The sequence below is a fragment of the Henckelia pumila genome, chromosome 4 (assembly GCF_033568475.1).
Source record: "Henckelia pumila isolate YLH828 chromosome 4, ASM3356847v2, whole genome shotgun sequence".
In the NCBI taxonomy this organism is placed as follows: domain Eukaryota; kingdom Viridiplantae; phylum Streptophyta; class Magnoliopsida; order Lamiales; family Gesneriaceae; genus Henckelia; species Henckelia pumila.
The window spans coordinates 22643685-22715773 of record NC_133123.1 but is presented as its reverse complement, the minus strand read 5'-3'; the positions used below and the strand labels follow the sequence as shown (position 1 = coordinate 22715773).

The 72089-nt window shown below is 32.7% G+C and overlaps 3 protein-coding genes across 5 annotated transcripts in view; 1 reads left to right on the top strand and 2 right to left on the bottom strand.

Annotated features, from left to right (window-relative positions):
- LOC140864945 (gibberellin 20 oxidase 1-D-like) overlaps positions 1 to 1397 on the bottom strand; it is a 2503-nt gene extending 1106 nt beyond the window's left edge. Inside the window, exons 1-2 of the mRNA XM_073269393.1 lie at positions 1263 to 1397; positions 104 to 602 (exon numbers count right to left, since the gene is read on the bottom strand). Of these exons, the coding sequence (XP_073125494.1) occupies positions 104 to 602; positions 1263 to 1272 (509 nt within the window). The 5' untranslated portion in view covers positions 1273 to 1397. The remainder of the gene's footprint in view (positions 1 to 103; positions 603 to 1262) is intronic.
- Positions 1398 to 18197: 16800 nt separating this feature from the next.
- Positions 18198 to 18842, top strand: LOC140860660 (secreted RxLR effector protein 161-like). The gene has a single exon (XM_073263666.1). It carries the CDS (start codon positions 18198 to 18200, stop codon positions 18840 to 18842), a length of 645 nt encoding a protein of 214 aa, XP_073119767.1.
- A 31110-nt stretch (positions 18843 to 49952) lies between these two features.
- LOC140865149 (uncharacterized) lies at positions 49953 to 53240 on the bottom strand. 3 transcript variants are annotated; one of them, XM_073269678.1, is made up of 5 exons: positions 52929 to 53240; positions 52599 to 52859; positions 52345 to 52460; positions 51073 to 52167; positions 49953 to 50890 (listed from the first exon to the last, which is right to left on the bottom strand). In XM_073269678.1, the coding sequence occupies exons 2-5, from the start codon at positions 52837 to 52839 to the stop codon at positions 50120 to 50122; spliced, it is 2223 nt and encodes a 740-aa protein (XP_073125779.1). In that variant the 5' UTR covers positions 52840 to 52859; positions 52929 to 53240; the 3' UTR covers positions 49953 to 50119. The 3 variants fall into 3 exon arrangements, with proteins under 3 accessions (XP_073125779.1, XP_073125778.1, XP_073125780.1); XM_073269677.1 differs by having other exon boundaries at positions 52599 to 52862; positions 52947 to 53240; XM_073269679.1 differs by having other exon boundaries at positions 52947 to 53240.
- Positions 53241 to 72089: the final 18849 nt, after the last annotated feature.

Sequence of the window (72089 nt, the reverse complement as noted above, 5' to 3'; positions counted from 1 at the left end):
ATCCATGCTGGTGACATATTGTAGCAATCATTTCAAGAACTTGAAAAAAAAGGGAATTAACATTAATTATGAAATATTAATTTGAAGTAGTCTCGATCAGTACCCTAGGTGTAGGAAATCGTCGCCTAATGTGTGTTGAAAGTATTCCTCGACGACGTGCGATGATGAGTCCGCGGAGTAGTGAAACGACAGCGTTTCTTTCCACGGGAGCTTGGACGAAAATCGTCCCGTGAAGCTACTAGCGTAACCACAATGGTCGCCGAGTTTCCTTTGAGCCCTTTGCTTGTGATGAAGCGGCTGGTGGAAGAAAGAATCCATGCAAACGTGAGCATCCGATATGAGATTAGGGTTAACTCCATGATTCACCACTAGGAAGAAACCGTGCTTTCGGCACGCCTCTCCCACCACCTCGGATGCTTTGGCGGAGGCGGTGGGGTCCCCGGAGAGGAAACCTCCGAGGTCGATGAGGGGGACGTTCAGCTCCGGCGGGGGGTTCCGGCTAGGCTTCTCGTGATCGGGCCATACGAATTGTGATGGTATGTTGGATTGGTGTTGTAGCAATGATGCATCGAATATCATCACTTGTTGCTCCTTCATGCACTCTATCGTCATTGCATATAAGAAGAATTCACGTAAAAATTATTATATATTAACCGATGATATATATATAAGAAGAATTAATTTGTCGGAATTAAGAGGAGAACAAGCTAAGAAAACTAGGGAATGGGATTCAGAAAGTAATTTTAAGGGACGTTAAGTGATAAAGGAAAAGCCAAAGGCCGCTCGTTCAAGAAAATAGGTGAACAAATCTTGGAATCTTTATAGTCTCCCTCGTGGTGTCCCCAACATAAACAACAAAAAGGTAGTTAATTTGCATGGAAGGGCTTGGTGAGATTTTTTTTCGAAAAGAGACACCTAATCTTGAGGAAATTATGATTTGGTCCATCGTGCATTAATTATTAATTTTGTGTGAAAATTTGGAAGGTGGGCATTCCTTGATGGCTTTTGGCGTTTCTTTTGGTGGTAATTAAGGAATGCATGATTGATTAGCCTTATATTTCGGGGTACCCTAAAAATTTAATTTTTGGGTTATATGAAATATTAATTTTTTTTAAATAGACATTAATATATAAGATATATCTGAAAAATGCATTTTGGTTGATCATTCAGAAAATGAATCGAAATTATAAATTGTTTGTGAGTGTATGAGAAAATCATGTTCTTAAATTGGATAAATTAAAATTGACGAAGATCAAACTTACCTCCGGCCATTGAGATGTTCGAGCAAACTCGGGATGATATTTGTGTATTAAATCTTTCTAGATTTTTATTAGCTTGTGTGCAAAGAGACTCCTCAAATGTCACTATTTATAGGCATACTCATTACTATAATCCATTAAAATTTTGGGATTGTAATGAATCAAAAAATTAAATTATGATGAGATTATATATGGATATAATATGAGAATCAAAAATTAAAATTATGTGACTCAAAAATAAAAAAAAGTAAGATTATGATGAAATTATGCATATGAGGAGAGACTTGTAATGAGATTATGCAATGAAGATTAGATTATAACAACTTTATGCCTAGCGAAATCTCCCACAAATATTAATATAATATTAATGAGTAGGTCTCATGTGAAATAGTTTCACGGATATGAAACAGATCAATCTTATCCATATTTACAATAAAAATAATATTTTTGACATGAAAAATAATATTTTTTAATGGATGACTCAAGTAGGAGATCATTTCTCACAAAATTGACTCGTGAGATCGTCTCACACGAGTTTTCGAAAATATTTATAGAGCAAAACAAACTAATGGATAAGAATTGGGGATTTGGATTAAATGATTGAGTATTTGAAACATTACTCTGCAACAAGATTACATTATGTGGATTTAAAATCCACTATAATGATACATAAACAATAAAAAAAAAGTAAGATTATGATGAAATTATGCATATGAGGAGAGACTTGTAATGAGATTATGCAATGAAGATTAGATTATGCCTAGAAAAATCTCCCACAAATATTAATATTAATGAGTAGGTCTCATGTGAGATGATCTCACGGATGACAGATCATTATTCGTGAAACAGATCAATCTTATCTATATTTACAATAAAAGTAATATTTTTTACATGAAAAATAATATTTTTTTAATGGATGACCTAAGTAGGAGATCCGTCTCACAAAATTGACTCGTGAGACCGTCTCACATGAGTTTTCGAGAATATTTATAGAGCGAAACAAACTAATGGATAAGAATGGAGGATTGTGATTAAATGATTGAGTATTTGAAACGTTATTCTGCAACGAGATTACATTATGTGAATTTAAAATCCGCTATAATGATCCATAACAACGAGTTGAGATATAAAACACATTGTTAAGTGGATTTTGCTAAACGATCTACATATTTGAAATCTCTGACTTTAAATTCGTTCATCAAATTGCAACTTTAGCATATGTGATACATATACCAGAAAAAAGTGTATGTGCTATTTGGATCAATATATTTTTGGAATTTTAAGGTTTAATGAATTGTAATTAAGTAAATGGAACTCGAACGAAAACAGTAGATGTTTAATTGTATACTATTTTCGAGTTTTCTGAAATTCATTCATCTGATTGGTGTCTTTTGATGTTTTGAATCAATTTTTTGGACAAAGAAACACGCCATTCAACGATCAAGAAACATGCCCCTACAGAGAACAAACATTAAAAACTGGAGATCCAAGTCATTTTAATTTGATCAATTATGTTCAGATTTTTTTAAATCACACTTGCATTCCTACTGAAGAGTCTTCCTTTTTCCTTACCAAAAAGAAATTTATATTAATTTCTGGCTTTTGAACTTTTGATTTGTAGCTACTATTACAAGTTGGAAGTCGTTCTATATATCTTGGTCGACGATTGCCATATCCCGTGAGCAGCATGTGCGAAACAAATTTGTTTTAAGAACATATAGTTCTCTCTTCAAAATTTGATCTTCTATATTGTGAAAAATTAGGCAATCTTTGCCCGGTTTAAGATCCATTTCACAAATTCAAAATTCACTGATAAAACGGTCTCCGTCGAAGTTTTTGTACTTGTGCGTGCAAGTATATATATATATATAATTTGACTATTTTTATTGTTTTTTGAGCTTTTAAAGTCAGTCATGACATGACGAACTTCAAGTCACTCATAGAAAACGTATAGTATCAATTGTAACATATGGAATTAGTTAATTAGTATATTGGATCTAGATTTCATATATTAATATTATATATGAAGATGGATGGATGGATCTTGACTAGCTAGGTAGGTAGGGTATCCGGAGATATTTTGTGTTCCATATGATAGTCTTTTCAAGTGGCCATATTTGTTTCCCCACAATGCTACAAGGGTGTACCATTGGAGCAACTATATGTTACCAAATTAAAACACAACAATTTTGCCATCAATCTTGTCGTGGATAATGTTATAAAATTAAGCCCCAATTTGTATAGTGTCACAGTGTATCATTCTAGGAACCAGACAACTTTCCCTATTTATCCATCTATGGGATCGAATGGATGGTTCGATATGCATGTGAGTATTTGTAGGCTCGAGCCGGGCAATGTATCAATATCAAAATAGTGTATGTAGAGCATTGGTCTAGACCTATAAACGATCTCTAATTTTTCGTGTTTATCTACGACTTCTCACTGGTGAATGCATCGCTATATTATTTCATTTTCAAACCAATCTGATCTAAAATGACGATCAAGTTATATTTCATTATGAAAGTAATTTTATCGCAAATATTTTTATTAAATTTTTTTTTTCGTAACTTTGGTCTTATATATCTATATATCTTCAAAATTTCAATCCTTTAAGTCGTAAAATTTTAGTCTTAACCAATTATTATTTTTATTTTCTTTATTTTCAATATTAGATTTGATGCTGAACACGTTGATCTAACACTCATATAGTCACATGTGAATAGTACAATATCAGATATCCCGGAAAATTAAAAAAGAGTAAAATTATCAAAAAAATTGAAATACGTAAAACCAAAAATCATTTTGACAAAACTATAAATCAAAGTTGCAAAGAGATAAATCTACGGGACGAGAAATGCAATTTTCCCATTTTTTTTTACACGAATTATGTTTTATTTCTGCTAGATGAGAAAAGCTACACGTTGAAACTTACGTAAATTTATAATTGAACAGGGATTAACTATGATTGTGTATTTTACTTGGTGCATAATAAAATATGGTTAATTTGAAGCCTTTTGGTGCGATGTTAACATCACAATAGACAATAGTGGAACTCTTAGCATGACCCGGCCCCACAAACAAAATGAAGAACACAACATATAAAAGAATTTCACTAGATATGAATGATTCCTTCATTATTGTTAGATCACATTATTAATTGGATTATATTATAATAGACAGTGACAGACCCAGGATTTTCGACTCCATCAAATTGGAGCATCAAAATAAAAATCGAATCCACAAACCCATTCCCCTAAACTTAATGTAGTGGATGTGTATTTGGAAATGAAAATGAAAACGATGGAGATTAATTTGAAATTTGTTGGTGCTTTTTTCGTTATCTAATTATATACCTCCACTTTATTTTAATCCAGTAGCCAGATGTTCAATTTTTCTTATCAACACTTTTTGTATTAGCCTGTTGCACAAAGCTTTTCCTATGCAATTTATCTGTCTAGCGTGGTTTGCAAAGTATTGCGTTAATCTAATGGTTTACAACACATTTTATTGGGCAATTGTGTATTTTAGTGGGATAAAGTCCGAGTTGTTGTCGACGACATAAAATATGATAGTATACGCCAAAATTTCCCCCTCAAATTAAAGTTGAAATATACAAATTTTTTTATATTCTAATTGATAAAAAAATTGACCTTCGTATAATAAATTAATAATTCTTATTTTATTTTTAGTCCGATTATCAATAGTGTTTTATTTATGGACTTCACACTTGGATAAAAATAAGAATATGTATATGTATGTATATTGAATAAGATCAAAATTTGACTAATTAAATTATAAATTTACGAGATAAATTTCAAATTTTGTCATCATTTTTTTTTATATACATGCATTATGAGATCCATGTGGATTAATAGTTTACTTTATAACGCGAAATATATATATAATTTATAAAGTACAAACTAACCAAAAGACAGAAGAATTTAGACCTTCCATTCATATAAACTCCCATTTTTCCATATCAAATCAAGATGTCACATATGCTTCCCGCAATATAAACTTAATTATGTTTAAAGATTCTCTTCCTTCATTGTGGATTCCACAATTATGCCTAGTAGAAGTAGAAACTATCTTTTATAATATTTCACTCTTAGCGATTTTAATATTTATTATTTATTAAAAATAAATATAACCAGAGTCTTATAATCATATCTCCCCGTTTAACAATGAATGCACGATTTGATACCAGCTGTTCCCAATAAATGCATGATAAGTAGTCATTTATACGCAAGTGCAACCCGATGAAATAAGGCATGAAAATATTTAAATAAAATATCTATAAATATTCATAGAACATAGCCAAGTTTATGCCAAATCAATCAAAAAATTGAAATCTTTATTCAATCAAAAAAAATATTCAAATGGTTTCCACTGAATATGGTCCAATATGATATCGACACATATATATTCGATTAGACTATCACTTTGAGATCTTTCCCCAAAAAAATTATATGATTTGATTTATAAAAAAAATGCACTTTATCCTTTTTAAACAAAAATATTCCTTTTAGGTTGGTAGCCTTTTTAATCGCAATTCGTATTCCGTTCTTCTTTCTTCTTTCATACATACATACATATATATATATAAAGTAAGTGAAAACTTGTAATTCAAAGCATATAAATATAACAAAATAACGACGAAATTAAATATAGCTCGAGCTCAAGCTTGAAATACCATATTCGAATTAGATGTAAAATGGCACCTTACTTACTCGACTCAAACTCGGTTAAAATCATGTACTCGAATGGAGTTTTGATCGGTCTGAACTGCTTGGCTCAATCATACCTAGCTACACAAAACCGGCAAAACCATTGAGGATATATATTATGATCATTATTGCTACAATTAGGTTAAAGTGTAGCTGCTTTTCATACATTTTCCACTATTTTTTAAAGTGTGATTATTTACCTATTTTTATCATGTCTTTGAAAAGGACTTGTTGCATTAGAAACACAAAGATAATGATAATGATACCTCAAATTAAGAAAATAGTACTATTTTGCTTTTGTTCTTTTGGCACTATTCTGGACAAGGCTGATCATGTGAAAAATAAAGTGTCATGCAAACTCCCTTTTAACCCAAAAAAAAAAAAAAAAAAAAAAAAGCCTAAATCTTAATACACTTTTGCAGCCTAAAGTAAAAGAAAAACTTGTATAACTCCAAAAGTGAGTTTTAGTCTTGTATACCTCTGGTTTTTTTTGTTTTTGTTTCTAATTTTTGTTTTTTTTAAAAAAAAATGATGATACAGAACCAGTAACTGCAATTTTTTGATTCACATTACATAAAACTTCAAAGTAACATAGTTATTTGCAAACCATGTCCATGTTAGCCAGAGACGGAGCCCCCTCAACTAGTCGGAATTTCTTCTAGTTAATTACCTTTGTTTCATTAAGAAATTTTAATGTTTTAAAATAATTTTAGCACCTTGACACCATTTATTTTGCCAAAATATCAGTCACATTAATTCTATATACTGATTTTTTTAATTTAATAATTATTTTTTTAGGAAAAATTGCAAATTTAGTTCTTCATGTTTGTCACTTTGCGATTTTGGTCCTCTATGTTTTCACATTTCAGTTTTAGTCCTGCATGTTCTGATTTTTGGCAATTTCGGTCTTTTTTATTCGAAAATGCTTACGTGGCACTGTACACGTCAGCTCCACATCAGCAATGAATTGGTGCCACATCAGCGCCACGTCGGAAAAATGACTAAAATTTCGTTTTACTCTGAAACTTTTAACGCGACAACGAGTCAACGATCATTCTCGTTCCATTTCGTCCACATATCAACCATGGATTCAATACCATGCATGTCGGTCACATGTCAACGTTTTTAATGATCAGTGACATGCGCGAAAAATGATTAAAACGACCAAAAAATTTTTTTAAAAAAAATCCAAGATATAGCATGCTAAGAATAAAATAATTTGACAGTATAGAGAACCAAAATCGACAAGCATAAAAGACCAAAATAGCATTTTTTCCAAAATCAAATAAGATCCGAAGTTATATATGTCCGAAGACAAAGAAAGAGGAGGTCCACAGGTGCAAACAACTAACATGGTGATGGAATGGCACCATCTTCTTGCAGAACAAAGGTGGGGCAAACGAGTACACACGATGAATTAATCCCAAACAAGATTTGAGTCTCACATCGCAAAAGTAAAAATACAAAATATTAATAAGATCCATTTTTTTTTTAATCAAAAAGTATATATTATTTGAGAACTTACACTCTTTGAATTGCGATGCTTACGAGCTTAATTAATGTCATGGGGGCGTGGGCTCGAAACATCAGGAACGGAACGGAACCAAAAATTCTATTTAGGGGGCACAATCTAGGCAGGAACAACGTGTACGTTGGCTCTGCCCGAACAATTGCTCGGGTGACCAAGTTTTTTTACTTTATTTTTCATATATTCAATTTAGTCCAATTTTTCAATATTTCGTTGATCCAATTTTAAAAATAAAAGGATACGAGCTCAATATATATATATATATATAAAATAGAGGCTTAGAAAATTCTAATCCATGTAAAAATAAAAATATGACTTCATTAGTGGACACAATTAACATAAAATCACAAAAATATAATTTATATCAAGAAAATGTGAGTAAAAAGATTAAAACATTACATCAGTTCATAATAATTCATCGTACAATCATTTGATAAGTTGCTAAATGTATTTTTTAAATATATATCACCAAATGTGATTTATAATTGACTTACATGATTTTATTTTATTAAATAAATAATAAGATATTATAATAAGTACTTATATAAAAAAGACTATGCAATTTTGTTACAACTTGTCGATCCTAAGAAGAAAAAGAAAAAAACGATTCATAATTTATTCTCTTTTAAGTCTCATTCCCATTATTTATTAGTGGGTTAAATGAGATATTCGATTTTTTTTTATTTTAATTTAAAATGGGGAGCAAACGCAATCTTTTTTTGATTTTGGATGTGGATTTTATAGCCTTACAAGAAAAAAAGAATTTCTCCAAAAAGTGTGTTTCTAATGTTCAAGGGACTATTTAGTTTGCCCATAAGGTGGTCATGTGATGTTGTTGGGCTATTATGAGACGAACACAGTGAGTCCTAAAAAATTGTCTTTTTTCTTTTTATATGCTATCAAAAGCGGTCGGATTAGGTCGAGCTTAAGCAAAAATATCTTTCGAATTTAGAAAATTATATAAATATATTTCGACAATTAATTTAAAAATAGGAGAAACTCACACACATCGTGTGTGTGATACGGTTACTAATTTTTTCTTTTGCGTATTTCTAATTTTTTTAGTGAAAATGATAGAGGTATTTTTGTACATTAATCATTATAATGACCGAAACGGTTACTATGGACTCTTACAATATTATACTATTGCATAAATGTGTATGAAACGTGCCATTCACATCGCTAGACTTAACCTGATATGAATCGAGTTGCGCTATCGTCTTGGACCCAGGTTTAAGAGTGGGCCCAAAAAAATTTAATTACACGGTACTTTGTTTCTGATCCCTCACTTTCATGATATATATATCTTGAAAAATTATTTAAATATATTTTAAAAGGTATCCTTAATTATGATTATTTTCATGAATTTCATATATATATATATATATATATATATATATATATATATATATATATATATATAACATTTTGTTAAGTATATACTCGGTAAACAATGCAAATTATTTTTTGTTTTCGTATTTGATTCAAAAAAAAACACGTTAGTTTAGTTTTTGAAAAACCCTACTTTATTGGCTGGCTGTAGAACTAATTTTTAAGTTTTAGTAAGGGTCAGTTTGGATACAGAAGTATTTTATTTTAAAAATATTTTTAATTTGGTTTTTAAAATTATTATTTTTTAAGTAAAATCTGTAATAATTTTGTTTTTGGATAAATATATTGACATCACTTTTTTAAATTTGAGTTTTAAAAAATACATTTGAAACTACAAATATGAGCTTTTAAAAAATTATTTATTTTAGCTTAATTAAGTGCTTTTAAAAGCAGTTAAAGCAGTCACAGCTGGTCAGGAGGATCTTGGTTATATCGGCGTCCTTGTTTCAGATATTAGTGAGCGGCTGAAGAGTCCTATGATCTCAGCATTAATATATGTTCGTAGAACAGCTAATAAAGTACGTAGCTCATAATTTGGCTCATTTTGCTTTTTATTCCCACTCATCGTTTGTTTGGATGAATGACGAATTTTATTTTTGGCTGGTTAGTCTTGTAATGGAGGATGTTAATCAATAAAATTATAAGTTTTCCTTTAAAAAAAAAGCACTTCAAATCTATCCAAACACATTTGAAATAATAAAAACACTTATTGTTTTTTTTAAAAAAAATAAAAAAATATTTCTTTTGGTTTCTAAATCCAAACGTACTCTAAAACATTGAAAATCTCAGATACAACATTGCACAGAGATCATTGTGTCTTGTACCTTTTGCAGCCTGGGCTGGTTCAAGAATTACCTCGTTCATATAAAAGATTGCACGAAATCCTCCGTATAAATTATATGCATTAATTTAATCCATGTCTTTTAGAGAGAGCATAACATGCCTTACATAAAATTAAAACGATATTTTCATTATGATATATTATTTTACCTTTTTATTCCCTATTTTACTCTTCTAACTTTTTATAGAATAATAGATTCGAAAAAAATTTATAGATTAATAAATAATTATCCTCTTTTCAAATACTTTACCCTAAAATTCTAATTCATGAGAGGAAGCTTAGGCGTAACAACCTTATTTGTAATTAATGATATTATTTTCTTAAGTAGGGTATGGGGAAAGTTGTTTTTTCATAGTAAGGTTATAATTTTTTTTATATATTAGTAAAAGTCATGTGCGATGCACGTGAGAACATCTTTTATTTTCGATAAATATTGTTAAGTAAATTAATTGAGATGAGAAGATATTAACACGCAGTTAATAAATAATTTTCATTGTAATAATGGTTAATAAGATCCTACACTAAAAGGTAATACTCAAATCATGTATCTAATGGTTCGTATTTTTACACATAGGCGTAATTAATGATATATTGTTGACATGGCAAATAGTGGAGACATTAGATATATCATTGGGATAATCAATATAATTTTCGACATTGCAACTAATAAAAAAATTTGCAACATTTTCGAACAATGTAACACTTGCAGTTTCAATGTTTGTATTATTTTACGGTCATGATTATTTTACATCCACATTAACAGTTTAAAATAAGACATTATCAATAATTCATGTAAGCTTAAAAATATAAGTGTTACGTTTATTGTAGTTTATATTAACACTATATTGATATTAAAACTTTTTTAATTATTACAGCTCGATCAAATTTTTTATTTTTTTTTATTAATTTTGAGAAATTATGACATGCTTCGTCGTACCATGAATTTTTCTTATTTTCTATCTCATGTATGCATGATTTATTCTTTATTTGTTAATAAGTGAGATATGTTAATAAAATTATATTAAATATGATTTTATAATTTTCTATGTTATATGTTGATCACTATTGATTTATGGAAAAATAATTAGTATAGATAATGCATTCTAAACTTTAATTTAAATTATTGCGTCAAATATTTTTTTATTTTTTATTTGATATTTTTCTATCTTTAACGATTTTTCATATCATTGTTTTTGTATTCTCCATGAAAGAATCATTATTTCATGATCTTTAATAACAATTCTTGTGATACTATCGTCATCAATCATTTGAATTTTTCTATCGTTATTATTTAATCAGACGGTCTTTTTTTATGCTAAAAATATTTACTTGCAAAGAATAACAATAATTTCATCATTCCCATTTACATTCTGGTATGTTATCGTCTTCAATTACTTGTATGTCAGTATCGTTAACGATTAATGTATTTGTTGGACATCCTCTTTTCTTTTTGATTTCTCGTTTTTCAAAATTTACCGATCTCTTTTTGCTTACAATGCTCTCATTGCTGAAATTTTTGATTAAATTTTGAATGTATTTAATTACAAATGTTAACATTCCATATTTTATCTTTAATTTAATGTGAGACGTGTCATCCATAATTTTTCTAGACTTTTTTTTTTATTTATTAACTAACCCGTAGTATATTGATTAACATAGATATATTTACAAAATTCAATGATATTTAAATAAAATCAATCTTATAGTTTTGCTAAAAATAATTGTTGGAAAATTTGGTTTTGGTGTTTATAAAGTTTAAAAGAAAGTCAAACTAATTGAGCAACTAAGAAGCGCTAAACTGATATTCGGAACTAAACTAAGTCACGATCAACGACCGCGCTCAACTGGCTAAGAGATGCTAAACTAACTCCATCAGTTTACACTCGCTAAACTTACTGCATCAGTTTACCCGCATCAGTTACCTTTCCATTTCTGGATAAGATCATCCGTACTTTGATACACTCTGCAGAAGGAAGTTCCGCGATACCAAGGGCAATGTCGGCTCCAGAATTCGTTGGTGATAGTGACAAATCCAACGGGAATAATTTAAACCCTATCTGAAAAACAATTTGAATTTATGACCGTTAGCAATACAAAGGATATAAATAGAGAACTTGATCGATCAAAGTATGTTACTCACGCGAAAAACGCTTTGCTATTTTACGAGAGTACTCAAAGCTTTACACGCTCAAGGTTTTATCAAGGAACTCGAAGCACAAACGCCGAAGTGTTATTATGATCGTTGTAGGATCAATTTTTGTGCTAAAGATTTCGAGTTGTATTCACTCTGTTCTATCATCAGTCTAGGACTGAAACTAAGGTGTTGTACTAAGAGTTCTTGTTTAGGCAGTGTCTAAGTCCTAAACTGGATCGGGGTTTTTGCAAATTGATTGTAAAATTCAAAGTCTTCTAGTGATATCATTTCGAGGTGGAAGAAGGGGTGACGTAGGAGTGCTTGAAATCTCCGAACATCCATAAATAATTGATTGTGTTATTTCAGTTTACTCACCATCACCACCCAACCTAAACTGATACTCACTCAGTGTTTCAAATCTTTAATTTGACATATTTCCGCACATATTTTGTTTGTCAAATTACATCTGACATTAAGATAAGCCTCGAAATCAGTCACTAAACCGATCGAGTTCAAACATTTTTACTAAACTGCTTGAAAGTATATTCACCCTCCTTTAAACTTTCAACCGATCCTATCAAGTGGTATCAGAGCGATTCTTATTTTATTCTTAAACACTGTATGAAAATGACCTCATTTAGCAAGATTCCTATGTTCTCCAAATAATATTTTGATGATTGGAAGATTCGTATGCAAGCACATCTATCAGCACTAGATGATGACATGTGATTTTTTTATCACTGATGGACCTCTTGCGATCACCAAAATTAATACTGCTATAGCTCTTTCTGGTGGTGGTCCACAGTACATTGATAAACCAAGAATTGAGTGGACTGCTGAAGATAAAAAGAATGCGAATCTTGATAATGTGGCTAAAGACATCTTGTATAAAACTCTTGACAAGAACACTTTCAGCAAGATCAAGACGTGCGAAACTGGGAAAGAAATTTGGAAAAAACTGATTCAACTCTGTGAAGGAAATGAACAGACTAAAGAAACAAACTGTCTGTTGCTACTCAAAAGTTTGACAACATCGGGATGAAACCTGGTGAATCAATGACAGAATTTGATGAGAGAGTAAGCAACATTGTTATTGAGCTTAATGGATTAGGAAAGACATATCCCAACAGGAAAGTCATTCTCAAAGTTATTCGAGGCCTTCTCAAAGAATGGGATGTGAAGACAATGGCTGTGAGGAAATCAAAGGACTTGAACAAACTGGAGCTGCACGATCTGTTTGCAGATTTGAAGGCCTATGAATTTGAGTTGCAAACTCGAGAGGAAGATCAGTCTACCTCTCAACTGACCAAGGCCTTGACTGCAGTCAAGATAGAATCACCAGCTCAATTAGAAAAAACAATAGAACAACTGAGCAGTTGTCCTATGTCCTTATTTGTGAAGAAGTTTGGCAAGTTCATCAGAAGAAATCAGGAAGGATCTTAGAGAAGAAACTTCCAAAAGAAAGATGCAGTCGAAGAACCAAGAAGTTGCTTCAAATGTGGGAAAACAGGACACTTCATAGCTGACTGTCCCAAACCGAAGAACTTTCACAAAAGAAAAAGCTCAAGGGATGACAGACACACTTCGAGACAGAAACATAAAGTACTGGTTGCATAGGATAGCAAAGCAAAATGAGCGAAAACAGATAGTGATTCAGAAGGATCCAACTATTCCCTCAGTTCCAGTGATGATGAAGAGGAGGTCAAATGTCTAATGGCAAATGACCATGAGCAAGCTTCCACCAGTGAACATGTATTCGAATTTAGTTCTGAAGAGTTCACTAGAGAGGAACTAATCACAACACTTCATGACATGGCAAATGAGTATCAAAAACTGTCCCTCGCATTTGATGAAGTCAAATCAAAGCAAGAGAACCTACAAGATATTTCAACTGAATCCCACTGGGAACAATCAGTTGAGAAAAATTGTCTTGAAACATAGATTGCTAAATTTAAGGCTGAGAATGAGCAACTCAAGATCAATTTCATGAATCTTATGATAGAAAAACAAAGGATGGATGATCTAGTAAGTTCATGGAATAGATCCTCGAGCACGCTGACAGAAATGCATGATTTACAAAGACCTTCGAATGATAAAATTGGTCTAGGGTATGATAAAACAGTTGAAACTGGTGAATCGAGCACTCTACCCAAACTGAATATGTGCAAAGGCAAGTATATAAACTTTGTACGAGCAGTTAGAGAAAATGGAAATGATAAACCTATCCTAATGACTTGGCAGCAAATAGAGCAGATGAACAAAAAAAGATTTGGTATTGGCTTCATTCCTTAGGAGACTAAAGTTAAACTGCTAAAAGTCCTGAAAGGACTAACGCATATCAACCTAATCCTATGAGAGGAACCCAAGGTCAAAATCACAATCAACGTCCAGTTCAAAAGCGATATAGGAATTTCAAGGATACTGAAAGAGGAAAAAAACATATGGTATCACAAGCACATCACACTCCACAATCTAGGGCACATAATTTAGTACGCACTTATAGGAACACTAAAATTGGTAAACTAGTTAAAGTATTTCAGGTTTGGGTTCCTAAAGGATTAATCCCTCGTGGACCCAAATAGATGTGGGTACCAAAATTTATCAACTTTGTGAATGCAGGTAACAGGTACTAAAGAAAAAATATATGAATCATGATATTTAGACAGTGGATGTTCAAGACACATGACTGGAAATTATAAACTACTATCTGAACTCATTAAATGTCATGGTCTAACTATCACATTTGGTGACAACTCAAAGAGAAACATATGTGGAAACACATATAAAGTATGCTGGAACATTCAGTCTAGCAAACCAGTTTGCCTTGTAGCTTCCAATTTTAAGCGCAACTGGATTTGGCACAAGCGACTGAATCACCTCAACTTCAAGTCCACTGCCAGTCTGAGTAAACTCAGGCTAGTAACAGGACTGCCTAAAATTGATTTTTCCAAAGACAAAGTATGTTCAGCTTGTCAATTTGGGAAGCAAGTTAGATCATCTTTTAAAAACAAAGTTATAACTCATCTTCCCGATGCTTGGAACTATTGCACATGAATTTATTTGGTCCAATACCAGTAACAAGTTTAGGAGGAATGAGGTATACTCTTGTCATCATTGATGATTACTCATGTTTTACCTGGGTCATTTTATTAAAATCAAAAGACCAAATTGCTTTTCAACTGATCAAGATTTTTAAAAGACTCTTTAACGAAAAATCGAGTAAGATTGACAAAATCAGGAGAGACAGGGGAACTGAATTTGTCAATAAAACTTTCTCTTCATTTTTATAGCATTATGAAATCAAACATGAATTCTCAGCAGCTAGAACGCCACAAAAAAATGGTGTTGCAGAAAGGAGAAACCGTACTCTTAAAGAAGCTGCGAGAACCATGTTAGCCGATTCCAAAGTCTCTCAAAGGTTTTGGGCAGATGTTGTGAACACTGCTTGCTACACTCAGAACAGATCAATGATATGCAAAAAACTTTTTAAAACTCCATATGAGATCTGGAATGGCAGACAACCTAATGTATCCTACTTTAAGATTTTTGGGAGTAAATGCTACATGCACAACGATGGTAAAAGTCATCTGACTGCATTTGATGCAAATTCAAATGAGGGTATATTTCTGGGATACACTTAAATTAGCAAAGCGTATAGAGTTTTCAACAAAAAAACTTTAAATGTTGAAGAATCAGTTCATGTAGTAGCCCGTAACAAATTAAAAATATTAAGGAACTAATCGCATTTGCTAAACTTTAGTTCTGAGGCTCCGAAATGGAGGATCGGAGGCTCCGAACGTGATCGGACGATCCGAAGCCAGGATCGGAGGCTCTGAACGTGTTCAGACGCTCCGTCGGCAGGTTCGGACGGTCCGATCGGAGTCCAGTATTACGTCATTGCTTACGTCAGCAAGATGACATCACGGCTAACGTGTTGATGGGACATCGGACGCTCCGAAGTGTTTGAAGGCTCCGAAGTGGGGTTTGGACAGCCCGAACTTTGTCTATAAATAGGGGTGCCGAGATTCACTTTCAGACGCACCAATCACCTCTCATCTCTCGATTCCTTGGTCTTACAGCTTAGATCTAGGGCTTTATAGGCGTTCCGTTGGGAACTCGGAAGTGGCATAGAGGTCCAAGCGTCGTAGCGGAGCTGTGACCTAGTTTTGAGGCAATTGACATCAAATGGCTAACGACGGACGAAGGTATAGCTTTTGATTTCTAAAAATATTTAGGAGTATGCAATAACTCAGTTAAGGCTTTTAGAGCACTTTAATGATATTAGTATCATTTGGCTTTGTAGCGCGAATTATAGGCATGGACTTAGAGCTGGTAGAGCTTGCCCACTATTTGAGGTACGAAAGTACTGTTCGAAATATCCTGACTGAGTATGCATGTATTATGTGACTGCATGATTTATATGACATGATTTTATGCTGCATACATTTGCATCTTGAGCTATCTCTTTTGAGATGTCTGTTAGTAGGGTTTTACCCTATCCTATTAGTGGATGGACTTCTATCGATTTGAGTCCCGTATCCACTGGTATTTAGATATATGAGTCACCTCCTGAAGCGACGGTACAGCGTGCTACATACCAGGGCCCGGTCTATCTTTGTTATCTGATTCTTGACCTCTAGTCAGTAGGCGGTACACTTGCATTCATGTATACTCATACTCTCATGTTGAGCGTTTTATGCTCATGTCTCATGCTCTGTGTTTCTGGACACCCTTTTCCATGGGGCAGGTTTGCGATTGGATGAGGCAGGTGGATCCAAGGGGGGCTAGGCAACGGATGGCCAGTTGGAGCTTTGCCTAGGGTTTATTCTTATTTGTATTGGGTTGATACAGTATTCGATTTGGTTGTATAAATTATTTGGGTATTTGCAGATTCCTTTCCTTGGGATTGTATACCATTTATTGCTTCCGCAGTTTATTTCTGGTTTACTGTTTGTTTAAGTTAATTGCATGTCTAAGTTATGATTAGTAGGTGATCTCGGTAAGGGTCTCTACAGTTCATGTCATATTTGATGAGGATTTAACTACTGACATTCCAACTAATGCTCATCAAATCTCAGATCCATTTCAGGAAATTCAATTGGACAATGACGGTGTAAATAACAGTGAAGATGACAGTGAAGATAACTTTTCACCACCCATCAGAACACTTCAAACTCCTGAACCTGAACTAGTGAAACCAGCAGTCGAAGGTCATAACATTAATCAATCAGTTGATATCCACCAAACTCACCCAGTTGTGAATAATTAAGAGCAGCAACATGAGACTCAAGAACATCACACACACATTGAAGGCACAGAGCTTGAACAAGATAACATGACTAATCAAGATCTAGAGACACATGTGAACAATGAGAATCAGCCTAATTCTAGACTCAAATGGTCCAAGAAGCATCCACTCAGTTTGGTGATAGGTAATCCTATAGCACCACTAAGTACTCAAGGGCAAATGATTAAAGAACTTCTTCATTCAGCCTTTATATCTCAAGAAGAGCCAAAAAAAATTGAAGATGCACTAGCTGACAGCTGTTGGATAGAGACTATGCAAGAAGAATTAAATCAGTTTACTAGAAACTCGGTCTCGGATCTTTTTCCAAGACCATCACACCAGTCAGCCATTGGCACTCGTTGGGTCTTCAGAAACAAACTCAATGAAGAAGGAACTGTAGTCAGAAATAAAGCAAGACTAGTAGCTCAAGGTTATAGGCAAGAGGAAGGAATTGACTATGATGAAACTTATGCACCAGTAGCTAGACTGGAAGCCATAAGAATATTCTTGTGTATGCATCCTTCAAAGACTTCAAAGTTTATCAACTGCATATCAAAAGTGCTTTCTTAAATGGCAAACTTCAAGAGGAGGTATTTGTTGAACAACCACCTGGTTTCACAAATCATCAGTTTCCAGACCATGTTTATCATCTAAACAAAGCTCTATATGGACTGACACAGGCTCCTAGAGCTTGGTTTGACACCTTAACCAAATTTATTTTTGAACACGAATTTACTATAGGCACAGTTGATAAAACTTTATTTAAATTCACAAAAGGTGATCACACACTACCGGTACAAATTTATGTGGATTATATTATCTTTGGGTCAACTAACCCCAAACTATGCACAAGATTTTCTAAGTTAATGCAGGAAAAATTCGAGATGAGCATGATGGGTGAACTGAATTTCTTTCTTGGGTTGCAAGTTCGACAAATGGAAAATGGGACACTCATAAGACAAACTAAATACACCAAAGAACTAATCAAAAAGTTTGGAATGGAAAACTGCACAGTTGCAACTACTCCCAATGGGTGCATCTATTAAACTTGACAAAGGCGAAGGGGGAATACCAGTCGATGCAACGATGTATCGAGGACTTATTGGATCTCTACTGTATTTAACAGCTAGTAGACCTGACATTGTGTTTGCAGTTTGCTTATGTGCTAGATTTCAGTCTAATCCAAAGCAGTCCCACTTCATAAATGCCAAGAGGATACTAAAGTATCTTAAAGGAACTCAGAATATTGGTCTGTGGTATGCTAAGCATAAATCCTTCAATCTAGTTGGATACTCAGATGCTGACTATGCTGGATGTAAGCTGGATAGAAAAAGTACAAGTAGATCATGTCAATTACTTGGGGATAGACTAATCTCATGGTTTAGCAAGAAAAAAACATCCATTGCTACTTCTACAACTGAAGCTGAGTACCTAGCTGCAGGCAGTTGTTGTGCTCAACTGCTCTGGATTCAACAACAATTAAGGGATTATGGAATTGAAGAACAAGAATCACCTATATATTGTGATAACACCAGTATCATTTCAATAACTTACAACCCTATTTTTCATTCAAGAACAAAGCATATCAAAGTTAGACATCATTTTATCCGTGATCATGCACTCAAGAAGAATATTCAACTGGAGCATATATCAACGGAGCAGAAAAACTGCTGACATCTTCACCAAATCACTCCCAGAGTCTAAGTTTTCTTACTTTCGAAATATTTTAGGGCTCATTGAATTGACTTAAATTTACATCGATTAGTTTATGCTTTGCAAATTTTCTAACAGTTTCGCTTGACCTAAACTGAATTTTTCTCAAACCATTAAACTGATATTTTTTTATTTCATCCGAGATATTTCATTATATATATCCAAGTTGATTTAAAATTCTTTATCTGTTTAAATTCTGTTTAAGCATATATTAAGGGGAAATATTGTTATCTTATTTTGTTTATCTTTTTGTAGTTTACCTCTAAGACGCATCACAGATATCATATAACACAATATAAAACAAAAGGAGAATATTTAATTAATTATAAACGCCCTTTACAATATTTATTTCACACTCCACAGCTAGTTTCCAGAGGAACAGATGCTCCTCCAGTGGACCATCCTCCAGCTCCTCCAAGCCATGGAGAAGGGTCACCACCCTCAACTCCTTCTTCAGGAATAGCAGCTTTATGCCCTCTCGGTCGAGGACATAAGCAGGGTCGTTGATTCCCAACACCTGCTTGTATTTATTAAGAAGACGCCTCTCCACAAGACTGAGGGCTTCCAACCCTCGAAACTGCATACGAACGAGTTTTGCTTGAAGACGAGCAATCTTTTCTTCCACGAAGTTTTCATGGGCTATTATTCAACTCTCCATTTTTTTATTGTTTCGTGTTTGCTTGATACTTAAATGATCTAACTTCGTCTCCTTCTTATAGTGCAGAATATCAGACATCGAAGCGTTGCTTGCATTTAATTCATTTTTAATATATATTTTTAAATATATATATATATATATATATATATATATATATATGAAGAGTCACTTACGTGTATTTCACGAAAATACGACATCTTTTATGATAAAATCTCTGAAACTTGATCGCATGTATTAATTACCTGATGTCTTCGATATTCGTGATATTTTTCTTTTGTATTGCAGTTTATCTTCTAGTATACTTAATAAACTAAACTGAACTAGTCTTAGTAAAAAGTTCATACACATACTCAGTTTAGTAACATCTTTTATTTTATTCATAGAAAGCTAAACTACAATTACATTTGTTTAATATTCCTTATCATAAGAAAAATTTCAAAACTTCAGTTCATCACCCATACTCGAAGAGGGGCAACTGAAGGATCCATAAGCTCATCTGATGCAAGGCGAACCAGTGTGATGTACTCTTTTCTAAGCATCATATTGAGAATATTTTTATCCTTAAAAATGTCTCTGGGTTCAAATGTGTCCAGTGCTATCATGTAGAACATTTCTCTTTGAGCTATCTCCTTCGCATCTTCAAATTTCCTTGGAGGAAACTGAGCATGATGATACATGTGGAGTTCTTCTAACTTCAACCAAACCTTCATCACTTTTTCATACACCCTCTCCTCTATCTTCTTCTTTTCAGCCTCAAAGTAACTCTCTCTGCATGCTTCACATGCCACATATGGACTTTGACCAAAACCGAACAAGAGAGTGTTGTTACTCATATTTTTCTGCACAACTGAAATTATGGAATTGTTTATCATACTGTAGCTCATTATTTATAGTCAAAATTAGTAGTATTTTTAGAAAGAAATATGCGTACTATCTCCCACTTTAATGTACTATTCATTTTGAAATTCGAACTTTTATGTGTGCCACGTCACTCACTTGTCGTATTGACCAAGTCACACATCATACCACCATTTCAGTTTATCGTAAACCCTAAGCCTATACTAATTTCATTTGAATTTCTCTATTGATCCACAGAAACTACTTCAATGACTACTTCATCTGCAGTTTACATTCTCAATGTTCTCGCCGTTGACTTTGAATCTCTACATGGGATGGATAAACCAGACATAACCGAGATTTGCACAGCTCTTGAACAATATGGGCTTCGATCCTTTTTGGATATCAAAACTCTGAATATCTATCAAACGGAATTGGTGTCATTATATCACTACTGTACGCTCAAAATTCTTTGCCAACACTTTTAGTTTACCTACTTCAGGTACTACTGACTTCAATGCTATATCAACTGCTGATATCACTGAAATGCAAAGTACATTTTCTGCCTCAAGTCAACCGATATCTCTGTCTGGATTCAAAAGAGACTTGAAGCCTGAATATCAAATGCTAACTGATATTGTTGCTAAGAGTATATTGGAAAAAGTAGGGTCCTTCGCCAGATTAACTGTCGAAAAATTCAAGGTGATGACTGCTATCATAAAAGGTGTGAAGATCAATTGGAGTAAAATTCTATTCAATATTTTTGTTCAAATGATGACTCCCACAAAGCAATCCTTTGGATATATACTGCAAGCCAGTCAACTCCTTGAAACTCTAGGAGTTACTCTTCAAGCATATTCTCAACTGCACAAGCTCCGAGTCCTGAATGTTGAATATCTGACCAAATTTCACTCCAGGGAATCAATTGATTTAGTAATTGCAAAAGTACACAAAACACCAGTCAAGAAACCAGCCAAAAAGAAGAGAAATTTTGTTATATATGACAGTGAGGAAACTGATAGTGAAGAAATTGTGAAGAAGCCCCAAACCAAGCGGACAAGAACTCTACAGACAAAGATTATTTCATCTCCATCTAAACCGATCATCTCTGTGATTCCTAACAAGATGGACGCGACCTCAACTGAAGACACACACTCCTTTTATGAAACAGTTGAAGAGCTAAAAGCCAAAACTGATTTCAAGGGAAAACAACCCATGATGGTTGAACCAATTCAGAGTCTCCAACCTTCTCAAGAAACTCCATCAAATGAAGACTTGGAAACATTTGTTAAAACTCAGAAGGCTCATTTGCAATTTATCTCACCGATCATAATTTTGCCTTAAGCTATACCAATCGGTGTTTTATGTTCAAAACAACTTGTTGAATACACTCATTCAGGCCTGGACTTGGCAACAAAAAGTTCTCAAATTGCATCTTCCTCAAATCCTGACAGGCCATCCAATGTCATTCAACTTCAAATTGACTTGACCATGGATGAAGTACTTGAATATGCTAAGAAGCGCACTGATGAAATTTTTTATACTTGGCACAAATACAGGACCTCTACATTGGCCAGACATCTTACAAAAAAAAAATGAGTTGTCTAAATTTGTCAAACTTGAAGAAATCGTGTTGAGGGTAGTCAAGACTGCCAACATTCAAGAAACCTTGACAAGAATAAAATACTTCTATGATCTTTTGAGGATCAAGAAACTGAGTGAATTTGTTGATGACTTTCAAAGGAACTATGATACACGTGCCAGAACCTCTTATGAAGATCGATCCATTTTTACTCAACTTCAAACTGATCTCATCAATATACAAATGGGAGTACAGCTTTGGGAGACTGATCAATCTTTGGAAATTCCAGAATCCTTTGTTTGGAAGAAACAAAAATCTCATTCCAAGTCCCGATCAAAACACAAGAAAAGCAAAAAAGGTCACTCTACTACTGAATCTTCCAACCATTCAATTGATCAGGTGTTTGAAGAACTTCAGAAAGAAACTTCAGTTGCTCACAATACAACAGATACATCTATTGAGCAGCAACTTCACATTTCAGGCGCAGACCTGAACTGCAATTAATGAACATTGATGAAGTAATTTCTCACATTGAAGATGATAATCAACAACTTTCTCTCGTAACAGACACATCTATAGGAGAAATTGTATCTTCACTCTCTCTTTAAGAAGAACCTGAAGAACCTCAACCAATCACTATGAAAGCACCACCTTCTCCAATTATTGACAATGAAGATGAGACATTAACTTTGTCTCATATGGAATCCACAGAACAGCAAACTTCTCAGATAGATGAGTTACCTTCTCCAACTCCTACTGAACAAGCTCTGAAAGAATCAGTAACTTTGGAGATTCCATCTCAAATTGATGACATTCCTGCTCCATCAAATTCTCTTAGAAAAGAAGTACCTCAGTCATCCAGTCCAACTGATGATCCATCAGTCACACTATCTCTTATCACTGATGACCAGCTGCAAGAATCAGTACATGAATCACCAACGCATGCACAAATCGCCAAAGATTCATCTATTGATGATAAAGCTATTGAGATTGAGACTTTGTCTCAAAATCTAACCATGGTTGTTCATTCGGCCCCTGGATCATCATCTCATCAGCCCAAAGGAAAAGAAGAAATTGAGATGATCTCAACTACACCTTCATCTCCTCCTAAAGGACAGAAGATAGACTTTATCAAGGAAAATCTTTCATCCAGCGGTAAAGGAACTCCATCTCCCACATCAACTTATGATGATGATTGGTATCAGGTGATCTCTCAGATCGAAACTTCTGTCTATGCTATATCTAAGACTGTCACTGGTCTCAAGAAAAATCAACAAGCAACCAACATCAACATCTCTTTTTTGAAACAGTCAATGAGTGCAGAACTAGTTAAACTTCAAGAAAAACTTGCACTATTGGACAAAGTCCTATTGGATTCAAGTCAGCTGACAAGATCATTGTCTCAACTGCAAAATTCTCATCAGTTTCTGGAGACAAAAGTTGACCACTTGAGTGAATTTGTTCATTCCTTCCATACATCAGTACAATCAAATTTTCAAGGACTTTCTCGGCAACTCAATACCTTGGCAAGCCTATCTTAGAATATTTTGCGCACTCAACATGAAACTCAAGCCTCAAATCGTCTTACTTCAGCAGCTCATTAACCATCTCGCAGTTCCTCCTTGCACAGATCTTCTTCCGATCGAATATAATCTACTTTTTATTGTTTCAAGATTATTATGTTATCTACACTTGTATCTCCACTTTCGGATCTTTATTATCAGTTTATCAAAAAGGGGGAAGATTTACAAACTGAATATCTTTGCCAAAAATCAGTTTACATTGAATATCAGTTTATCACGCAAAATCTCAAAGTTTTGATAAACACCAAAAATGAGAAAATTGTTGGGAAATTTAGTTTTGGTGTTTACAAAGTTTAAAAGAAAGCCAAACTAATTGGGCAACTAAAAAGCGCTAAACTGATATTCGGAACTAAACTATGTCACGATCAACAACCGCGCTCAACTGGCCAAGAGATGCTAAACTGACTCCATCCGTTTACACTCGCTAAACTGACTGCATCGGTTTACCCGCATCAGTCTACTACCTTTCCATTTTTGGATAAGATCATCTGTACTCTGACACACTCTGAAGAAGGAAGTGCCACGATACCAAGGGGAATGTCGGCTCCAGAATTCGTTGGTGATAGTGACAAATCCAACGGGAATAATTTAAACCCTGTTAGAAGAACAATTTGAATTTATGACCGTTAGCAATCCAAAGGGTAGAAATAGATATCTTGGTCGATCAAAGTATGTCACTCACGCAAAAAACGCTCTGCTATTTTACGAGAATACTCAAAGCTTTACACGCTCAAGATTTGATCAAGGAACTCGAAGCACAAACGTCGAAGTGTTATTCTGATCATTGTAGGATAAATTTTTGTGTTAAAGATTTCGAGTTGTATTCACTCTGTTCTATCATCAGTCTAGGACTGAAACTAAGGTGTTGTACTAGGAGTTCTTGTTTAGGCAGTGTCTAAGTCCTAAACTAGATCGGGGTTTTGCAAATTGCTTGTAAAATTCAAAGTCTTCTAGTGATATCCTTTCGAGGTGGAAGAAGGGGTGACGTAGGAGTGTTTGAAATCTCCGAACATCCATAAACAATTGCTTGTGTTATTTCAGTTTACTCAACATCACCACCCAACCTAAACTGATACTCACTCAGTGTTTCAAATCTTTAATTTGACATATTTCCCACATATTTTGTTTGTCAAATTACATCTGACATTAAGATAAGCCTCGAACTCAGTCACTAAACTGATCGAGTTCAAACATTCTTATTAAACTGCTTGAAAGTATATTCACCCCCCTCTAAACTTTCAACCGATCATAACAACAATTGAAGATATTCATTTCCAACTCTTGTAAAAATAATATTCCTTCGTTAATTGTAACATCATATCATAAAATAAGTTTTATAGTTTTTAGATTTTTTAAATTTTAACTTTTACATATATGATATTTGTGTGTTGGTTTGTTCTTTATTTATTATTTTGTATTAAAACTTGAATCCACATGAATTGATTATTTCAACACCGATGTGTAATTTAATTTATATATATATATATATATATATATATATATATTAATAACGTTTAAAAATATGATATTTGTTATATTTATGAACTTATGATATAATTATTTAGTTCAATAGGTTCTTACGCAAATTAAAATACATAAGGATTTTTGTTAAAAAAATATGTCATTCCATCTATAAACAAATAAAACTAAAGTATTTTGGTGTTTCAATCTTTTAGAAAATAAGTATTTAATTGAATTAAATTTTTTGTGAAAAAAATATGTTCACTTTATCTACAAGAAAATAAAAACTAAATTATTTGGTATTTCAATCTTTTTGGAAACTGGAACCTTATCTAATATATATGCACACATTGTCAATTTTGACCATATAATAATAATTGATTTTACAAAAGTATCCTCATAGAATTTATCAAGTGTTCTAACCAAGGAAAAATTTGAAAAATACACAATGAAAAACTTTGATCTTGGTTCACACTTTTATAATTGGTATATATAAGTAATACTATGTCCTAGCCAATATTTAACTTTTACATTTATATCCTTATATTATATGTATTAATTTTTTACATAAATTTGTGTAGAGTAAAAGGGCAAAGTTGTAGATTCACAATTGTTAATATTTTACCCTTTTATTCACATTTTTAGATAGCCAATAGATATGACTAGTACTTTGGTGCATGCATTGCGTCTTTTACAGTCTTTTTTTTTAACAAAAAAAAAAAGAAATTGTAAAATTTAAAAATAAAAAATATATATCATTTTCCTAAACAAATAGTCATCAAAACCCAATAGAAACACAAATTTTACAAAGGTGGCAGTAATTTTTGTTAAAATAATAAAAAAAGAACAATGGGCAAAAATAGGTCAATTTGACAAATAAGAAAATATCTAATGGTTTAAAAATGGAAGCCATAAGGACTAATTTGCATATTACCGTTGGTTTGGTTGAAAATTAAGTTAGAATACAATGATAATTTCATCTCAAGTTTTATCAATTAGTTGAAAGTTAGTTAATTAAAAAATCTTTATTATAATAATTTTTTCGTTAATTAATTGAAAATTATTTAGTTAAATAATCTTTACTTTAATAATATAATAATATAATAAGATTAATGTTTTTTTAACTTACAAACAATATTAGATAATAGAGAATATGTTAGTAAACCAACCAGATCAATAACAAAATGAAAAGGGCGGCTGGCATGTAGGTGTCTGGTGTCAAGCCAGTACTCGATGTTGTCTTACGACCATTATTGTCTTCCCTCTGTGAATGTAATGTCGGCTCGATAGTCGATACAATCCTCAAGATAAAAATAAACAAAATGAAAATGATTTGATACAAAGTTTATATTAAAAAAAAATCCAATCCAAGCCGAAGTTTATATATATAAATTTTTCAGTTATAAAAATATTTTATTTGATTTTTCTCGATAAAGTTTTTGTAGTTGGATTTATTTATTTCTTTCAAAAAAATTTAAAAGTATTTATTTTAGCAAAATTTTCAATTGATTTTTTTATAAATATATTAATTTTTTTACAATTTATGGATCATATAAAATGGTAGATGCGTGAATATATCTTACTATCTTAATATCTTACTATATATAATAATGCCCTCTACCTTCAAATTTCAATAAATTTGTTATTTATCTTTCTAACTATCATATTTATATTTATTTTGTTCAATTTAAAATAATTATAATATCCATTTATATTTAGATATAATATAGATTATTTATGCACGTGACTTTTCGTATGTATAAATGACTAATATGAAATTATAGGAGTATAAGGTTGGTTACTTGCTTACACATGCATAAGATCCAATAACATAAGGATCATTAAAATGCATATAAATTTTTCATAGAACTTCAATATGTCACGAGGAGATTGGGTGCACTTTACCCTCCCGTAGATAAATGACTTTAATAACAGGTTAATTGAAAACTAAAACCAAGAATAATTTAAATTTCCAATAAGTTGTAAAAGTGGCATATATGTTTCTTCATTGCAAGTGATATGATCAATAATAGAGTTTGTCTAGCTAAGTGTAACCCATTCACATGGCAGATAACTTTTTGGAGGGCTCACTAAGATTCTTGAAAATCCCCTGGCTTTATGACAAGGAAATGACTTCTTGACAAATGACAAACAACTTAATCCGGCCAGCTTTCAATATTCGAAAAGGGGTGTATCGAAAACATACGAGGTGATGGCCGGTGATGATCCTTTTGAATACATCCGAATTTATCGATACCACGAGAAACTGTCTCTTATCGTCCAAAATCTTAGGTTCGTCACTGATCTGACCGAAAGAAACGACGTATTCGCTGTTGGGGTAATGAAAAAATAATCAGCCTATTATCTATTCCTAAAAAATGTAGAATGAGGTACCATATGATATTCTTTGGGGGGGGGGGATAGGCCCATTCAACATACTTTTCAAAGGTTTAGCTAGCTACAACTTGGAGTTGAAGTTGACTGAGATATAATTGAACTCGCATAGTTCAATTTCTGTCAGATTTTATTAGAATATGTACTTAGGTTCGACACCAATTTATAAAGATAATGAAAGTGACATTATGCCAAAAAAAGAGGGGACACTTGAAGGACATATACCCTAGAATGAGCATGAATATTTCATAAGCTTGTGCCGACGAGTATTCTAAGTGCATGGTATTTAGTCAAAAATGTAAAAATTTTAGAATAAGAATTAAAATATTTAGTAATTCTTCACAAGTCATTCTTAAAATATGTGTTCTGAAAATACAAATGCAGCACAATTCAAGGAGGGCCAACGCCATCTTGCTAAATTTTTTTCAAAGAAAACAGTATCATCAATAGTAACGACCCGCACTTATATAAAGCCAAAATCAAATCCCACGTATAACATCGTTAGAAAACATGGTTGATCATGTAACCACAAAAACATAGTTTTACCAGAGAGATTGAGCATATAAAAGGTGAGTATTATTTATTTTGGTACACGAATTATTGATAGAATGTCAAATTAGTATATGAACTATTGTAAATGATTTAATCGATACATAATCAAATTATAAAGTCGAGTTTACCCTTAACCTAAATTGCTATGAAGTCCAATTACTATTAATAAAATTTGATCATGTACATAATTTTATTTTCAATGTTATTTATTGATTAATTTTAAAAATATCATATTCATTTTAAAATTATATCATGGCAAATAATTGTCAACTCAAATTATACAACAAAATTTTTTGTTAAATTGAGAAAAATATAATAAAATAAATATATGTCACTGGAGTCTGTTGATCTTGTTTTTAAACTGTTGAAGCTACAAAAATAATCAGTACTGTTTTAGTTTCTCGAAATGTGGTATTGTTTTGTTGAGAATTCAAAAAAAAAATTAACATTAAAATTTTAGATCATTAACAAACAAATCTCATATAAAAAAACTCATTCATTGTCTCGATTTACGTGATTTTAATGACATAAAATTTCTCCAATTGATTTCATAATTTATAAGTTTATATTTTTTTACTCATTTTTGAATTTAAATATAAATAAATAAATATTTATTTTATTATATTTTTATAGATATTAAATATATATTATTCGTGTATATGATTTATTTATTGAGTGTGATTTATTTATTTATAATTTATTTATAATTATTTTTTTCAAAAAAATGGATAATAATTTAATATAGATGTAAAAAATACCATTTTATTATATATTTACTAATAATTTAAATATATATTATATTTGAATAAATAATTTATTAATAATTAAAATATACAAATATTATACAAATAGTAACTAAGATAGTTATTTCTTATAATTTTTAAATTAATATAAATTCATTTTTACTCTTTTAATCAATAAAAATTACTTTGAAAAGTAAAATGTGCATTGAATTTACTAAAAATAATGATAAAGTCGACTTTTTAGTTGATTCATGTATCAATTAAGCCATTTTCAATAGTTTATGTATCGATTTGATCTTTTATCAATAATTCGTGTATCAAAATAAATTTTACATAATTAAAAGGTAAAAGGAAAGGGGACATTTGCTTCTAACAATATTAACAGTTTTCTTGCATGTGTTTGATCTTGTAGGAAATGGTATATATGCACACTAATTAATAATAACATAACCTCTATACTAACCTAATTATTAATAAATAATTATAATAGGTTTGTTTGACCATGATTTGGAAATATAACCTAATTCTCAATTTTTCCCTTTGTTTTGTTTCTGCATTTCTTTTGTATTTGAAGGTTATTTTGCAAATTTTTTAAAGGAAAGTCATAAATCAAAAAATTTGGTTGACCAATGTCGTTTTTCAAACTCTCTCATAATTAACCCCGGACTTTATAAAACCCCGTCATAACGTAGTATGCACAAAAAAATAAAAAAAAATAGTGTGATCTTTGATTTGTGTTCTTATATACACATGTAACGGTAGAAATAGTATTTCTCTAGATGGAGGATTAACTAAATCATCTAATGAACTAGTGTGGATTTAATTAATTGAATTACATGGATCCTGATTAAAATTTATTTTCCATCCAAATTGTTACATTGTGCGTTGAAGGAATTCATGTGGATTGCTTGGGCATGAAAAATAGTATGATTGCTAGAGGCTGAAATTCCAGGACCGGATTTGATTCATACTAATCATCAATACACGTATTTTGAGTCCAAATCTTATATTGGGCCATTAGCCTATATGGTCCTAGACTTACTATCTACTAGAGTACTGCCTAGTTTGTATACTTTTTTCTGACCTCGCATACAAGTTCAAAAATGAAAAAAATTTAAATTTTTTTCATTCAATTATATTGTCACTTTTTTTTTTGGTTTGAAACTTTAGTTCACCGACTATTCAAAATCAAATTTGGTGTAGTAAGCCACTAATTTTGATTTTTTTATTTAATTTAATTTAAACCTATATATTAACATTGAAAAATATTGACATATGTTAAAGTTGGTGGGCAGAACTAACATACCAACACATCCCCCTCACGCCAAACTATAAGTTGTTCAACACATGCGGTAGAATCTGACTCTGATACTATGTTAAAGTTGATGGACTTTGACCTAACTCAACAATAAAAGATAGCGCTCAAAGGAAAAGATTGTACAAGACCATATATATATATATATATATATATAACTCTCAAAACTGATTTTTCAACCGACATAGGACATCTTAAGAACAGATTTGATGTCATGATGTCAACAGTTGGACCAAATTAAATTTTAATCAATAAGTTAATGAAATAAAACCCAAAAAAGAGCCAAGCAAGTTAACTACAAAAGTCATTTTCCATTTATAATATTCGAGTAACTGATGTCGTAAAATTGGCTACCGTATCAGTTCGTCATTTGCCCCAAGTCATCACTATTTAATTTTGTGCGGGTTTTCAATTTTGGGATACTATCTCATGTCCAACGGTCTACGTACATTAATAGTATATCTGTCTCAATTAGAAAAATCATATTTGAATATAATTTATCAATGATTTTTCTTAATCTCTGCATAAAACGTACAGATAGCAGGTTTATATTATCCAGCCACATGGAGTATGTAAAAAAATATTCTCAACTTAATTTATAGACAAGTGATATGACATATGTGTTTCTCTTTCAAAATTTCAAGAATAACCAAGTGAAGCTGTCGCAGCTTCCTTTTTGCAACTGCACATCTTGTACGTAAACCGGCCACGGGTTCGGTTCGTTCGCTCGAAAGATCCGACTGGCTATCTAACTAGATGCACGAATGAATCTATTCGAGTATTTTGTGCGTAAATAATTGAACTTCCATGGCGTTTCGCAGGCAAAGAAATTTAATAGATTGCTGAATTTTGTACAATTATTTGCGGTTATTATTACGATGGAGTGCTGAGACATTTCTGCAGCGGTAAATATTGAAAAAAAAACATCATTAACTGTCTTGTTTCCAAATTCAATACTTTCTGCCATTCACATGGTTTTTGGTTGTGGCAGTAAATTTCATGCATCTTCAGTATTGTCAATACATTAATTTCCAGTACTTTTGTTTGGTGAATCTATTATTTCCCATCTATACTAGTTGTGGAAACCTATTGCCCATGCGTAAAATGAAACCAAAATAAAATTGAAAAGCTGAAATGTCTATAAACTTATATTACGACTGTATCCAAATTTACTCGAGTACAATATCTATGTACACTCGGAAATTAATCAGGAAAATCATATATATATATATATATATATATATATATATATATATATATATATATATATATATATATATATATATCGGAAAATGATCAATAAATACCTAATAGAAAGTTAAAATTTTCTCTCAGTCCCTGCGTCAGAAATTTGTTGTTCTAACTCCCTGATTACATACTGACAATTGTTTGAACTCCCTAAATGAAGTAAATTATAAAATTGCCCTTAAATATAATATAAACTAATTAATAATTTATTTTTTAATAATAATTCTCTCCCCTTCCAATCTTCCATCTCTTCAACGTCTTTCTACTTGAATTTCATTGCTTAAACCAGCCACGATCTGTACTTTTTCGTCGAGCTTTGGTGCAAAAAAAAATGAGATGAATGGAGTTTAAAGTGAAGAAGCGTCTTATTTTGAAAATTTATGTGAAAACCGACATTGAAACATCAACTTCAAGGTAATTTTTTTTTTGCTGGAAAATTAAAAAAAAATTTAGATGAAATTTCATCTTGATGATTGTTTCTTTTTTTAATCTTTTCCAATTGACTGATTCTTTGATGTTTTGTGTATATTGTGTGGTGGTTATGTGGAAGTTTCATAAAAAAATTAAAATTATACAGATTTGATGACCAATATTTAGGTTTTATGTATCTCTGTGGGTTTGTGGTTCATGTCAACTAATTATAGGTTAATTATCTGAAATTTGTTATTGTTCTTGATTATAACGATTTTATTGTCAATTTTTATAGTTTAGTACTGGATTATAAAGATTATATGTGATAGTTTTTATAGTATTTGAATATTCTATTTACAGTTGTGATTTTGTGATATTTTTGTTGCGGAATGGGTTATGAATAAAGTCATGATCTTCAGTGCTTATCTTATTATATTGAATGTTATGTTATTTATTATGTTCAAAATAAAATATGGAAACCTTGTGTTTTTTGTTGTTGTTATAAACGTAAAAAACATATGTTTGTAATTTCAATATTCTATAGTGGGTGATGAATATATTTGTGAGTCTCAACAAATTAGCATAATTTTTTCGGAATTCATGATTATGCAATACATAGCACCACATCATAAGATGTTTGTGTTTCTAAACGATGACGATAATGTCCTTATTGTGATTTATCTTTATATATGAATGAAACTCACAATGATATTGAGGGTAGATATAGCAAACATGAACATCTAAACATTTTATTTTGAGAGGTATTCTACTTTCATATCATTGCATTATATTCGACGAGTTCAATTTTTCTCGGACAGACATCCTGAGATTATCAAGCACCTGAACGACTATTTATGGGGAGTCATCATGTTATTGCTTGTAACATTTAGTAGATAATTTTGTGAATCTAATAATACTAAATTATTTATTATTATCTAATTTTATTAAAATTTTCATACACGATTTTATATTTTTAAGCTCAATGTAAATTATTTTGTTTTTATTTAGGTGTTGAGAAGTTATCGTCGACATAACAAAAAATATTGGGCTTTCATAGTCAAGAAAACAATGTATGCTCCATCTTCACACTTGCACAGGAGAAAGCGGTTATGAAAGTTGGCTCAGCACATACCTTCGAGGAGATATACATGTTCCAGTGGAAGCATTGTTGGTTTATGCTTGATTTGATGATTATATGGAACACACAGTTGTTTTATATTAATTTGAGTTTTGGTTGTAGTGTACTCTTATGTATATGATCTCTTGTGTTGTTCCAAATATATTTGAAATGATCTCGAATCGAATACAGTTGAAACTAATTTACTATCACTTAGAAAGATCGGTCATAATTACCCAAAATTTTATTCTGAGAAGTAGAACTTTATGTGCTCAATTAAGATTCATTTGTACTTTTATGGCTCATGTGTTGTGCCACACAAACATTGTGGTGCAATCTTCAATTCCATTCTGCAAAATTAAATTTTTTTATAAGGTAGAACTTGAAGGAACAAGTGAATGATAAATGTATTGTATCAACAGACTCAATATTGAGAGGTATGTGATAGTAAACGCCTTTGATTGGTCAATGTTATAAATCTATTGATTTTTGTTTTATTGTGAGGGTCAAAAGAGTAATTTAAAGCAGATTGCTCAATGTCGTCTTGTGTCGGAAATCAACTATATTATCCCTAATCTTTTTTAGAGTGTTCCAAATACCTCTCATTTAAAGGCGAAATCTTGTACGCTAGAAAAGAGTGATCTTGATGACCCAAATGATTGTTCTTCAAGTTGGAACAATGTATGCTCTATTAAGGCTAATGTATTCTATTAATGCGTACATGTTGTGTTGGATCTCATAGTCTCATATTCTTTGAGATTAGTGGAGTTGAAATACATGCGTTGTCTTACAAATTGATGTAATATATTATAAAAACTCAGATTCAATAACTTATGAGTTTGAATGTTTGAATTATTACTTAATTTTAGTCATTAAGAGACAATTGATATCAACAAATGTGATCTCATTGAATAAAGATTATTGTGTTCCTCATATACCTTAGACAAAGTAGTGTACAAGATATTACATGACAAACACTTGGGTAATTGTTCTACCAATCTTGAGGTATTGAAAACTCTTCATAACGTTTGTAATGAGACATATTGGCCCTGTTTGGATTTGACAGATATTTTTTAAAAAAAACACTTTTTTAAGCTATAATTTTTGGCTTTTGAAAAAGCTCTAATTTTGACTTAAAAAAGTGCTTATTTAAGCACTTTTCTGGTCAACCAAACACTTTATTAAATGAAAAGCACTTAAAAAAGTGCTTTTTTGGCCTGGCTTTTGAAACCAAACGGGGCCATTGTAGCATCTTGGTGCATCTGCAAACGATAAATCTCAAGTTCACAATGGCATGTCCTATTGTGCCAAAAATAAAAAGTATTATCCCTGATATTGTTGGATTGTTCCAAATACTTGACATTTAGAGCCGAAATATTGGACGCAAGGAAAGAGTGATCTTGATGGTCAAAATGATTGTCCTTAAAGTTGGAACAATTTATGCTCGATTAAGGCTCATGTATCCTATTTATCCGTAAGTGTTGTGCCGAATCTCATAGTTTCATATTTTTTGGGATTAGTGGAGTTGAAATACATGCGTCGTCTTACAAATTGATGTAGTAGATGATAAAAACTCAGATTCAACAACTTATGAGTTTCAAAGTTTTAATTATTACCCAATTGTAGTCATTAGGAGACAATTGACATAAAAAAATATGACCTCATTGAGTAAGGATCATTGTGTTCCTCCTAAACATTAGACAAAGTAGTGCACACGACATTACATAACAAACTCTTGGGTAATTATTCTACCGATCTTGATGTATTGAAAACTCCTCATAACGTTTGTTATGAGACATATTGTAGCATCTTGGTGCATGTGCAAACGATGAATCTCAAGTTCACAAGGGCATGTCCTATTGTACCGAAAATTAAGAGTATTGTCCTTGATATTGCCCAGATTGTTTCAAATATCTGACATTTAGAGCCGAAATCTTGGACTAACAACTTATGAGTCTGAAAGTTTGAATTATTACCCAATTGTAGTCATTGATAGACAATTGACATTAAAAAATGTGATCTCATTGAGTAATGATCATTATGTTCCTCCTATACCTTAGACAAAGTAGTGCACAAGACATTACATGAAAAACACTTGAGTAATTATTCTACCGATCTTGAGTTATTGAAAACTCCTCATAACATTTGTCATGAAACATATTGTAGAATTTTGGTGCATGTGCAAATGATAAATCTCAAGTTCACAATGACATCTCTTATTGTGCCGAAAATTAAGAGTATTATCATTGATATTGCTGGGATTGTTCCAAATACCTGACATTTAGAGCCGAAATCTTGGACGCTAGGAAAGAGTGATCTTGATGGCCCAAATGATTGTCATTCAAGTTGGAATAATTTATGCTCGATTAAGTCTAATGTATTCTATTAATGTGTATGTGTTGTGTCGGATCTCGTAGTCTTATATTCTTTGGGATTCGTGGAGTTGAAATACATGTGTCGTCTTATAAATTGATGTAATAGATGATTAAAACTCAGATTCAACAACTTATGAGTTTCAAAGTTTGAATTATAACTCAATTGTAGCCATTAAGAGACAATTGACATCAAAAAATGTGATATCATTGATTAATGATAATTGTGTTCCTCATATACCTTAGATAAATTAGTGCACAAAACATTACCTGACAAACACTTGCGTAATTATTCTACCAATCTCGAGGTATTGAAAACTCCTCATAAAGTTTGTTATGAGACGTATTGTAGCATCTTGGTGCATGTGCAAACGATGAATCTCAAGTTCGTAATGACATGTCCTATTGTGCCGAAAATGAAAAGTATTATCCCTGATATTGTTGGGATTTTTCCAAATACTAATATTTAGAGCCGAAATCTTGGACGCTAGGAAAAAGTGATCTTGATGGACCAAATGATTGTCCTTAAAGTTGGAAAAATTTATGTTCAATTAAAGTTAATGTATCCTATTAATGCATACGCGTTGTGTCGGATCTCTTAGTCTTATTTTTTTTGGGATTAGTGGAGTTTAAATACATGTGTCGTCTTACAAATTGATATAATAGATCATAAAAACTCAGATTCAACAACACATGACATAAGTTGATCAATACCAATGTAATTGGACGACAAATAATGTCACAATGAAATCTTATCATAAGCATCATAATGTATGTTATGCATCAAATCATATCATCTTCGCATTGGTGCGAAAAATGAATTTTTTATAACCAATTTCTTCTCTATTTGTTCCGTAAATATCCGACATTGTTTCAAATTAATATGGAATGATTCTGAATCCAATAAAATTTGAAACTAATTTATTTTCACTTGGAAAAGTTTATCTTATTGGTTCAAAATTTTATTCTAGTAAGTAGAACAACTTATGTTAAATTAGATTGCATGTGTACTCTTATTTTCATGTGTTGTGCCAAACACTACGAACACGCATGTTATTTTAATAGTGAAATTCAAATACAAGAGTCGTCTTACAAATTAGGCTAATCGATGCTTAAATATCATATTCAATAATTTTTAAGTTTATAATTACATCTAGTTACACAACTGTAACATTGGACATTGAATGGTATCACCACATATGATTTCATTCTATAATGAGCAATACATTTATCTTCTACATTAATAAAAGTAGCACACATGACATAAGTTGATCAATACCAATGTAATTGGGCGACAAATAATGTGACAATAAAATCTTATCATAAGCATCATAATGTATGTTATACATCAAATCATAACATCTTCGCATTGGTGCGAAAAATGAATTTCTTATAACTAAGTGCTTTTCTATTTGTTCCGTAAATATCCGGCATTGTTCCAAATTAATATGGAATGATTCTTAATCCAAGAAAATTCGAACCTAATTTATTTTCACTTTGCGAAGTCGATCTTAGTGGTCCAAAATTTTATCCCGATAAGTAAAACAACTTATGCTAAAATAGGTCGCATGTATACTCTTATTGTTTATGTGATGTGCCAAACTCCATGATCAAGCATCATCTTTTAATAGCAAAATTCAAATACAAGATCCGTCTTAAAAATAAGGTTAATCGATGTATAAATATCATATTCAACATTTTTTTTAAGTTTATGATTACATTTAGTTGCGAAATTATAGACATTAAGTAATGAATGATATCACCACAAGTGGATCTCATTAAATAATTAGCAATTCATTACTCTTCTATAATTTTCAAATTAGTGCACATAACATTAGATTATCAACACCAATGTAATTGAACGACAATTCTTACGACAATGAAAATTCATCATGGACATCATAATTATGTGTTATTCACCAAAATATTACATATTCGCATTGGTGCAAATAATGATTCTCTCATATCCAATTACTTCTCTATTTGTGTTGCAAATGTCCAAGATTGTTCCAAATTAATATAGAATGATTCTGAATCCAAGAAAATTTGAACCTAATTTATTTTCATTTGGCAAGATTGATATTATTAGTCCAAAATTTCATCCCGATAAGTAAAACAATTTATGCTGAATTAAGTTACATGTGTACTCTTGTTATTCATGTAGTGTATTAGACTCCCTGATCAAACAAGTGAATCCTCGTCTAAAAAATAAAAAGCAAAAAACAAAAAATTTGCATGACTTATTAATAATAATTTTTCCTCCAATAAAGTTTAATGTTGGTTGTCATAGAGTGTGTTTTCTAAGTTAATTTCACTAAAGTCTAATTTCAATAAAATTTTCTGTTGATTAGTCGTTTGAGACTTCAACGATTGTGAATATGAAAAATGACTAGAAATTAATAATCAATGCTAAAAATCAAGAACTTGACGGTTTATGTAAGAAATGTCATATTGTTCGTGGTATGACAAGATGCCTGATTACCACAAAATTTGAAGCTCCAATACCATCATCTAAGTATTTTGTCTTCAAAGTGTCAATATTATACCACAAAATTTTAATTTTTTTCTTAAGATCATCATCAATACCTTACAAGTTTATGCATTGTAAATTATTATTTTTCCACCAAATTTCGTTTTATCTTCATTCCATTGTATTGTAGTTCCACACACAAGTAAATTTATTTTTAACAAATTATTTACAAGTTTATGATAAAAATTAATTTCGATCATAAGTAGTTAAAATATATCTTTCAACTTCCAATTTTAAAAATAAAAAACCTTCATTATAAAATCCCATCCATACATGGAATTTATCGAAGGTCTGTGATTATTTTTTCTTTCGGAGTTCGAAAATAGAGTAGGCAATAAATTAAATATTGAAAAAAACAAAAATTGAAAAAAAAAAAAAAGGGAAGGAGAATGATCGACGAAATAGCAACGGCAAAATAAAAGATGTAGCCTGCGATTTCTATAATTCTCACTCACAAGGTTGGAAGAAATCCAACTTTAGTTTTCTAGACTCTAAAAAAAATTTTGGCCTTCTTGATTGAATAATCACCATTACAAGAAGAGCCAAAAAAATCTTTTGAAGGTAATAGAGAAATTATATGTGAAAATTTGCTTAGATTTATACGATGAGTTTTTAAAAAAATTTAAGTACCTGAAATGAAGAAGTTTGTTGGAAGAATGCGAGGGAAGAAGAAGGTTGACTTATGATTGAAGAGAGAAGAATGACAAAATTGTGAAAATGTTGATTAGGGAGTTGAAACAAATAAATAGGTTATGTCAGGAAGTGTAAAAACAATTTCACTGACATAGGGATTGAGAGAACATTTATATTTGCTATTGGGGATTTTACGGCAATTCCTCCTATATATATATGGGGATTAATTCGAAAATATTAAATAGAATTAGTCGAAAAATTCTATTAATTGCTCGATATCGATCCCCTCCTCCACATTCTATAGTTTTACCTTGAAAGTGACCAATTCTTGTTGGTACAATTTGTTTCACTCATTAATGTAATTTATGAAAGTATGGTATCAAAATATTGAATAGAAAAGACACCCAACTCCCCAAATTTTATACATAATTTCAAAACCTGCAGAGGAAAGGGAACATGAAAACTCCGAGTTGGTGTCCTTACACTTGCCCTATTCTGGAAATTCTTCCATTTTAAGAAGTTTATTTTGGGTCTATTCCCATGCTACATTATTTCAGATATATATATAATGTTATTATGTTTGTGTCCGTATAATAAGGAACTTTCTCAAAAAATTTCCAGCTAGTTTTATTGAATTTTTATGGTTGGTTTGATTTTCACCAAATTGATCCAAAAATTTAACCAACACGAATTATAGAAGTCGGAATATCCCCTCCAATTTTCCCTTGTCGAGATGGATTTGAAATTCTATGAATTTCGATTCTAGTTTTCAGTTTTCTTTCTTATAATAAAACAATATTATTTCAAATCTTAAATTTACACCTTATTTATTTACATATAAATAATATATAATAGAATGAATTTCAAACGGATATAAAGTAGAATGAATTTCAAACGAAACATTTATGAGATGAACTTGAAATAATTCATTTTAATTATCCATCAATCTAAACACGATATCACGAGGCTACATCTTTATTTACATATAAAATAATACAAAATATAATGAATTTAAAAATATATCTTTATATGTCGGATGAACATGAAAATTCATCATAATTACCTATCCATCTAAACACAATATGGGGCTGAGGTTATGTTTCACTACAAAAAATTCGCGGATTAGTAACGGCTCTAAAGTCGGAAATAAGATTTTGTTACTAAATAGTGACATCAGAATATATTAAATCTGTTATGTTTCACTACAAAAAATTCGCGGATTAGTAACGGCTCTAAAGTCGGAAATAAGATTTTGTTACTAAATAGTGACATCAGAATATATTAAATCTGTCATAAATATTTTGTGACGGAATAATAATTCTGTTACGCATATTTGTGACGGAATTATCATTCTGTGGCAAATTAAATTTGTAACGGATTAATTTTCTGTCACAAATTTTTCACGAAATATGCTTACGTGTCTAATTTATAACAGATCTTGTAATTTCGTTACTAATTTGTAACGGATTAAGTTAGAAATTGAAGCAAACAAAATATATTTTGCTAACATAAGGATTTAAACTTTCATTCTAATTTTAAACTAAATGGATGCGATAGATTTGATGTGTGAATTTGAAATTAAATCCACTCAAATAATTCAAATCAAGCGCAACATAAATTCTTTCATAACTTCTAGTTGTGTTTTTGGGTACCATAGTTTCAGGTATCTCTGTTGTTTTATAAAAGTGTATATAAAATAAATTATAAAACGTTCTAAAATTTGTCTTAAAAATAAGACATTTGTTTGGACAACTATTTTATTAAAAAAAATTTAGAGCTGTAAAGGTGTTTGGATCGGACGAATATTTTAAAATTAAAGAACTATTTTATAGTTAAAAGGAATTAATATAAGAACGTGTTTGAAAAATTATTCTATTAAAGAACTTTAATTTTCGTTTAACCAGTTGTTTTGATTCCAAAAAAAACATCAAAAAAATGCATCTCCATTGTTCTTTAAAATATATATTTGGAGAACAATTTTTTAAAACTAGCTTTAAAAAAATATTTACAAAAATTTTATCTAAACACATACTTTAAAGATTTATTTTTTAACTTGTCCACACAGAGCATATTACAAGCTTCAGTAACTTATGAATTTTTTGGTCAGCCTTGCTCTCATGATTATCGGTGGGAAAACATATCGAAAATTTTGATATACCACATTTACCGTACCGAAATATACCGCATATATCGATATCAATGGTATACCAAAAATTTCTGTACGATATTATATCGTACCGAAATTTTTGATATTGATATCATACGAGTTCTACAAAAGTTATATATTCCTGAAATATCGAACTAAATTCTCATAAAGATATAATAAATATATTTATGGTACATTTTCTTTATTTCTTGTGAATTTTGGATGTTAACACTTCTTCGGTATAGACGGTATTTTACCTATATAGACGATATTTTGGATATTTTTTGGTATGGATGGTATTTTTCCGACACCGTACCAAAATTCGGTATACCGAAATTTCGGTACGATATCAGTATGAAATTTATACGGTACCAAAAATTCGGTACGATATCGGTATTTTCAATAACGAATTTTTTTGATACGGTATACGGTATTATTTGAAAAACTCGGTATACCATACCGAACCACCCCCTACTCACGATTGACAAATACTATTGACGTGAATCACGGGAGTTGGTTTTTGTTTAACTGAGTAATCAAAACGTGATATTTATGTTACAATAAGATTTAAAAATTATAAATTATACTTTTATCACGGAATATAAATCTATACTATATATAAAAGTTGAGCACCTTGGAGGAAGGACATCATATTTTTTTTCCAAAATTACCCTTTACATTACACACATATATATAAATAAGTAAAATAGATTTTATTTATATATTTACATATTTTTGTCAACTAACCATTATAGATAGGATAGAATGATAAGTAATTTTAGAATTTATTTTTATATTATTTTAGAAATAAAAAAACATAATTTTAAAAATTATTGAAAATAATATAATATTTATATATAACATATATACTAAGTATATTGTATTATTTCATACACACAACGCATATACGGCTATGCTAGTTTTAATAAATGACGCGATAAACCTGCAGCTTTGTCCTGCCATTTTTATTACCCATAGATCAGACTACTCATATAGGCAAATTTGTCTCATTAATAGTATCGATTATTCGTATAAGTTTTTCCTTTTTTATTAAATAAAAAAAGACTATTCATCAGCCAATTTATCATTTGCACAAATGATGATGGCATTTCCCAAAGAGCCCAGCATTATTTAAAAAAGTCAGAGCCATCATATCCTGGTTCTCTTTTTAAAGCATTAATTTTGATCCATCAACCAATTTATTATTTTTGGCCCAACAACCATAGGTAATTGATTGCATCACTGCCCACATTTAATTCAAGATTCCACCACTTTGTTTTATTTATTGCATCGAGATTAATAGTCTCCCATCCAATGATTTTTCCACCACATTGTATTTAAATTTTGGAAAATAATTTTAAAATTTTTTATTTGAAATCCAACAAAGTCAATGTTATCTAAATATATAATATAAAGAAAAAGATATGAAGCATGGTTTTTGAGTTTTTTCGAGCTCATATCATTTCATTCACGCATAAAAATGATGTGAAGAGTCAGCAAGCAGAATTAACATCATTGTGTATAATTAAATACGTGAAGTAGGTCTATTTGGACTTGTACTTCAGTCGCACATGACTTGAAAAACGTGGATTATCTATCTTAGCCTGGTTTGCGAGCTACTAATCCAAAGGTAATTCTCATATATATCATGTGTATGTATGTATATGCACAGGGGCGTATCCATGATTATTTTGTCGGGAGGGCTTAACGTATAAATTATAAAAATATTTTTATAAAATATTTGTCTAAATATATATTTATTTTTAAAACAACATTTTATAAAAATATTTAAAAATTATTTTTATAAAATTATTTTATAAATACTTCTTCAAACATGCAGAACTTTAATTTTTTAAAATTATTTCACCAAATAGAGAATTGAATCGATGGGATAGTTTAGATTTTTTATGAATAGCATTTTTTATGAATAACGTTTTCTTTTCTTTCAACAATTATATATTTTTTCGGACTCTTCAACCCCATTTAATTTGTTCAACCAAAAAATTTGATGAGCTTGTTTATTAATTGGACCAAAATATATCCATACAAAACTTTTAAGGTAGGGGTTGGTACGCCCCTGTATATGCATGTGTGTGTGTGAGTATAGGATCTAGGACGAGATAAAACAATTATTTTTTGGTTAGACAGTAATTTTTTTATATATAAATGTGCATTAATGACAAATAATTACATTTTATTATTTATAGCACAATTTTGATCGCTGAATACGGTTAGCTTGTAGCTCAAAAGTCTTTGGTTTAACATGTAGGCAGTATATTTTACAGATATAGATCATATAGATTAAGATAAATTTATATATGATTTGATTTGTGAAAGTATTTGTATTTTGATGCTGAGAATAATTATAATTAGTTTAACTTATTGTCGTACAATTAATACATTATTTTATTTATAAGAAAAAAATTTAAACTTATTTGTTAAATATGTGCCGTAGAAATTTACATATGTGATGTGATGAAATACATTATTGTGAATAAAATAGTCCGAATATTCATGCGATTTGTGTTTGGTATACAAAATATGTGCTAAAATAGAAATATTGGTTGAATAAGACCTGAGATTGTGGTCCATCCTAGCCAACCCATTCTGTCTCGCCCGATTGGGAAATCAAGAAATTAAACACTATCTATTTAGCTTTCAAAATATCGATAGTTTTTGGTTGGTGAGGTTAAAACATTGCAAGAAATTAAACATAAGTTTCATCGTGAGTCGGTCTTAAAAATTCGGTCGATTGAACAAATATTTATATTGAAAAATAATACATTTTGACAGTCAAAACGACAAATAGGATATCTATCTTATAAAATTTATCTGTGAAGTTTATTATGTTAAAAAAATAGATGTGGATCAAAATATATACAAGGGAAATGTAATAGTATTTTCATAAAATAAAAAAAGGAAATATAATAAACCTTGAATTCAGAAAGAGGACCAGGCTATCTGAATAATAGAGAGTGTGTGTATATATGGTAATAATATATTGCCAGAATCACTGCAGTTTATGTCTGGTGGCCTTATCTGTAATTTTAAATATTTCTGCCCATTTTTCCCTCTTATATTCCTCGATTCAAATTAGAAACACTCAACGGCTTTAAAATCTGCATTTTTACAATATTTTAATTTGGTTTAATATTTTTATGGATATTATACTTTTTTATTGTCTTTAGGCTGTATTCATGCAACTTAGGCTGTATTCATGAAACTTTGGAATATGGTTTTAAGGTTTTTTTTTCTTTCTTCTTAATATTTGAAGCGTATATTCAACCACGGTTCGATGAAATTGTTCACATTTTTACAGGGTTTTAAGGTTTTTTTTTTTTACAATATTATAATTTAAAAAACTTAATATAGTACTATTTAAAATTTTAAATTACTTGATTTACAAAAAATTACGTTCAACTTCAAGTATCACTTTGTTCGAGGCAGATATTGGAATCAAAGCCTACAATTTTCCATTACAACATATTATTCCATCTATAAGAACCATCAAAATTTATATTGCAATCTCACGTCGATACAGATAGTTTCAGAATAAAATTCAACAGAATTTGATCTTCTTTCGATTCGAAACTACGAAACTGTTCATAAATCATTCAATTGACATCGTTCAGTCTAATTCATTGACAGTTTAGACTTTAGAACAAAGAATTCTATCACATCTGTATTCATATCTCAGCTGCTAGAATCGATAAATTCTATAATTGTTCAAATCAATCATCTAGTCAAGACAAAAAGATAACAATTCATCATTGTGACCTTATTCAATTTCTGAAAATGAGCACAAAATCTCACTGATCTGTATTTCTTTCAATTCTTGCAGTTCTGTTGGTGCCATTCTATACGGTACTTTAAAAATCAATAATATACCTGGCATCATTTCAATATGAAATCCACTCACAGACTGAACGTAATCCCGTAATTTCATCTGGAAAATATCAGTAATTCCCTAACCATTGACAGATCAGTCAATTTTGCACTAGCTTTCATCATATCTATTGCATAATAAGGAATTTCCCTTGCTCTTTTCTGCAATAATCGAATCATAGATAGAATAGATATCAAAGGAATTCGAAATTTCAAACTCTTGCCGTAGAATTCCCATCCTTCTATCAATTCAATTCTGAATCTCATAATTTTTTGAATCAGTCCACGACATCCCTATACTTGGTTAACATATCTAAACCGATAATTCAGTCAAAATCTGACAAACCAAGCACAATACAGTCTATCTCTCTCACATTACCTTCAAACTGTAGTATACACTTCCTGACAAATCTGACAGAAATAAGACCTTCCCCCAAAGGTAAAGAGATTACAATTACAGAACATAATGACTCAGAGGGTAATGCAGGTAACATGACAAAGTGCTCAAATATAAACATATGAGAAGCATCCGTATCTCTCAATTTATAAATATGCAATAGAACAATTACCTGCTAAACATCATCTGGTGCTTGCCTTTTCGGCTGAGCCACAGATTTCGAAGACCCTGCACCTTGTGATCTTCGAAAGTCTCGCTGGGGACACACTCTTGCAAAATGGCCTGGCTGACGACATATGTTGCAACTACCAGAGACTCATTGGCATTGCTCAGTCTGATGTCTTCCTCCGCATCGATTACAATACACACCGGTATAATTTGAACTCATCTGTCTTCCACTAGAACTGGAGAAACTACTCCCTGCTTTCTTGAACTGTTTCCCTCGAGCTTTCAGAGATTTTTTCCTCCCATTATTGCTGCCACTGCTCTCATATCTGGGGGTGGAGATTGAAACTGAGTTGATTGTTGTGGCTGTAGTGGTGACTGTGAGACAATCGGTGCTCTCCGTTGCCTAAGTAATCCAGCCTCTGCTCCCTTTGCTCGATCAATCACATCAGAAAAGGTATTCGGTCTCCCCGTGTTCACCAAAGTAAACACATCAGAATTTAGTCCATTAATGTACTGATCAATCGTTGCCTCATCATTGTTTGCAACATGTGGCGCGAATCGTAACAATGTAGAGAATTTTGCCACGTATTCTTCAATATTCCAATCGCCCTGTTTCAGATTTGCAAATTCTACCCCTTTGTCTTTTTTATACGACACTGGAAAGAAACGTTGATAAAATTCTGTTTTAAACACTTTCCAGGTGATAATTGTACCTTGATGCTCCAAGGCTCTCTTGGTCGTAAACCACCAACTCTTTGCAACTTCATGCAATTGATGGCCTATCAGTCTGACTCTTCGCTCATCACTGTAATCAAGAGAATCAAACAGCATCTCTATATCATCAAGCCAACTCTCACAAGCTACTGAATTCTCCGTCCCCTTCAAAGTCGGCGGTTTAAAATACTGAAACCGTTTCAACAGGATTTCCATAGGTGAAGCTATAACATTCATCACATCATCGGATGTACTGCCCTGTTCTATTCTCGGTGCTTCTGGTGCTTGTGGCACTGTCGGGGCTACATTCACCTGTTCTGGCACTGTCAGGGCTACATTCACCTGTTCTGGCACTGTCGGGGCTACATTCACCTGTTTTGGCAATGTCTGTGTTTCATTTGTCTGTTCAGGCTGAGGAACTACCACTGTCTGTCTAGTAGCTGGTCGTCCTAGTCGTCGAGACATATCTGATTATCAAACTAGTCAGAATACAAATACATTAAGTCTGCCTCAGTCCTCCTCTGATCATCTTACCTCTGATCAAGAATCGGTTTTGATTCAATCTTCAAATAAATAACTCAATGTACAAATACATAAACATGCTTCCAATCGAGTCACATATTCGGGTAAGCATGTCATAAAACAACAGAACACATGCTCCCAATCGCTTCAGATGTTCGGGTAAGCATGCTTCTTTAACTATATTAAAACATGCTTTCAAATTCAAATACAAAATCATGTAATCAAGTACTAGAAAGCAAAGCATGCTTCCACAATTCAGAACAGTAGCACTATGTTCGTCAGATAGCTGTAACAGAACTTACAATATTCAAGTGGCAATATAAGTCAGCTAATACCAAATCAGGTATTAGAATTATGAGCATCTCCTCAACTTTTGGATAGTCAATTCAGACAATCCATCGATAAGAGGGTGGTATAATGGAATCACATACAACCAATTACTCAAAAATATCTGACAATCGATGCCACAATCTATCAAATAAATCTAAAGTCTTAAACTCGACAAGAGATTTTAGTAATTCATGTCATCTCATCATGTCATTAACTTCTTTTACAGCTATCTTGTCATATCTATAGCTTAACCAATACAACATATTCTTGCATTTGTTGAATTCTACTTCAAGCAAATCGCAAACTCATAACGATCAGTAGCACAAGAGTACTATACAACTCAAAATAGTACTCTGACACAATAAATTGCAACCTCTCTACCATATCATCGAGTCATATTAATTCCAGAATCAAACTCCTTTGGTGATCTTTCATAACAAGGAATAACATTTCTCGTATAAAGAAAATTTGCCTTCTACCCGATAAGTCCATTACGGATCTTGCTAGGACAAAAAAGTGAAGTTTGTGCAACATTTTCACAATTTTGTGTCATCTGCTTTATTTTGTTTTTCGTCTTTTGATACTTGTGGAAATTTTTTTATCTAGGTTCGAATTTGAGAATCATTTCGAGACATTATGTGTCACAGGGCCAAGAGGCTTGTGTCACGCCTCAAGCTTGAGACTAGGGGTGCAAACGAACCGAATCGAGCCGAATAATGGTAAAATTTTAAGGCTCGAATTCGGCTCGATAAGAGTATATTCGAGTTCGAGCTCGATTCGAAGTTCGATAATTTCAAATATTTTGGCTCGAGCTCGGCTCGAAATGAAGTTCGAGTTCGAGTTCGGCTCGAAATATTCGAACCTAAAGCTCGAAATGTTCGAAAAAAGTTCGAAATGTATATATATTTATTATATAATTATATTATATTAATTAAATATTAAAGTTCGCGAACTATTCGTGAACTATCGAACAGTATAATTTCGGCTCGAGTTCGGCTCGAAAAAAAGTTCGAACATGTTCGAATTCGGCTCGAGTTCGATAAGCTCGAATACGAATCAAATATTTATCGAGCATGCTCGTAAAGCTCACGAACAGGTTCAGTTCGTTTGCACCCCTACTTGAGACGTTGTATCAATGTTGTTTTTTTAAAAAAGAAAAATCAAAATCAACAAAGCCCCTATTGCATAAACGTGAATATTAATTTAGGAAAAATTATTTTTTTGGTTATGTATGTTTGTTATTTTGCGATTTTAGTCTTTCATATTTTCAGATTTCAGTTTTAGTCCCCTATCTTTATTATTTTGGCAATTTTAGTCTTTTTTTCGACGTGGCACCAATTCAGTGCTGATGTGGAGTTGACGTGTACAGTGTCACATAAGCATTTTCGAATAAAAAAGACCGAAATTGCCAAAAATTAGAACATGCAGGACTAAAACTGAAATATGAAAACATAGATGACCAAAATCACAAAATGACAAACATGCAGGATCAAATTTGCAGTTTTTCCTATTAATTTATAATTAAAATATGTTCTTGCATCCAAACTTTAAAACATAATTTGTAGACAAACCGTTCGAACTTAATACATCAATGGAAGCTAAGCCTAAGACATAACAATAGCAAAATTAAATGTAAATATAAAAAAAAACGCAAGTATAAAAATTCTCTTCTTTACCAACCCCAAAATTAGGTCTGCTCTTCTTCTGATTTATTTTCTTTCTTATCTAAAGAGGGGAGATAATGAGTGAGTGCTTGGAAAAACATTCATCAAATAGGGTCTCAATCGGACATAATATAAGATATATAATTTTTTTTAAAAAAAGAAAGAAAAAACAGAGACATATATAGTAGAATGAGAATAGTTCTAATGACTCATATTATGAGTATATAGGGGAGCCTTCTCAGCTCATGTAGCATAACTTTTGACCGCTCGAGAAGGCATGTTGTTGGCTTCTAATCATCGTTGGACTAATGTCATTCTCGAGTCCGATGCTAGCAATGTGATTAGCTTCATCAAGCTTTCTATCCAGTATGCTGATAATGAACCTATAATCTCATACATTCGCCTGCTTGGATCAAATCTTATTGGATTTCAAGTCCAACATTGCAAGCGTACAACTCATGGAGTTGCGCATATTTTGGCCTTGTATGGTATTCTCGGGTCTATGGATTTCAGAGATTGTTGTCCTTTGCTTATTAGTAAATTTGTAAATTGTGACCTTATTGGATCTTTATGAATTCTATGTAATAATAATAATAATAATAATAATAATAATAATAATAATAATAATAATAATAATAATAATAATAATAATAATAATAATAATAATGGGAACATATAATAAAGCCGTTTTACTTTGGGGATTATATTTTATACGGCATTCCAAATTGGTGGGCTCTGTTCCAAGAGACCATTGACTATCATATACTTGAATTCACATAATTAATTTGTGTATTTCTTCATGTCTAAGGACAACTTACATTTTACAAAAGAGTATATTTTTCGAATTTAGAGATATTTTTTTCAAAAACATTAGCTTCTTTATAACTTTTGTATGTAGAAATTATGACGTCCGCAGGGCGCTACTTTGCGGGTGATGGGTAACCCCATGATTGATCAAAATTAATGAGTTTCATGTGGGGTCCACTGATTTTAACCAATCATGAGCCGACACGTCACCCACAGGACACTATCCTGCGAGTAGCATCTACTCAACCTTAATTAAGATTGATTTCCAAGCAGCTCACCTTTCCAAAGCATGGAATCATATCTTTTGATTTCTCATGGTACCTTTTACTACGTACTTAAAGTGATGACCCAAATTCTTTTCATTGTTGAAGCCACGTGAATAAGTGGGAGTTTATGGAAGTTGGCATAAATGCCCCCTTCACGCAGTTTTTGACATAATTTTTTTTAAAATAGATGTAAATATCACATCGAAAGTTATATATTTTGACTTTTTGTTGCAAGTACTAGTAATAGATCACTAACAGATGACACGTAAATAATTCTTTCCATTTTAGAAAAGATCACTTTATTATTTTTTATGATTACGGAATAAGGTGAAACTATTGTTTTTTTTGGTGTATATTAGATAAATTATTGATTCTTGAGTTAACGTGCACATTATATATCATGTAAACAATGGCGTAAGTAAATCTATTAGACAAACTCGCACCATAAAATATTGGTGAGCAGAATTGAATCCAATATCATTTAGTCGAACGCTAATTTAAAAAAAACCACCTTACCACACTATTAGGATTTGATTCTTATTAGAATTATTTTTGGATTGTCTTTTATAATTTTTTAAATATATTTCTTAAATATTTTTTATATTTCTTAAATATTTGATTTTATAATTTTAAGGACTCGGAGCCATAAGTTTACTATCATATATTTTTATAATATTTTTTACTACATACAATGAAAATTATTTTTATTTGTTCACATAAAATTAATGTCTTTGGATTAAATACACATAGATTATGATTAATAAGATAAAATGTAATAATTACAAGGAAACATTGCTTAATTTCAGAGAAAACAAGTACTCGTAGAAACATTTCCCAAAAAAAAAATAAAAAGAGAACAAAATTATATACTAAATGGAATAAAATCCCTTCATGTGGACCTCACTAATTCCACTCCCTTTTCACTGTATCCAAGGAAGAGCTCCCCTGAAATCGGGGTCCGCTAATATCAACCAATGGCATCTTGCCACTTGGAAGCCGCCACATGACATCGGCCACCCTTTGTCTAGAAACGTCCGCCGTACCGGCACCCACTTCCGCCACCGTTTCACGCATCAAGCACTCCGTAATTTCACCCGCGATCTCACATACTATGTTGTCGCCTTCATCCTCGAAGGATCTTTGCAATGGTAAATTACACAAATCTCTCTCAACCAAGCCATCGATATCTTCAAGAACCTCACATTTCGCCGCCGGAAAACACTCGATTTTCTTGCACAATTCATCGACCAGGGAGGAATGATCATTAATGGGGGAAGCCAATTTCATAAAATCGAGACGGGGTCTCAAGATTTCGCCCAAGAGTTCATCCACCAGCTGAAAAATAAGCTTCCGGTTGCTGCGGCGGCTTAAAACGGTGGCGGAGGTGGTGCTTGTGGTGGGCTGGAACAGTTCGAGGTAGTGGAAGATAGTTGGGTCAAGGGGATGGGAACAAGAGTGCCACTTTTTGCGGGTGCGTCTGAGGATTTTCTGTATGTAAATTTCGTACTCGGCGGCGGCGGAGGGAGCGGTGGCGCAACCGTTAGTGCTGTCTGGTTCGACGTTTTCTAGGACGTCGAATATTTTATCTGTGTGCAGCTGCAGCTTGTACGAATGGCTCGGTTTACTAGATAACTGTGTGCGCCTTTTCGATGCAAGAGCATCTGAGACCTGTGACTGCATTTTCACCCACAAGAAAAACATATTTAAAAAAGGGAAATTTTTAATTATAATCTGGCAAACAGATGACAATGACGCGATTCTAGATTACAAAATCATTGATTTATCTTCAAGATGAAATGGGTTTTTAATATTTTAAAATAATGTAAAGACAAAAAGAAAGTAGAAGTCACAAGTACCTGTTTTTGAGGTAATTTTGTGACCAGGGGAGATGGATCTTTCTTGACTGGTAAAAGAATTGGGGAACTGATATAAAAAACATCGCTCGAAAATGGAGTTTTCTTGCACTTTTTATCACTTAAACTTGCTTTACTTTTAGCTGGTGAACGCACAAATGCCTCCTCTCTCTTGTTTTTGATGCCATGATCGGAACCAGCTTGAGGGGGCAAACATTTCTTCACACTTGATGATTTACATCTTCCTCTACTAGCTACTTTCTTGCAATCCTTCTGTCGCTGTTGGTCTTGAAATGTTTGAATCTTTGGAGGCAACGAATTCGAAACCTCTTGTGATGGACTATTATAATCAGAAGATGTTGAGTTTCTTGGACTTTTGGTGTTTGCCTCTGCGAGTGGTTTGTTCTTGGTAGATTCTGAAAACCTTAGCTTTGGGGAACAAGATGGAGTTGAATCATCTCCGAATCTTGAAAAAATGGTGGGATTCTTTTTATTCGGCTTGAGGAGCACAAGATTTTCATCTCTTCTAATTGGTTCCGATCTGTTTCTGTTTGTGATATCGACTCCAACTCTTCTGCTCACATTTTCTTTAACTTGCTTCACAATTTGCTTAGCATAGTTACCTGGACTCGTAGCACTCTCGTCCAGAACTTTGAATCGTGATCCCCTTCTGCTCCTCCCTCGTTCAGCCGAGTTTCCGAATTCATCACTCGCGTTCTCTTTGTTCAACTGAAGGGACAATCTGTGAATCTCGGAATCCGACCTTCTGGACGATGAGATTCTCGGTGTCTCCGGCAAGGACCGGGCAGTGCCTGTACTCGAGTCATCGTCGAAAAATGTTCGGTTCGACCTGGACCGGAGAAGGATTGTCTCTGTTTTCCCGAGGTTTTTGAGGAAATGGGATTTAGTTTTCAGCTTGGGATTCGAAGGAGAGGTGCATTCTGGGAGCAAATCAAGTCCCATGAGCCGGGCCACAAGATTTGGAGTCTTTGTTCCCGGGGAATAGCTGCTGCATTCTGAAGAAACATCAATATCTGAACTTGATTTCAATGAAGATGTGGGGATTCTTGATTTCGGTGTTTTGATTTTCATTCCCACCTGGACAAAATATTGCATTTCCATAATCAAGAAAGTTGGGAGCGTAAACTTTTTTTTTTTTTTTTTATTTTTATTTTTTATCTTTATGACTTTATGCAATGAAAAAGCAAATTGCCCATATAAAATTGAACACTTTAAATGAATAGATTACAAAATATAACCACCACCATTACTTACAGGGAAATTCAAATTCTCTTCTTCTTGTTTCATAGCTAATGACAGAGAAATCGAAGCTTCTTTCATGGCGGCTTCAGGCTCCTCTAATTCCAAGCTGTTTCTTGGGGCTTCCACTCCTACATCACATCAAAATATACAAACAAACAAAAAACTCATCACCAACTCAAGAGCATTATTAACAGTAAATGCACCTAAAAAAAGGGACCCTAAACTTAATATATAGATAAATATATTTTATTTTATTCTGAAAAAACCTTTAGATATGGTGGCTTCTTCTTGAAGAAAGGAGTCATCAGGCTTAAACTCAGAGTGATGCGCAGTCAAAGGGAGCTGAAAACTATTCAAATCAAACAGCTGAAACACAGCACACATGCATCCAGCAGAAGCTGCCCCCGCCGCCTCCTCCTCCTCCTCCTGCATTCCTCCGGCCATTCTTACTCTCCTGCCGGCGGATCCGCCACCTCCACCGACCCAAAACAGCCACTCTTTTCCCATACCTGCTCCTCCGCCTCCGCCTCCTTCACAACACCAGTTATTTTTATAATATAATCAACAAGATATTAAAGAAAAAAAAAAAGAATGACCAGTGAAAATGACGCAACTGGTACTTGTTGCTTCTTCACAAGATGAATCCCTGAAAAGGGGTCAAGAAAAGGCTGCAAATCAATGGTCGTATGAAAGCGAAAAGTGCGGTGGGACGAAGGAAAATCTGGAATATATTAAATTTTTATTTTTCACAGAATTGCAATTGCTGAGAGATTTGGATCAAACAGTTTGATTATGATCACTCACTCCCAAGAATTAACAGAACATGGCAACCCAAATTCTCTCTCTCTCTTCTCGGGAATTGAAAAGGATGACGAAATGACGACGCGCTCTCTCGTTTTTTTATAACAGTGTTTGTCCACCATGTTACCCTCTCAAATTCGAATATATATAGAGTTTTGTTAGTATGTTCATTAATTGTCTTAACCTTTGTGTCTATCATATGTAATAGTTGAATGTTTTATATATGGTTGACATGGTTGGTGGACATCATAGCAAAACTGTATATATATATACCAACCGTGCCGATCTCTGTATCCACCATGTATAAAACACTCAACTATTACACATGGTGGACACAGAGGTGGGCACGGTTGATGGGCAGTATAACAAAACTATATATATATATGGTCTTTCTTTCTTTACTTTAAAATTAAACTATTCACTCTCTTTTAATGCAATTTCACGGATTCGGATCGAACTTGTTCATATTTATAATTAAAAAAATAATAATACTCCACAAACTCGATCCCTCTCTTACAAAAGTTTTTTGTGAAAATTAAAAAGGGTAATTGCATACATTACTACTATGAAATATCGAGATTGCTAAAAACTTCCTATGAAAAATAATGATCTACTAGCTCCCTGTGTTTTTTAATCTTGAGCACATATCTCTTTGTGTTTTTAAAATTTGAGAACATAACCTCTTGTCCGAAATTTTTCAAGGGTATTTGTGAACAAAATTTGAAAACACAAGGAGCTTATAGTTATATATATTACCTCAAATTAATATATATATTTTTATTTTATTTTATTCAGCAAAATATACTTTTTTTGAGGTATTTTACTACTCCCTGATAAACATTTAATCAACTACATGTGTTCTAACACGTAAGTCAATTTCTTTAGGAAAAATAATTTGATTATCCACTACCTTGCCCTATTTTCTTCTTAGATTTTGATTATATTTTAAAATTTAATTTTCAGCTATTGTGTTTTCGTTATCGTATCTAGTCACCCTTGCCCTATTTTCTTCTTAGATTTTGATTATATTTTAAATTTTAATTTTTCAGCTATTGTGATTTCGTTATCGTATCTAGTCACTCTTTATTTTCATACGATGCATTTATATTTTTCTGTATCACGTTAATATTTTCGATAAGAAAATATTAAGAATAATCAAAGTTACCGTAATAAAAGCAAAATTTAATTCTTATAAGTGGTGAGCTATCACGCTTTTGACAATAAATGGGTAATTAATTGAATTTTATATTAGGAAAATTAAAAATAAATTCTTTTCCTACTAACCTTTTCTATTTAATGTTTTGATTCGCTTAATATTCAAAATTTGGTCAATGTGCAGTAAATTTGATTTTTTTCCCCCTAGTTTATTAAAGTTATTATATGAAACCTGAAAAATACTAACATGAGACTGAAACTTTTGCTTGAAAAATAACGTGTTCGGGCATCATGTTAGTAATAAGACCAAAATAATCGAAAATTAAAATTTACTATGTATTAAGACGAAATTTTAAAAAATTAATGGATTAAAACTCAAAAATTGGAAAAATTAGTTGAAAAAAAAAAATTCAATTATTGGAAGGAAAAATATTTAGAATAAACTATTTGAAGAAATTTAACCGCTGTATATATATGGGTTAATTGTCAATCACTCCCTAAACCACTTTACAACTTATTTATAAATCCCTACATATATAAAACTTACTTTCAACTCCCTGGAGAGAGAAATTTTTGTTTCTAAATACCAATTTTACCCTTATCTCTTAAAAAAAATGAGAGAATGGATAATAAAAACAAAACTAATTCAAATAGTATATATATAAAAAAATTCAAATTAAAATCAAAGAACATAAACCATATCATATACATGTTTAAGTTGATACATGAGCAAGTATGTGTTTAGGAAGCAAGCATATACTTCCAAATCATTATTGGAAGAAATATGATAAAGGATTAAAAGTTCGAATAGGAGATGGATCAATAATCATGCTTAATACAGTATCAGAAAAATTAAAAATAGAAATAGAAGAAACAAAATTTGTAATACCCATTATATATCAAATAGAATCAGGAATTGACATTATAATAGGAAATAACTTTTTAAGAGAATATCTTCCCTTTACACAATTTGAAGATCACATATCTTTAAACAAAGGATCATCAATGATTTACATTCCCAAAATACGAACAACATTTCGCGTAGGAAATGAAGGATTTACAAAGAATTTTCATAAACGAAATACAAATCCAATAGAACTAAAAATAGAAAATATTTTAACGATTAATCCTGAAAAAGAAATCATGAGAAAATTTCATGATATATGTTCTGAAAATCCTCAGGACAAAATTAAGAAAAGAAAACAATTTATTGCTTCAATAAAACTCAAAGACCCTAATATCACAATCCGTGAAGCACCAAGAAGATGTAACATGGATGATGTAAAAATATTTGAAAAAGAAGTTCAAGAATTATTAAAACTTAAGATAATCATCCCTAGTAAAAGTCCACACTCTTCACCAGCCTTTTATGTCAGTAAGAAAGATACTGATAAGAAAAGAATGGTAATTGATTATCGAAAGATGAATAAATCAACAATTATGGATGGATATTATATCCCAAATAAGAATGATTTACTATCTTATATAGGAGAAATGAAATATTTTTTCAGTTTAGATTGTAAATCAAGATTCTGGCAAATTCAACTAGAACCACAAACACAATTACTTACAGCATTCAGTTGTCCAAAAGGACAATATCAATGGACTGTATTACCTTTCGGACTTAAACAAGCACCAGGTATCTTTCAAAGATATATGGATGAATCTTTAAATCATATATAGATTTTTGTTGTGTTTATATAGATGACATATTAATTTATTCAAAAACACTAGATCAACATTATAAAGATCTCATGACAGTTTTAGATATTTGTCATAAAGATGAAATTATACTTTCTGAAAAGAAAGCACAATTATTCAAAACAAAAATAAATTATTTAGGATTACAAATAGAAGATGAAAAATATTGTTTACAACCGCATATACTTAAGAAAATTCACGATTTTCCTAGTGAAATCAAGGATAAAGATTAATTAAGAAGATTTTTAGGATTATTAACTTATTTTGGAAATTACATTAAGAAACTTGCAGAAATCAGAAAACCTCTTCAGGTAAAACTTAAACAGGACTATAAGTGGAAATGATCGAAAGAAGATACTAATTACATAGACACTATTAAAAAAAATTAATTAGTAATCTTCCTGAATTATATTTTCCTTCAAATAAAGATAAAATAATAATTGAAACAGACGCTTCAGATGAATACTGGGGAGCATGTTTAAAAGCTTATACTGGAGAAAGAAATTTAGAAGAACTTACTAAAACAGCTACTAGAAATAATGAAAAATTATGCAACTATACATCAGGAACTTTTCAAGGTGCACAATTAAATTATCATTCGAATGAAAAATAATTATTAGCTTTAATATTTACAATTAGGAAAATTAAAAATAAATTCTTTTCCTACTAACCTTTTCTATTTAATGTTTTGATTCGCTTAATATTCAAAATTTGGTCAATGTGCAGTAAATTTGATTTTTTTTCCCCCTAGTTTATTAAAGTTATTATATGAAACCTGAAAAATACTAACATGAGACTGAAAATTTTGCTTGAAAAATAACGTGTTCGGGCATCATGTTAGTAATAAGACCAAAATAATCGAAAATTAAAATTTACTATGTATTAAGACGAAATTTTAAAAAATTAATGGATTAAAACTCAAAAATTGGAAAAATTAGTTGAAAAAAAAAAATTCAATTATTGGAAGGAAAAATATTTAGAATAAACTATTTGAAGAAATTTAACCTCTGTATATATATTTATACATATATAATGTTTATATATAAAACTATATATATATATATATATATGTATGTGTGTGAGAGAGACATAAACATTGAATTGAATATAGGACAGAAGCAGCTAGGTGATATTATAAAGGGATAATATTTCAGATTTGAAATGGTTATTAATGGGGATCTCTGCAATATTATTGAAATGTGATTGTGACTCCTCATGTATATTCGAGATGTGACATTATATTATTATTCTTTTATTACCATTTATTCATTTATATTTTTTTTGAACTGCCATTTATTCATTTATTTACTCAAACCTATATATACGAAAAAAATATTCCCATAACCCAATTTGAATCTTTTACATTGAATAATACTATAATTTAATAAATGTTACATCCATGACCAGACGGATATATTCATGAAATATGAAATTTTCATTTCAGAAATTAGATTTGGAAAATTTAATAATGACTTTATTCATGAATTGAAAGTAGGGGTGGGAAAAAATACCGAATTTTCGGTATACCGGGGTTATTATAACGAAAAAATATCTAGTTTACCGAATTTTCGATATACCGAATATTTCGGTATGGTACGGTAATGATACCGAATATTTTGATACGGTAACAGTATGAAATTTGAAAATTTCGGTATATGCCGGTATACCGATATACCGAAATATTATATAAAAATTTAAAAATATATAATATTTTTAAACAATAAATTTTAAAATTTTAAAAATATAAGGTTTTTTCGATATAAAACGGTATGTACCGATACCGTACCGAAATTTTGGTATAATCCGTATGCTAGTTATAGATACCGAAATTTTTGGTATATCGAAAATCGGTATACCAAAATTTTTGATACTGTATCGATATAAAATTTTCTTATACCGTAATTTTTGGTACGGTATACGATATGCATTTTTTGGTACGGTACGGTATAACACTCCTAATTGAAAGATTGTTTTCAGCTGGTTGGATGTTTGACATGAATTGTTTCATGAAAAGTTACGAATAAATCAATTAACTTCTGATCATTAGTACTCAAGCATTCATCTAATTTATCAATTAAAACACCTTGAAAGTTTGAGACGAGAAATTTTGTTATAGGATATGTTGTACCTCGTACTATATTACTATACATATTAAAATTGACCAAAAGAAAATGAACTTACAAAGGAAAGAAGTGCATTGATTGGTATAATTATTTTGAGTAATATGAGCATTCACTGTCGTAAAACTAAAAAGACTAACATAAATTGGATTTAGTCGATGCTAGCATATGAGTAGTTTTTCTCTCATGGATAGTTTTTATCTTGTTGATATTCGCACAAACATTTTGGGTAAAAAAAAAATTGAGCCCTTAGATGCACCCTTCGGACACTGTCTGAAGGGTAGCATCGACCTTCTCATAAAGTGTATGCTATGTTACACTAGATTTTGAGCACGTTTAGATTCAAAAGATAAAATATAAAATGGTTTTTTTTTTTAAAAAAATGTGTTTTTATCGTTTTATATGTGTTTGGATAGGTCTTAAAATTCTTTTAAATGCACTTAATTAGTTACACTTGAGCTAAAATAAGTGTGTTTTTTCCCCCTAAAAGCTCAAATTAATTGTTTCTCTTTCTCAATGATTTGTGTTTTCTAAATGCCTCAAATAAGAAAAGTGTTTTTCATTTATTTATATAAGCACAAAAATTTTAGCAACTTTCATTTTAAATGAACTTTTAAAAAGCCCTTTTTTTTTAAAAAAAAAAAAAAAAAAAAAAAGCTTTTATATCGAAACACACCCATATCTCATGAAACTCGTCTTTGAACCGTGATTTTACTAGAGTTGAAATTATCACCTTACATAGAAACTACAACAACCACTTTTGACCTATGCAAAGTGGTCAATGTATGAGCTAAGCTAACTGAATTTCGGCAATTTATTTTCACTAGTTTTCTGCAATCTTAGTTAAAGTGTATGCAATATGTGGTGGTCTTTTTTTAGTCAATAAATAATTAATTATAATAAGATCTCAAACTCGATAATATGAGATTCGAAATATTGGAGAAAAAATTATCTTTTTAAAATTATGTGGGGTATTGAATCTCGCTCATATGAACATGTGATGGATGACTTGTAAATATCATAAATTAAATTAAAAAAAATCATTTACTCACTATGTGTTGGGCCATCGTAGGATGTGATAGTCAAATTTTGTCATCAAGAAAAATTGAATTCATATGAATATCAATGTACACGTCATTCACTCTAATGTATTCAATTATATAATTTTTTGTTAATAATAATTAATATTATATATATATATATATATATATATATATATATATATATATATATATATATATATACTCCACTTTATAAACGGATTTTATACGTGAAATCAAGCATATATAATATAAAATGGAATGCACACAACATCGATATTTTATTCACATTGTATATATATCAGTATCCGGAATTTCGATAAGTGTTAATAGTTTATAAACAATATTTTGGGAGTCCACGGGCTTGAAATATAATGATATTTAACTTCATGAATATATTAAATATTATATTAAATTAAATAACAAACCTGCAAAAATAATAATATTAAAAATGATCAATGCTGATGCCTGGAGGATTCCCGACAACACAGGCCCTCCATGAATGGACATATTCGCCCCTGATAGATACATGGTCCATATTCATATCCATATCCCTGAATTTTATTATTTTTTCAAACTATTTTAGATGCATGTATTTTCTAAATTCATTGTTGCGAATAATTTAACGATTCCAAAAATTATGTGTACTCATGGTATAGTGGATCGTGTCACACGTAATGTGTATGTTGTATATAAATTAAAAATTAATAAATAAAGACATTAATAGTTTGAATTGAAATTGTAGTAAAGGCAAATAAAATATAAAAAAATATTATCATAATATTGAAAAAATATGTAGTTAGTTTGAGAAAACGGATGACATTTTAGAAAAATCTATGATATCATAAAGAATATATAAAAATAATTATACAAAATTTATAGTGATTTTTTGAAATAATAATTTCCGTACGAGGTATGTCCCATCATACTCTTGAATATCTCGTTTTGTTGGTTGGGGACCATTTTCGATTGTTTCTTTTATAAGTACATTTTTTTCTCCTTAAAGATAATTTTACTGGAAAATATTTGCGGGAAAAATGAATAACACAGCTATTATTTGTTGGGAAGTAATAATTGATCTAGTAGGAAAGTAGGAGGATTTCTAAATGTGATAATTTAGTTGTGTAAAGATTTAGAAGGAGAAGATAATATTTTTGATTCCGTAATATGCATATTTTCGTTTTTATCATCCTTTTGGTCAATTTAATGTCTTAGTCCGTTAATTTATTTTTTTTCGATTTTAGTCATTTTTCATTTGAGGGCTTACGTGACAACATACACTTCTGCGTATTTGATGCAACGTGAGATCTTTGATGAAAAATTACTAAAATTTTAAAATAAAAATTATTCAATAGATCAAAACTAAGATTTGATCGATGACGAGACAAAAAACAAAAAAAAACATATAAGTTAGGGTGAAAAATTTTAATCTACCTGATTAAAGAGCATTTGATTGCACAACTAAATCATCGTTATTTTTTTTTTAATAAAACGACAAAATTCAATCTTATAACTTGTATCAGAGTCAACATTATGTTTATGGTTCTCATAAATTATAAGTTGGTGCAACTATTGCAAGAGACATCATTGAGGAGCAATAATTATTTACTAGTCATCTGGCACACGCTTTGCGTGTGTAACACACGTATCTTTAAATTTTATTTTTAAATATTTGATTTTTTAATATATATATATATATATATATAATAAATGAGACATAAAAGTTTAAAAATTAAGAAACAAATATAACGTGTAATGGGGGGATTGGGGGGAGAAAATGGGTGAGAGTGGCTTAGGGGTAATTTAGTCCTAACACATAAAAGACCAAACAGTTATTCTAAGGCATGGAGCTATTATAATATAGAAAGATGATGTAAATTGATCAAAATATGGCGTTGTAGTTGTTGTACAATTAAAACTTTTGAGTTGTACTATTATTATCGATAATATTTTTGTTAAAGCGCCAAATGCTATATCGTATATTATAACGCCCCGTTTTTATCTTAAATGAGTTTATTTGAGTTAATCGGAGATTGCAGAGTTCACGAGCCGACTTGATTTTGATCAGGGTCCTTTTTGCAAATTTTGGAAATTTTAGGGACTAAAACGCAAATATTGATTTTTATATATTATCTACAACTTGATTGGATTGAGAATAGTCTTCACCTTCTTCCTTCTTGCACGCCATCTCCATTGAAGCCGACCCAATGAGTTTCCAAGCTTTGTGATTTTATTCCAAGCTCGATCCGACCGTTGAAAATTATTTCTGAAGGCAGTTTAGCGATCACGGCTGCGAGAGCTTCGTTCTATCGTAAGTTTTTTTACGATCAGATACATTCTAGTTTTTGGATGTTGTTAGAATCGTTCTAGATTCGAGTATGTTGTTCTCGACAGAGTTCTGATCGTTTATTACCTGTCGGTTTTGAAATAGAGCGACGTTCGGATTTGTTGTGATTTTTGGAAGCCATTTTCGAAAATAATGATTTTGAGATTTGTTGGGATTGCCTTGTTAAGGTTGTATTAGCATTGTTATGAGTTGTTATCGCTATTGAACTGTTGTCTGCGTTGTCGGTTTGTTCAGTTTATAGTCGTTATGCCGTCGGTTTGAGTTTTGGAGATTTGAACCGTTTTTGAAGTTGTTGAACTTGGCTTGTAAGTTGATCTTGGTTATTGATCTTGTATTTCATCTGGACAGATTCGTTTGGAGTTTGTCAAGCCAGAGTTAACAGCGTTTTGATCGTCAAGAGTTGGACGAAGATCGGTAAAGAGTTTTACCTTGAGCCTTGTTGTTGTTTAGATTGGTTAGACTTTGATACAATCTTTTGTTGTAGCTTTCCAGAGATTGGAACTACTTGCCTTGAAAGGTAAAAGCAGTCATTGTCGCGGGATAGCATACTCGGGATTGTTGGTTCTCGAGTTTTCCCTTTTAAATCACATATTGCATCAATACTTGTTCTAGCATGTGAAACTTGTATTTGTTGGTTGATTGAGTTTCGTTATGTGACTTTTGCTTATATTTATGCTATGCATTCATCTTGAGCCTACTTTGTTTACAACGGGCAGAACCGCCCTTTTTGTTTTAGACGTTTGGAAACTATGATTGAGTGGCCTAGGTCGTAGTCCTTTCGCCTAGTGCTAGCATACTCATTATGGTTGCTCAAAGTCTAGAGGAGTGGGATACGTGACACCACCTCGATTGGGAGAGTCGGTGAGTTGTTACGTGATCTCATCCTCGGGATCCCAAAAGCACAGCAGCAATCCCTCGTTTATCAGATTTGATAACCCGTTTTAAAGACATGCATTCATTACGTTAACATTGATTACTTGTTACATTGAAAGTATGTTTATTGAATTTATTACTTGCTATGTTGCTTTTACTGGGATTATCTTTCTCACCGGTTTATCCGGCTGTTGCTTTGTTTTGTATGTGTACTTGGCAACAGGTGGAGCAAGACCAAGTCAGCGAAGGCCTGGTTAGCAACAAGAGAGAGAGCTAGTAGTGAGACTCGGTTTAGAAGTCGTGTCAGCATGTCTACCTAGTTGTATTTGAACATGTTTAGATATCGAACTTCATTATGTTATTGTATTGTTTATGCGAGCTGTGTTGAAAGTTTGTCGTTACAAATCCAATACTTTTGAGCGGTTGTGTAACCCTAGAATTTCTTGTATTAGTTGGAGAACTTGTGATTGTAATGCATGATAAAATGTTGTTGGTTTTGGACTCAAGTTCTAGCATGATTTCTGCTGTTTTGCTCTGTTTCTGTCACCGCTCGATCCGCAAGATCTTGCGGATCGAGCGAGGGCATTTTGATGCATTTGGAAATTTTGTGGCTCGCTCGATCCGCAAGATCTTACGGATCGAGCGAGGGCTGGTTTTTCTCGGGCAGAACCTTTTAGGTTTTTGGCTCGCTCGATCGGTAAGATCTTACCGATCGAGCGAGGCACTATTTAAAAAAAAAAATCTTATTGCTTTTAACCTTTGGTTATTGTATGACTTATTGTTGTTTAATCCCGAGATTAGTTGTTTGGAACTGAGGTCTCACATTAAGTGGTATCAGAGCGTTAAGATTCTTGGTTGAACTAGAGTGAGCGAGGTAGATCGAGTCTGCATGTATTGGCTCCTCGCATGTGTTTGAATTATTTTAACTGTGTACTTAATTCCATGCGAGCATGCTTTATTATTGAGAATTATTGAATTACATGGTTATGTGATTTAATTTATAAAGCATGATCTACTTGAGATATAATTGTTTCTGTTATCGACTGGTATCTGGTATTCCAAGCGGTTGTAAGGGCACTGACAGTAGCGATTGAGATATCTTGTGTCCTAACCTTTGATTATCAGATGGGTCCTCGTCGAGTGATAAACAGAAACACACCGCCAGTTATTCCTACGACTGAGCAAGCTAGCACTGAAGTTGATCAGTTGGATGCTTCAGCGACTCCTATGGAAACCTTGCTGAAGAGGTTTCAGTCGTTCAATCCGCCGTTGTTGATGGGTTTCAGAAAATTCAGTTGACTACGAAAGTTGGTTGGATGATATGGATCAGTTGTTTGATTCCATTGACTACACCGATGACCGCCGAATCAGGTTAGTAATTCATCAGCTGCGTGGTGGTGCTAAGAGCTGGTGGATCATGACAAAAAAAGCGTTTGAGAGTAGAGGTACGGAAGTTACTTGGACTCTTTTTAAATCTGAGTTTTATAATCGGTTTTTCCCCATCTCGTATCGTAAGGATAAGGGAGCAGAGTTTGCAAATTTGAAGCAAGGGAATCTGAACATCGAAAAGTACGTCGCCAAGTTTGATAGTCTGTTGCGTTTTGCACCACTAATTGCCAGAGATGAAGAAGCTAAGGCAGATCAGTTCATAAATGGGTTGAACCCCGACGTCTTCACGTTGGTTAACACCAACAGGCCTAACAACTTTGCGGATGCCATGAATCACGCAAAGGGAGCAGAAGCAGGCTTGTGGAGGCAAAGAGGTAATCAGGTGGCACCTCAACAGCAGAGGTAGTATCAGAACCAACCGTCTCAGTATCAGAATCAACCATCTCAGCATCAGTACCAGCAGCAGAGTTATGAAGGTGGTAGCAGTGGGGGAAACAGAAAGGATCAGTACAAGGCAAGAGGTAAACAGTTCAAAAGGCAGCGGAACAGTTCGTTTAGTTCCAGTGGTTCCCGACAGTTTGGTTCAGGACAGAGCTCTGGATCATCATCCTTGTACTGTAGCAAGTGTGGAGGAAGACACTCACCGGATCAGTGTGTGGGATTCTTTGGCAATTGTAAAACCTGTCAGCAACCGGGACACTTCTCTAAAGTGTGCCCACAGCGTAACAGAGATAGAGCTCAGAGTGGGAGTTCGTCTAGACCTGAAGCTCAGCCTGAGAGACAGTCTTCTGTAGTTCACTCTTTCCAACCTCAGCAGCAGCAGAACAGATAGGGAGGTAGTACCAGTGCAAATCAGCCTCCGAGACAGCAAGCACGAGTCTTTGCTTTGACAGAGGATCAGGCTCAAGCAGCACCTGATGATGTTATAGCAGGTAACTGTTCGATTTTCGGTTATTCTGCTCATGTTTTGATAGATACAGGTGCTTCCCATTCCTTTATCTCTGAGAAATTTGTGTTATTGCATGATTTGCCTACTGAGTTATTGCCTAAAGTAGTAGCTGTTACTTCACCTTTGAGTGAAGAAATTGTTTCTGTCCGATTAGTCAGGAACTGTGAACTGTGTTTTGAAGGAAATTTGTTAGAATTCGACTGTATTGTACTTGGACTGTCAGATTTTGATTGTATTGTCGGTATAGATGCTTTAACCAAGTACAAGGCAACAATCGATTGTTTTTTGAAAGTTGTCAGGTTCAGACCTGAAATGGCAGACGAGCGGAAATTCTTTGGTAAGGGTTCTCGATCTAAAATTCCTTTGATTTTAGTGTTATCTATGACTCGTTTGCTACAGAGAGGTGCAGAAGGATTTTTGGTTTATGCGGTTGATGTACTGAAATCTAGCCCAGCTTTGGTAGACTTACCGGTGGTTAGAGAATTTGCTGATGTGTTTTCGGAAGATGTTCCAGGTTTGCCACCTATTTGAGAGATCGAATTCAGTATTGACTTAGTGCCAGGTACTCAACCTATTTCAAAAGCTCCTCGTATGACACTTTTTGAATTGAGAGAGTTGAAGGAGCATCTTGAGGATTTGATTGCCAAGGGATACATCAGACCTAGTGTATCGCCTTGGGGTGCTCCTGTTCTATTTGTGCGGAAGAAGGATGGTTCGATGCGGCTCTGTATCGATTACCGCCAATTGAATCAGGCTACAGTTAAGAACAGGTATCCCTTACCCCGAATAGATGACCTTTTTGATCAACTGCAGGGTTCTTCTGTCTACTCTAAGATTGATCTGAGGTCAGGTTATCACCAGTTGAGAGTGCGAGAGGAAGATGTTCCTAAGACCGCATTCAGAACGAGGTATGGTAATTTTGAGTTTATAGTCATGCCATTCGGTTTGACTAACGCTCCAGCGGTTTTTATGGGTTTGATGAACCGTATCTTTCAGCGTTATTTAGATGAGTTCGTCATTATCTTTATCGATGATATTCTTATCTACTCGAAGAACCGTACTGACCATGCAGAGCACTTGAGGACCGTATTGCAGATTTTGCGAGTTGAGCAGTCATTTGCCAAGCTGTCTAAGTGTGAATTCTGGTTAGATCGAGTTGTCTTTCTCGGTCACATTATTTCTGAAGATGGGATTTCTGTCGATCCCAGCAAGATTGAAGCGGTTATGAATTGGCCTAGACCTACTTCAGTGCCGGAGATCCGAAGCTTCATGGGTTTAGCTGGTTATTACCGTCGTTTCATCGAGGGTTTCTCGTCTATTGCCAAGCCTATTACCCAGCCGACTCAGAAGAATGTGCCTTTTGTCTGGACTGCAGATTGTGAGGCTAGCTTTGTTGATCTGAAGAGGAAACTGGAGGTTTCCCAGTCTATTTTGATGCTTCTAACCGAGGCTTGGGTTGTGTTCTTATGCAGCATAAGCATGTGATAGCGTATGCATCGAGGCAGCTGAAACTGCACGAGACTCGTTATCTGGTTCATGATCTTGAACTAGTTGCGATCGTCTTTGCTCTGAAGATCTGGTGTCACTATCTTTATGGTGAGTCTTTCGAGATCTTCTCTGACCATAAGAGCCTTAAGTACTTGTTTTCACAGGCAGAACTGAATATGAGGCAGAGAAGATGGTTAGATCTGTTGAAGGATTTTAACTGTGAAATCAAGTATTATCCGGGAAAGTCAAATGCAGTTGCAGATGCCTTGAGCCGAAAGCTATGTTCTTTATCTCTTTCTACTATTGGTGTTTCTCAGTTGATCGATGATTGTTGCACTTCTGGTTTAGAGTTTGAAACAGATAGGGAGACTATCAGAGTGTTTGCTATTCAAGCCGAGCCGGAGTTGTTTGTTGCAATCAGAGAAGCACAGAAGTCTGAGCCGAGCATTCAGGTTTCAGTAGAAAAAGTCAGATCGGTACATCAGTCTGAATTCCAGGTTAAAGATGATGTTTTGTTGGTGAATAACCGTATCGTTGTGCCTGATATTTCGGATTTGAGACAGCGTATTCTCCGAGAGGCTCATTGCAGTCGGTATAGTATTCATCCCGGAGGTCGTAAGATGTACAACGATCTAAAGATTCAGTTTTGGTGGAAGAGAATGAAGAGCGACGTAGCAAGGTTTGTATCTCGGTGTTTGAACTATCAACAAGTTAAAGCAGAACGGAAGCGACCAGGAGGTCTGTTGCACAGTCTATCTGTTCCTGAATGGAAGTGGGATCACATTTCCATGGATTTTGTCACGAAGCTACCACGATCCGTTCGAGGATGCGATGTCATTTGGGTAGTGATCGACCGATTGACGAAGTCTGAATGTTTTATTCCGTACAGAATGACGTATCGTCATGATCAGATGGCTGAGTTGTATGTTAGCAATGTTGTGAGATTGCATGGTGTGCCGAAGTTGATCGTTTCAGACAGAGACCCTAGATTCACTTCTTACTTTTGGCACAGTATTCAGGGGCATTTGGTACTCGATTGTATCTGAGTACAGCTTATCATCCTCAGACCGATGGACAGTCAGAGCGGACTATCCAGACGTTAGAGGATATGCTGCAAGCGGTAGTGCTAGACTTTGGCACTAGTTGGCAGGATTCTTTGCCTTTTGTCGAGTTTTCTTACAACAACAGCTTTCAAGCGAGTATCGGTATGGCGCCTTTTGAGGCATTGTACGGTAAGAAATGCCGATCTCCGTTGTTTTGGGATGATTTGTCCGAGCCACCAGATTTGGGACCGGAGATGCTTAGAGATATGACAGAGCAGGTTAAGATCATTCATAACAGAATGAAGTCAGCTCAAGATAGACAGGCGAAGTATGCGAACGTCAGACGTAGACCTCTGAGTTTTGAGCAGGGAGACCGTGTATTCCTTAAGATTTCTCCTTTCAGAGGCACTGTCAGATTCGGAAAGAGAGGGAAGTTATCTCCGAGATTCATCGGGCCGTACGAGATTCTCGAGAAGATAGGCGATCTTGCCTACAGACTTGCACTTCCTCCGTCTTTATCTGGTATTCACGACGTTTTTCACGTCTCTATGCTGCGAAAGTATCATCCAGATCTTTCTCATATCCTTCAGCCTGATGAAGCCGGGTTAGACGAGACTCTGAGCTATTTTGAACGACTGATTCAGATCCTTGATCGGAAAGAAAAGCAACTCAGAACCAAGTTGATTCCGTTGGTGAAAGTGCAGTGAAGCCGTCACGGAGTCGAGGAAGCGACTTGGGAGACAGAATCTGACATGAGACAGCAATTTCCGGAGTTATTCGGATGACGTGAGTTCTTCTTACTGTCTTTAGTTCTTTATTCTATCTTATGAGTTGTGGTTCTTGTTGATTTCGAGGACGAAATCTCTTCTTAGTGGGGGAGGATTGTAACGCCCCGTTTTTATCTTAAATGAGTTTATTTGAGTTAATCGGAGATTGCAGAGTTCACGAGCCGACTTGATTTTGATCATGGTCCTTTTTGCAAATTTTGGAAATTTCAGGAACTAAAACGCAAATATTGATTTTTATATATTATCTACAACTTGATTGGATTGAGAATAGTCTTCACCTTCTTTCTTTTTGCACGCCATCTCCATTGAAGCTTACCCAATGAGTTTCCAAGCTTTGTGATTTCATTCAGAGCTCGATCCGACCGTTGGAAATTATTTCTGAAGGTAGTTTAGCGATCACGGCTGCGAGAGCTTCGTTCTATCGTAAGTTTTTTTTACGATCAGATACATTCTAGTTTTTGGATGTTGTTAGAATCGTTCTAGATTCGAGTATGTTGTTCTCGACAGAGTTCTGATCGTTTATTACCTCTCGGTTTTGAAATAGAGCGACGTTCGGATTTGTTGTGATTTTTGGAAGCCATTTCGAAAATAATAATTTTGAGATTTGTTGGGATTGCCTTGTTAAGGTTGTATTAGCATTGTTATGAGTTGTTATCGCTATTGAACTGCTGTCTGCATTGTCGGTTTGTTCAGTTTATAGTCGTTATGCCGTCGGTTTGAGTTTTGGAGATTTGAACTGTTTTTGAAGTTGTAGAACTTGGCTTGTAAGTTGATCTTGGTTATTGATCTTGTATTTCATCTGGACAGATTCGTTTGGAGTTTGTCAAGCCAGAGTTAACAGCGTTTTGATCGTCAAGAGTTGGACGAAGATCGGTAAAGAGTTTTACCTTGAGCCTTGTTGTTGTTTAGATTGGTTAGACTTTGATACAATCTTTTGTTGTAGCTTTCCAGAGATTGGAACTACTTGCTTTGAAAGGTAAAAGCAGTCATCGTCGCGGGATAGCATACTCGGGACTGTTGGTTCTCAAGTTTTCCCTTTTAAATCACATATTGCATCAATACTTGTTCTAGCATGTGGAACTTGTATTTGTTGGTTGATTGAGTTTCGTTATGTGACTTTTGCTTATATTTATGCTATGCATTCATCTTGAGCCTACTTTGTTTACAACGGGCAGAACCGCCCTTTTTGTTTTAGACGTTTGGGAACTATGATTGAGTGGCCTAGGTCGTAGTCCTTTTGCCTAGTGCTAGCATACTCATTATGGTTGCTCAAAATCTAGAGAAGTGGGATACGTGACACCACCTCGATTGGGAGAGTCGGTGAGTTGTTACGTGATCTCATCCTCGGGATCCCAAAAGCACAGCAGCAATCCCTCGTTTATCAGATTTGATAACCCGTTTTAAAGACATGCATTCATTATGTTAACATTGATTACTTGTTACCTTGAAAGCATGTTTATTGAATTTATTAATTGCTATGTTGCTTTTACTGGGATTATCTTTCTCACCGATTTATCCTGCTGTTGCTTTGTTTTGTATGTGTACTTGGCAGCAGTGGGGCAGGACCAAGTCAACGAAGGCCTGGTTAGCAACAAGAGAGAGAGCTAGTAGTGAGACTCGATTTAGAAGTCGTGTCAGCATGTCTACCTAGTTGTATTTGAACATGTTTAGATATCGAATTTCGTTATGTTATTGTATTGTTTATGCGAGCTGTGTTGAAAGTTTGTCGTTACAAATCCAATACTTTTGAGCGGTTGTGTAACCCTAGAATTTCTTGTATTAGTTGGAGAACTTGTGATTGTAATGCATGATAAAATGTTGTTGGTTTTGGACTCAAGTTCTAGCATGATTTCTGCTGTTTTGCTCTGTTTCTGTCACCGCTCGATCCGCAAGATCTTGCGGATCGAGCGAGGGCATTTTGATGCAGTTTCTGTTTTGGAAATTTTGTGGCTCGCTCGATCCGCAAGATCTTACGGATCGAGCGAGGGCTGGTTTTTCTCGGGCAGAACCTTTTAGGTTTTTGGCTCGCTCGATCGGTAAGATCTTACCGATCGAGCGAGGCACTATTTAAAAAAAAAATCTTATTGCTTTTAACCTTTGGTTATTGTATGTCTTATTGTTGTTTAATCCCGAGATTAGTTGCTTGGAACCGAGGTCTCACATATATATTTATGTGTTATTAGTTATTAATTCAAATAATATTATGGAGGACATGACTACATTAATGCGTATAGTTGTTGCATAGTAAAGATAGGTATATATGTTGCGACAAAATAAATCTGATAAATAAATCCCTATTTATATAATGTCTTTTGTTCGTGAAAACTTGAAACAAAATTTTTAATATTAATATTTACAGAAATTTTAATTCACATAAATTTTTGAAAAAAAACTATTATAAACTAAATTTACTGGCGAAAATAAGTAATCAATATAAATTAAGAAATTCTAGTTGAATAATAGTTTTGAAATAAATTATAATCACGACAACAATTATAAACTAAAATTACACAGTAAATGGTACCATGATATTAAAAAAAAAAACAATTAATCTTTAAGTTTCGAAATGAAGTGAAAGAATACATACTTTTTGCGAGAGTCTTTTGATATTATGTAATTTACGCTCAAATTTTGTTCACATAAGGAAAATTTCAAATTTGATCCTTTATATTGGTTTTTTTTTGCAATTTTAGTTATCTATTTTTATCAAAATTCAGTTTTTTATTATAATATTTTTTTTTCAAGTTTTGTCATTTTTCTACATGTCGTTGATGTGTCAACAACCATATAAACACTTACATAAAAATTGAATAAAATTGCAAACAAGGACCTAAATTACCAAAATAATAATCATAATATAGGACTAAAACTCAAATTTGACGACACTTATCAAAATCACAAAAAGCAAAAAATAAATGACGAAAAAATAAACTGTCCCTTGAAAATAATCTGGGAGTAAAATTAGAGAAATTGGCGTAATCAAAAGACAAAAGTATGTATAACATGTCTACTGACTAGATTCAAAATTTCAAGTTGGGAGTTCCATCTTGGTGACAAAGACCCACCAAAATGCCAATAATTATTATATACATATGGACGCACAACGAGTCACGGAACTCTGCACCAGTTTTTATGTTGGGACTAAGACATTAATATTTCCTTTAATCCAATATATATTTTCTTTTTTAAAAAAAATTAAATATAAATTTTAGATTATGTATTATGTAACTTATCATAATTATTAGTTATAACTTTAGGTAAATCCTACATTCTATCTAACGATTAACGTCAGAGTTAATTTCACTCATTCGATTTTCTTAAACTGTATGTTGGTACGTAAAATTATCGGGTGTAGTAACCCTACTTTCATTTTACGAGATTAAATGGTAAAGCATGGGTAAGGGATCACCGCATTTATTTGATGTACTTCTGATGGTATTCATCGATCGACATCTCCCCTTACTTCAAGCTCAACAACTCCATTAATGACTTCATCTGACGGAGTGTTGGAGGAAAATGCAAGTCCATAAGGCCTTGCGGAAAATCTGCGCCGAATAATAATGGGAAAAAAATGACCTCCTGCAGTGTATTTGAAATACACTAAATGACGAGGTTTTTTTTTTTTAAAAAAAAAAGTTGACCGAGATTAAAAAAAAAAAATATCCCCGGCCAGTAACAATCCTCCTCTCATGCAACACAGACGCGAAAGCAGATGTCCACCACTTGTGTTCTCTTCCCTCCAAACAAAGTAGCCTCCATCTTCCGCTCCTTCGAGCAGTGGATAGATCGGAAGCATTGCTCCATACTCTCAACCAATAAGCTACATCAAGGTCTCACTACGAGTCAACGACTTAAGTCCCAATGGAATAAACATGTTCAGATCAAATCTATGATGACCATCCTCATGCCGATGACAATGATGCCTTGGCTCATCATCGATCACCCCAACGTCTATCACTTTCATGACTCTTGTCATCATCATATTCGGTCATCTCTAAAAGAAACAACAAATATTAAACCAAATCTGCAGCAACTATGTCTCAAAAATTTTATGCATGCTCTG

Coding starts and splice junctions, on each gene's coding strand:
- LOC140860660 (XM_073263666.1), top strand. CDS start 18,198: ATGGGTGCATCTATTAAACTTGACAAAGGCGAAGGGGGAATACCAGTC.
- LOC140865149 (XM_073269678.1), bottom strand. CDS start 52,839: ATGGGAAAAGAGTGGCTGTTTTGGGTCGGTGGAGGTGGCGGATCCGCC. Junction 52,168..52,344: donor AAGAGAATTTGAATTTCCCT/GTAAGTAATGGT, acceptor TATTTTGTCCAG/GTGGGAATGAAAATCAAAAC. Junction 50,891..51,072: donor CAAAATTACCTCAAAAACAG/GTACTTGTGACT, acceptor GTGAAAATGCAG/TCACAGGTCTCAGATGCTCT.